Source organism: Primulina eburnea, chromosome 16 (assembly GCF_022965805.1).
Source record: "Primulina eburnea isolate SZY01 chromosome 16, ASM2296580v1, whole genome shotgun sequence".
Taxonomy (NCBI): Eukaryota; Viridiplantae; Streptophyta; class Magnoliopsida; order Lamiales; family Gesneriaceae; genus Primulina; species Primulina eburnea.
This window is the reverse complement of record NC_133116.1, coordinates 7,972,740-8,039,449: the sequence shown is the minus strand read 5'-3', so window position 1 is coordinate 8,039,449 and position 66,710 is coordinate 7,972,740. Positions and strand designations below refer to the sequence as shown.

Below are 66,710 nucleotides of genomic sequence, written 5' to 3'. Positions count from 1 at the left end.
TTTTGACCGTGGTCATGATCGGACGGACCGAAGATGGTTCGGTAGCACCGAAGAGTTCGGACGATCCGAAGTGGGTTCGGTGGATCCGATCATGAGGTGTCAAGAGTTGATCGACACGTCAGTTACATGCAAGTTCGGATGATCCGAAGTGTAGGTTCGGTGGATCCGATCATGAGGTGTCAAGAGCCGATGGACACGTGGGAGTTCGGACGTTCCGAAGTGGGTTCGGTGGATCCGAACATAGCCTATAAATAGTGCTCGGATTTCCTCATTTTGGATTGTCAATTCTTGAGTTGTGTCTCATATTTGAGAGGTTTGGAAGGTTTCTAGGGTTAGTTGTCGGTCGAGCGATAGCCAAGAGCTGCCAGGATTGGTAGCGTAGCGACGCCTGAGTTACGAGGCAATCGACATCAAAGGGCTGTCGACGGACGAAGGTAAACCCTAAACCTTTGGTAGTACTGGTTTTGCTAGTCGAGCATGGTAGTATTGTTCATTGGGTATGCTTTTGATGCGTAGGCTTGTTCTAGACCTGATTAGCGGTGTTGTGTAAGGCTAGGCTTGCTGTGATAGAGGTACGAAAGTACTATCCGAGATATCCGGTCGAGTATACATCCTTATATGTGTTGCATGATTATGTGGTGCATTGATATATGTCATATGATGCATGCTATTATGTCACGTTTTATGATGCATGTTGCATTTCATGTTGAGCCGTATCTCCTTCGAGATAGCCTTTACTGTTGAGCTGTATCTCTTTCGAGATAAGCTATATCTTGTGGGGCCGCTCAGCCCTGTCTTGTCTTGTGGACGCATGGACACCGAGAGTACACAGTGGCCGACGGGTCCGGAGGGCTTCGGTGATCCGGGACATTTTAGGTCCACGTCTGTTCTTGTAGTGGATGCAGTGACCCAGAGGAGTACCGCGCGGCACTATCCACTTGGCCCCTCTAGACTGAGCATTTTGAGATCCTTTGTTACTCCTGTTTCTTGACTACCCTGGTATCATATCATAGCATGTGCATTTCATATAGGTTTGTATACTCATGCTTTTGTACTGGGCGTTCTTATCGCTCACGTCCTCGGTTTTGTTTATCTTGGACACCCCATTCCCACGGGGCAGGCCTCAGGTTGGACAGCTCAGGAGGAGGAGGAGGAGGAGGACGTTGAGTAGATGGTTGGTTTAGTTCTTCGATATCTTTTTGATTCGATATGGTTGTACCGATTATATTTTGAGTTGTTCTGATTTCGATTGGGTTGTATAACTATTGTCTTCGGCCATTTTTCCGCTATTATCTCTGATTATTATTAATTAAGTTAATTGCATGCTTAGTTCTTGATTAGTAGGTGATTCTGGAACGGGTCACTACATTTATGGTATCAGAGCATGCTTACGATTTTGGGATATAGATTCTGTTTTGGGATTTTCGTTGACCATTTTACCATTTTCCCCATTCTATCTTGTAGCGATGGCTGACCACTTTGGTGATGAGAGTAGTCAGGGAAGTGTAGGTCGTTGGGGTGACCAGGACGATCGTAGACGTCATTCTTTCCGTTTCTACCCCGATGGGTCATTCGGTGTTAGCAAAGCGTCTAGTGATGGGTTGTCCCTTAGATTTTGAGGGTAACGCATTGATTGCGAATCTTATGATCCTGGAGATGGAAGATTTTGATTGTATTCTAGGTATAGACCTATTGACTACCTACCGAGCTACCGTGGATTGTTACCAGAAGCTTGTTCAGTTTCGTACGACTGAGAGCTCTAGTTGATTTTTCTATGGTGAGGGAGCGCGACCTCCGATGCCAGTGGTATCTGCTCTGAAAGCCTGTCGTGCTTTAGAGGCGGGCGGGGAAGGCTACCTCATCTATGCGATTGATTCATCCACAGATAGTGTTGGTCTAGATGATCTTCCAGTGGTTTGTGAATTTCCTGATGTTTTCCCAGATGAGATTCCTGGTTTTCCTCCGGTTAGAGAGGTGGAATTTGGCATTGAGTTAATGCCAGGGACTGCACCGATTTCTCGTGCCCCCTATCGTCTTGCTCCGTCAGAGATGAGAGTATTGAAGCAGCAATTGCAGGATCTTCTTGATAAAGGTTATATTCGCCCGAGTGTTTCACCTTGGGGAGCTCCAGTCTTGTTTGTCAAGAAGAAAGATGGATCTATGCGATTGTGCATTGATTATCGCCAGCTGAATCGTGTGACGATCAAAAACAAGTATCCATTACCTCGTATCGATGATTTGTTCGATCAGTTTCAGGGTACCTCTGTTTACTCCAAGATTGACTTGCGATCGGGTTATCATCAGATGAGAGTTAGAGATGATGATATTTCCAAGACTGCATTTCGTACTCGATATGGGCATTACGAGTTTCTAGTTATGCCATTTGGATTGACGAATGCGCCAGCGGTGTTCATGGATCTGATGAATCGAGTCTTTCGGGATTTTCTAGATCAGTTTGTTGTGGTTTTCATCGACGATATCCTGATTTATTCTCACAGTGTGGAAGAGCATATCCAGCACTTGAGGATTGTGTTGCAGATTCTTCGCGAGAAGCAATTGTATGCTAAGCTGAGTAAGTGCGAGTTCTGGATTGATCGTGTAGTATTTCTTGGTCATGTGATTTCCAAGGAAAGAATTTCTGTGGATCCTAGCAAGATTGAGGCAGTGCTGAATTGGTCACGTCCGACGACGGTGGCTGAGATCCGTAGTTTTCTAGGTCTGGCAGGGTATTATCGTCGCTTCATCGTGAATTTCTCTCAGGTAGCTAGACCATTGACGCAACTTACTCGGAAGGATGTTCCATTTGAGTGGTCATCTGAGTGCGAAGATAGTTTCAGAGAGCTTCGTCGACTTCTGACTTCTGCACCTGTTTTGGCATTACCGTCAGGATCTGATGGTTTCAGTGTTTACACCGATGCTTCTTTTCAAGGCTTAGGGTGTGTGTTGACGCAGAATGGTCATGTGATCGCTTATGCTTCCAGACAGTTGGAACCTCACGAGGAAAAGTATCCTATTCATGATCTAGAATTAGCTGCTATTGTGTTCGCGCTGAAGATCTGGCGTCATTACTTGTACGGGGTTAAGTTTGAAATTTTTACTGATCATAAGAGTCTGAAGTATCTGTTCACTCAGGCTGAGTTGAACATGAGACAACGTCGTTGGATGGATCTACTTAAAGATTATGACTGCGAGATCAAATATCATCCAGGTTCTGCGAATCTCACAGCCGATGCTCTTAGTCGCAAGGTGAGAGTCTCTGCACTTCAGACCAGTGCTATGATTAGTACTATCCAGGATTGTTGTTCATTGGGATTTAATTTCAAACATCGGAAAGGTATGGAGAGCATTCGTGTTGCTACCATTTTATCTGAGCCAGCTTTGTTCGCTCGGATTCGAGATGCTCAGATGTCTGATCTCAAGACTCAGAGATTAGCTCGGTTGGTTGGTGGAGATAGCAATTTCCATTATCAGTCTAATGGTCTTCTGTGTTTGTCTAATCGGGTCGTGGTACCAGAGGATGATACTTTGAGGGAAGAGATCTTATCTCAGGCCCATCGAAGCAAGTTGAGTGTCCATCCAGGAAGCAACAAGATGTATAAAGATTTGAGGACACGATTTTGGTGGAAAGGGATGAAGCGCAGCGTTTATCAGTTTGTTTCCAAGTGTCTTGTTTGTCAGCAGGTTAAGGCAGAGCACCGTCGACCGGGAGGATTATTGTTGAACTTACCTATTCCCGAATGGAAGTGGGAGCATATCGCGATGGACTTCATTACTCACTTACCATTGTCTTCGAGGAATAGTGATGCTATTTGGGTAGTGGTGGATCGACTCACCAAGTCTGCTCATTTTCTGCCATATAACCGTGATTTCACTTTCGATCGTATGGCTCGATTGTACATTCAAGAGATTGTACGTTTGCATGGGGTGCCAGTTAGTATTGTCAGTGACAGAGATCCTCGTTTTACCTCACGATTTTGGGGTAGTTTCCAGGCGGTATTGGGTACGTCCCTAAGTTTAAGTACAGCTTATCATCCAGAGACCGACGGTCAGACGGAGAGGACTATCCGTACACTTGAGGATATGATGCGAGCTTGTGTGATGGATTTCGGAACCGCTTGGCAGGATCATTTGCCTTTGATTGAGTTCGCGTACAACAACAGCTATCATCGTAGTATTGGTATGGCACCATTTGAGGCGTTGTATGGGCGACGTTGTCGTACTCCATTATTTTGGGATGAAGTTGGGGAACGACATGTTGAGGGACCGGAGTTAGTCCAGCAGGCTATTGATAAGGTTGCAATAATCAAGAAACGGATTAAGATCGCTCAGGATCTACAGGCTAGTTATGCGAACACCAAGCGGCGACCTCTTTATTTTCAGCCAGGTGAGAAAGTGTTTCTCCGAGTTTCGCCTTTTCGCAGGATTTTGAGATTTGGTCTCAAGGGTAAGCTGTCTCCGAGATTTATTGGTCCATTTGAAATATTGGAAAGCGTGGGAGATTTGGCTTACAGACTTGCATTGCCGCCGTACCTATCAAGTATTCATGATGTGTTCCACGTATCTTTGTTGAGACGATACGTAGCAGATGAGTCTCACATCTTGCATCCCTCTGAAGTTCAACTAAATTCGGATTTGTCTTACGTGGAACGACCAGTGCGGATTCTCGATCGCAAAGACAAGGTATTGCGGAATAAGATCATTCCTCTTGTCTTAGTTCAGTGGCAGCGCAGAGGCACTGAAGAAGCCACTTGGGAGTTAGAAAGTCGTATGCGTTCGGAGCATCCAGAGCTCTTTTGAGTTGTACTATGGTTGTAATATGGAGGTATGTGTGTTTTTCCGTTGTAATCCAAATATCAGTTGTGTTCAACAACAAATTGAGTTATAATAACAATGTTGTTATTTCAGTTTTGTTCATCCTATAAACTTGATTTCGAGGACGAAATCTTTTTAAGGGGGGGAGAATGTAGTAGCCCGAATTCCAAATTGGGTAATTAACGGATTAATGGTGATTAAGAAGGTTTAATGTGTAATTTTTGACCGTGGTCATGATCGGACGGACCGAAGATGGTTCGGTAGCACCGAAGAGTTCGGACGATCCGAAGTGGGTTCGGTGGATCCGATCATGAGGTGTCAAGAGTTGATCGACACGTCAGTTACATGCAAGTTCGGATGATCCGAAGTGTAGGTTCGGTGGATCCGATCATGAGGTGTCAAGAGCCGATGGACACGTGGGAGTTCGGACGTTCCGAAGTGGGTTCGGTGGATCCGAACATAGCCTATAAATAGTGCTCGGATTTCCTCATTTTGGATTGTCAATTCTTGAGTTGTGTCTCATATTTGAGAGGTTTGGAAGGTTCTAGGGTTAGTTGTCGGTCGAGCGATAGCCAAGAGCTGCCAGGATTGGTAGCGTAGCGACGCCTGAGTTACGAGGCAATCGACATCAAAGGGCTGTCGATGGACGAAGGTAAACCCTAAACCTTTGGTAGTACTGGTTTTGCTAGTCGAGCATGGTAGTATTGTTCATTGGGTATGCTTTTGATGCGTAGGCTTGTTCTAGACCTGATTAGCGGTGTTGCGTAAGGCTAGGCTTGCTGTGATAGAGGTACGAAAGTACTATCCGAGATATCCTGGTCGAGTATACATCCTTATATGTGTTGCATGATTATGTGGTGCATTGATATATGTCATATGATGCATGCTATTATGTCACGTTTTATGATGCATGTTGCATTTCATGTTGAGCCGTATCTCCTTCGAGATAGTCTTTACTGTTGAGCTGTATCTCTTTCGAGATAAGCTATATCTTGTGGGGCCGCTCAGCCCTGTCTTGTCTTGTGGACGCATGGACACCGAGAGTACACAGTGGCCGACGGGTCCGGAGGGCTTCGGTGATCCGGGACATTTTAGGTCCACGTCTGTTCTTGTAGTGGATGCAGTGACCCAGAGGAGTACCGCGCGGCACTATCCACTTGGCGCCTCTAGACTGAGCATTTTGAGATCCTTTGTTACTCCTGTTTCTTGACTACCCTGGTATCATATCATAGCATGTGCATTTCATATAGGTCTGTATACTCATGCTTTTGTACTGGGCGTTCTTATCGCTCACGTCCTCGGTTTTGTTTATCTTGGACACCCCATTTCCACGGGGCAGGCCTCAGGTTGGACAGCTCAGGAGGAGGAGGAGGAGGACGTTGAGTAGATGGTTGGTTTAGTTCTTCGATATCTTTTTGATTCGATATGGTTGTACCGATTATATTTTGAGTTGTTCTGATTTCGATTGGGTTGTATAACTATTGTCTTCGGCCATTTTTCCGCTATTATCTCTGATTATTATTAATTAAGTTAATTGCATGCTTAGTTCTTGATTAGTAGGTGATTCTGGAACGGGTCACTACAGTCTGACTCTTGGAGGACCGTCTCTGATTGGCCAGATCAAAGTGGTCATGTGCTCGCTCAAACTGGCATCTTATGGAATGGAGCAAATTTTTTGGCTAATGTTACAACCCGTTGGAATGGATCAGCTTGTCTTCAACTTAGTTTCTCATCAACTTTCTACAGATATTTTTACGGTTTTGGCTTTGCCGGTCTTGAAAAAGGCGGTTATGAAAATAACGAGTTTATGTTGGACCTGACTATTTTATTTGGCTCTCTTGCTTAATGTATCTATCGAATAAACCACCTGGAGATATGGTTTCTGAAGAAAAAGGCTTGGACAAAAGCAGCACATCTCCCCTTCCCTGTTGGTCTCAATAATGCAAATTTCTATCTTCCTTGTCCGTGTTCTTGTCTCCTAAAAATATACTGATCAACAACAGTTCGTATATTTGTGTGTATGACCCTACAAAGCCCTACAGTCACCAACTTGCATATACGCGAGATGTCGTTGCTACCACATACACGGAAAGCATTATTTCATCGTGCTTAGAAGGTGAAACACACTAGGAAAGCTTTATATTGTGTCAAATATTTTGTATTTTCTCATACGTAGCATGTTTGTTCCATTTTAGATCTTTCTGTATACACTCAAAAATCTTGGACCATTAATTGTTCTCTAGCATTAATTCGACCCGACTTGATCTTACCTGGCCATGGTTACTAATTCGCATCCTTGAAAAAAAATAGATGAAAAAATTTCATGGAACTTGGTGTCACGCCCCGAGCTCGGGCTCGAGCCTGCATGACTGCACAATGTGCCCCTATAACAACTACTTCGTATTCGTCCTCGCTTTACGAAAATGATTAACCTAAGTTGCTATAGAAATCCATTGTAGCACATTATAAACTCATTTAAATCTTTAATTTTTAAGTTGTGGGACAAGGTTATCATTATCACCCCTCCTTCAGAACGCGACATTCTTTTCGCGGCCTGACCACTCGATCCACTAGCGCCGAGAATCTAGAGGTGGCTCCTACAGGTTCAAGAGGTGGCTCCCGTCCACGTAGCACTTTGCCCCGCAGGTTCAAGAGATGTCTCCCATGCACGTAACACTTTGCCCCGCATACCATTTATTTCTCGATGTTCCATGCCGGTGACTGGCTCTGATACCATTCTGTCACGCCCCGAGCTCGGGCCCGTGTCTGCGTGACTGCTCAATGGGCCCCTATAGCAACTACTTCGTATTCATCCTCGCTTTACAGAAATTATTAACCTAAGTTGATATAGAAGTTCATTGTAGCCCATTATAAACTCATTTTAAATCTTTAATTTCTAAGATGTGGGACAAGGTTATCACAGTTGAGATATTTCTAGAATTGATTGCAACTGTCCCAGCTTCGGTAGTACATATTGCAGAAATTGCTCTTCTGATCGCGACTGAATTGAAAATGGGTGCAAGTTTCAAGATTATGTAGCGTATACAGTAATGTACTAATGGAAAGTATAACGTAGAATAGAATCAAGTAGAATTTCCCTTCCAGGGGAAAGAAGAATAACGATATTGAGCAAGAAGCTACTGGATTTTTCTGTTCGAAAAAGACACTCTCTTAGCTCGAAATTCAAGTGATAATTCAAAATTTGTGTAGCACCAATTCAGATATTTGAGGATGTTATTTATATGCAAAATTCTGTTGTTAGCCTCCCAATTAATGGTCATGATCTGCCATTATGTGCCATTAACAGTTTTTATTTCATGATAAATGCTTCAGTTACATGTCATAAGCAGAATCAGTAGTTGTCTGCTGGAATCTCGTGCTACTGAACTCTTCTGCTGCTGGAACTGTTAGCTACTGAAATTTTTGCATTGCTCCTGAATACTGATAGCTGCTGTAAAATGCTAGCTACTGCTAGAAATTCGGGTTCTCACATTTCATGAAAGTAAGCAACAATTCTTTTATTGTCTTAGCAGTGTAAAATTGTTCTTGGAAATATATTAAAAATTTGTCTATTCCCAATCGCCACAAATTGCTATCTGGGTTGGGCTCATGTGCCCTGTTTTTCTGCTTGCATGTGTGGGTGCTGGGTTGTTAGGTCTTAAACGACTATTAGGAAAGGTGGCAGTTAAAAAGGAGTGATATAACTACGTCAACTTACTGCTATAGTTAGCCATTTTCATCTCCCAACTGTCTTTATGCAATTGGTAAGTTTCGAGGCCAGGTTTAGTGAAAAGAGGTTGTGCTGCTGATAGCCCATGTTTTAATACTTAGCTTTTAAAATGCGAATCATTTAAAACAATTAATCTCTCAATTTGACTCCCGAAATAACCTCTCATTCAACTATGTTTGATCTTTCCATTTAATTCGGTAGAGATTTGTAACTATTGTCAGCTTGCAAAGTTGCTTGAATATATTTATATATATATATATATATGTGTGTGTGTGTGTGTTTTTTTTTTTTTTTTAACTTGAATATCTATTAATTATACTCGTTCCATCATTTTATTTATCATTTGGTTTAAAATAATAAAAATTATCTTAAAAATTAAAAATATTTTTTATGCTTAATTTATATTAATCTTGTTTAAGTTTGAAATTTGACGCCTTCACATTTCATCGTGGTGGTGCTTTTCAATAACTCGCTTCGGGATTTTTCCTTCCACTCTGCTTCTCTCTTTTTTATTATTTTGCTTTGTAATGACCTTAAAAGGCAATTGGCTTGATTTGGTGCTCAAATTTCAACAACTATAGCCGCTTTACACTCATTCAAGGGGTTGCATTTGGAGCTCTAAGACATAACAATGCCTTAACAGATGCAGCGGAAAAACATTGTTGGAACTTTTCAAGTTCGCAATCTTGATTTTAATGTTAACAAAACTTGTTATTGTGTTTCTAACATATTTACTCAAGTGTGAAGTTGCAAACACAAGAAGGAAGCTGAAACTGAATTTTGCACAAACTAAATTTCTGGCGAGCTTCGGTGTTTTGAAGATATATCTCAACTGTATGATCCAAATGACAATCCGCGAATTGGAGTGATTAGAAAACTCAATTTGGAACAAATCGAATTTCACGTTAGTTGAGCAAAATCGGATGTTATCAAGGGCTAACTGATCGCTGAAATGACGAACTGATTGCACAAAAACAGCAATCAGTTGGCTTTGAGCAGCTGTGCTATTTTGGTCATATCTCTCAGCTCGGTTATCGAAACGAAGCGATTCAGTATGCGTTGGAAAGATAAGACAAAGATCTACAAATCATTCTTATAAGTCAAAGTCTGAATCGAAGCTTACGATGCTGATAAATGACGATGAAGCTACTGGTTCTGCACAGCACACCAGTTGACCTGCAGTTGAGATGCTGACCAGTTTGAACCGCTGACCAGTTCAACCGCTGACCAGTTCAACCGCTGACCAGTTTGAACCGCTGACCAGTTTTCAACCGCTGACCAGTTTTCAACCGTTGACCAACCAGTTTAAGCTCGGGAAAATGTCCAGCAAAGCGAATTTGACCGTTGCAACTCCAGAAACAGTACAGAAACTTTCTCAACGGTCATATTCTTGTGTCCAACGTATATATCAGTATTGGGGCTTATAAATACAACATCTTGAAGATCAAATAAGAGCTTTGGAAGGGGATTCAAAGCATGGGCAGTTAGCATGAAGAAATCAGCTAGTTGAGAGCACAAGCCCTTGTGTGAGGATACATTTGAGATGTGCACTGTAAAATATAAATTCCTGCACACACAATCACTCACACATATATGAGAGAGTTGAGCTTACAAGTTTAGTTGAGTGAGTCTTTACACAAAGACGTAAAACATTGTGTTTGTAGTCTTTGCATATGAGACATTAAACAATATGCTGATTGTGAGGTGCTGCCTACAATCTTGAGTGCTAGGAGTTCTAGTTGGGTGCTGCCCTTCCAGATCGGGTTTGTACAAAGAGTTGTATGAATCAAAGTCTTCTAGTGGATCCTTCCCAAGGGGAAGAAGGGGTGACGTAGGAGTGTTTGAAATCTCCGAACATCCATAAACAAATTCGTGTCTATTTTTTTATTGCATTTACTTATCATTTTCACTGTTTTTATAGATGCATTGTTGAAGCATTTTATGTCTTCTTCAAATACCAAAATATTGCATACCAAGTGTTTGATAAAATGCTTCAACTGAAATACTTTTACTCATTCAACTTGCATATATTTTAAATGGTTTACAAATTATTTAATCGGTTTCTACGAAGGATTATTTCGAGTATCTTCCGCTTGGTTTTTAACCAAACTTGATTTAATTCATCGGTGTTCAATATTTCAAGAACCGATCTATTGTAGCTCAACGATTACCCCCCCTAATCGATCCTATCAATTGGTATCAGAGCCAAGGTCATGGGTTCGATTCCCATTGATTGCAAGGAGTGCAATTATTGGGAGGGAGATTGTTGGGTGCAATAATTGTCCTTGCTTGGTAGAGCGATCGAACCATGGTGCTTGTGCTGCTGTGCGGTTTAAAAGATTTGAGTTGCACCATTACTACTAGCTATAGCTTTTGGTAAAGCGGTAAGCACTCGATCCTATCAATTGGTATCAATTGTTGGGTGCAATAATTGTCCTTGCTTGGTAGAGCGATCGAACCATGGTGCTTGTGCTGCTGTGCGGTTTAAAAGATTTGAGTTGCACCATTACTACTAGCTATAGCTTTTGGTAAAGCGGTAAGCACTCGATCCTATCAATTGGTATCAGAGCGGGTTGTTCTTGAAAGAATATTGAAACTGATTTTGATGTTTAAAATTCAAAATTTCAGATTTTTTACACATATATATGCAAAACTGAATTTTCGCGCAGCTTGCAGCGACCGTGGGAAAAATGGCATATCTCCTTGCTCGAGTGTCCAAATGACGAACCGCTTTTTGCGTTGCAAACTAGACTCATAGAGGTTTACAGCGGTATAAAATTTGCAGCCTAATTATGCACGAGAAAATACAGTTTATTCGTGGAAGACAGAGCATATGTGCTGCAGCAGAAAATGAGCCATGAAGAAAATTGGTGAGTTATCTCTCTTCTTTTACATTTTTCAAAATTTCAAAAATATAGGGGGAGACCTCATTAATATTTTAATGGAGTTATTATTTTTAAATATTGAGGGGGAGAAAATTTTGTTTAAAATGTTTTGAAAATATGACTTTTTGATTCACACAAAAAGGGGGAGAAATATGTTAGTTGAGTTGATTGTTTATCCAAGTTTTGTGATCATCAAAAAGGGGGAGATTGTTTGAACTTTTCAAGTTCGCAATCTTGATTTTAATGTTAACAAAACTTGTTATTGTGTTTCTAACATATTTACTCAAGTGTGAAGTTGCAAACACAAGAAGCAAGCTGAAACTGAATTTTGCACAAACTAAATTTCTGGCGAGCTTCGGTGTTTTGAAGATATATCTCAACTGTATGATCCAAATGACAATCCGCGAATTGGAGTGATTAGAAAACTCAATTTGGAACAAATCGTATTTCACGTTAGTTGGGCAAAATCGGATGTTATCAAGGGCTAACTGATCGCTGAAATGACGAACTGATTGCACGAAAACAGCAATCAGTTGGCTTTGAGCAGCTGTGCTATTTTGGTCATATCTCTCAGCTCGGTTATCGAAACGAAGCGATTCAGTATGCGTTGAAAAGATAAGACAAAGATCTACAAATCATTCTTATAAGTCAAAGTCTGAATCGAAGCTTACGATGCTGATAAATGACGATGAAGCTACTGGTTCTGCACAGCACACCAGTTGACCTGCAGTTGAGATGCTGACCAGTTTGAACCGCTGACCAGTTTTCAACCGCTGACCAGTTCAACCGCTGACCAGTTTGAACCGCTGACCAGTTTTCAACCGCTGACCAGTTTTCAACCGTTGACCAACCAGTTTAAGCTCGGGAAAATGTCCAGCAAAGCGAATTTGATCGTTGCAACTCCAGAAACAGTACAGAAACTTTCTCAACGGTCATATTCTTGTGTCCAACGTATATATCAGTATTGGGGCTTATAAATACAACATCTTGAAGATCAAATAAGAGCTTTGGAAGGGGATTCAAAGCATGGGCAGTTAGCATGAAGAAATCAGCTAGTTGAGAGCACAAGCCCTTGTGTGAGGATACATTTGAGATGTGCACTGTAAAAGATAAATTCCTGCACACACAATCACTCACACATATATGAGAGAGTTGAGCTTACAAGTTTAGTTGAGTGAGTCTTTACACAAAGACGTAAAACATTGTGTTTGTAGTCTTTGCATATGAGACATTAAACAATATGCTGATTGTGAGGTGCTGCCTACAATCTTGAGTGCTAGGAGTTCTAGTTGGGTGCTGCCCTTCCGGATCGGGTTTGTACAAAGAGTTGTATGAATCAAAGTCTTCTAGTGGATCCTTCCCAAGGGGAAGAAGGGGTGACGTAGGAGTGTTTGAAATCTCCGAACATCCATAAACAAATTCGTGTCTATTTTTTATTGCATTTACTTATCATTTTCACTGTTTTTATAGATGCATTGTTGAAGTATTTTATGTCTTCTTCAAATACCAAAATATTGCATACCAAGTGTTTGATAAAATGCTTCAACTGAAATACTTTTACTCATTCAACTTGCATATATTTTAAATGGTTTACAAATTATTTAATCGGTTTCTACGAAGGATTATTTCGAGTATCTTCCGCTTGGTTTTTAACCAAACTTGATTTAATTCATCGGTGTTCAATATTTCAAGAACCGAGCTATTGTAGCTCAACGATTACCCCCCCTAATCGATCCTATCAAACATAAATTAGAACTGAGAAACAATAGTCTTTTTCACCAGCCCCAGAACTGATTTTTCTCTTTTTCTTCTAATGTTTCTTCCTTGTTCTTATCTGACATGGGTTTGGGAGGTGAGTCATTTGGTCGTCACTCAATAATCGGGGGTGGGATTAACTCCCAGTTTTCAAAACCATTTTAAACAGAAACAGTAATACAAATAATATACAGAAATTCTTACTTTCAAAAATATAACAATGTCTTAACAGATGCAGCGGAAAAACATAAATTAGAACTGAGAAACGACAGTCTTCTTCATCGCCAGCCCCAGAACTGATTTTGCTCTTCTTCTTCTAACGTTTCTTCCTTGTTCTTATCTGATATGGGTTTGGTGGGTGAGTCATTTGGTCGTCACTCAATAAGCGGGGGCGAGAATAACTCCCAGTTTTCAAAATCATTTTAAACAGAAACAGTAATACAAATAATATACAGAAATTCTTACTTTCAGAACATGAATCGATATTCAGGAATAACATGTATCAAAACAGAAATCAGAAATTAAAATTTAGCAAGCAAGCTGTGAGCACGTTTGTGAATTTAATGGCTATACAGATATCAGTCCCCTATTTGTTCTCTCCTCTAAAGGGTGATGCCAGTAATCAGTAATCAAAATTCAGTAACCAGGAATGATTCAGAATATATATTCCTACCATTAGTTCACTAGATTTCAGTGCTTCAAAAATCAGAGATAAAATATAAATATACTTTGTGTCAAAACAGAAATTATCAAACTGGTTTCAAGATATTTATACATAAGCCCACTTACCGTAATTTGCTAGAAAGTTTCGGTTTTAGTCTGGAATCTGCTTGCTCTCGCTACTGGATTTTTCTGCTCGAAAAATACACTTTCTTAGCTCGAAATTCAAGTGATAATTAAAGATTTGTGTAGCACTAATTCAGATATTTGAGGGTGTTATTTATAGGCAAAATTCTGACTGTTAGCCTCCCAATTAATGGTCATGATCTGTCATTATGTGATATTAACAGTTTTTATTTCATGTTAAATGCTTCAGTTACATGTCATAAGCAGAATCAGTAGTTGTCTGCTGGAATCTCGTGCTACTGAACTCTTCTGCTGCTGGAACTGTTAGCTGCTGCAAAATGCTTGATACTGCTGGAAATTCGGGTTTTCACATTTCATGTAAGTAAGCAACAACTCTTTTAGTGCCTGAGCAGTGTAAAATTGTTCTCGGGAATATATTACAAATTTGTCTATTCCCAATCGTCACAAATTGCTAGCTGGGTTGGGCTCATGTGCCCTGTTTTTCTGCTTGCATGTGTGGGTGCTGGGTTGTTAGGTCCTAAACGACTATTAGGAAAGGTGGCAGTTAAAAAGGAGTGATATAACTACGTCAACTTACTGCTATAGTTGGCCATTTTCGTCTTTAATAAGTCCCAACTGTCTTTATGCAATTGGTAAGTTTCGAGGCCAAGTTTAGTAAAAAGAGGTTGTGCTGCTGATAGCCCATGTTTTAATACTTGGCTTTTAAAATGCAAATTATTTAAAACAATTAATCTCTCGATTTGACTCCCAAAATACCTCTCATTCAACTATGTCTGATCGTTCCATTTAATTCGGTAGAGATTTGTAAAATTGTCAGCTTGCAAAGTTGCTTGAATTTATATATATGTGTGTGTGTGTATGTGTGTTTTTTTTTTTTGAACTTTAATATCTATTAGTTATACTCGTTCCATCATTTTATTTATCGTTCGGTTTAAAATAATAAAAATTATCGCAAAAATTGAAAATGTATTTATATGCTTAAATTTATATTAATCTTGTTTAAGTTTGAAATTTGACGCCTTCACAATTCGTCGTGCTGGTGCTTTTTAATACCTCGCTTCGGGATTTTTCCTTCCACTCTGCTTGTCTCTTTTTTACTTTGCTTTTTAATTTCTTAAAAGGCAATTGGCTTGTTTTGGTGCTCAAATTTCAACAACTATAGCCGCTTTACACTCGTTCAAGGGGTTGCATTTGGAGCTCTCAGTTGAAATACACTTTTAACTAATGCAATACTTAGACTTTCCGGTGGGTGGCCTCCATGTTTTATCCTCTTCCTTGTCCAACTGAGAATTGCCAGTACTTGTGTATCTTGTTGGTATTCAAGGTTTTTGGGATTACTTTACGTCTTGCCTAGATTTGACTATCGGTACTCGTGTTTCTTCTGTCTAGATTTAAGCTTTTCTCTTCTGTTTTCTTCACTATATTGTTCGCAAGTTTTATTTATCAAAAGCTTTCGGTACTATATCATTCCATTTTTTGTACAACACATTGTACGTTGTTTTTTTTCCTTGTCACGAAATAAGAACATTTTATGTGGTTGAAAAGAGAATTTATGGTCATCATATCCCGATATGTTAATATATAGCATCATGTGATTTTGTCGAATATCTATTTTCTAATGAAAAAATGTAAAACAACAAGCATGACTTTGCAATGATTGTACGTTATTTCAACATATAATTCACAAGAAGAAGCAAGTTAATAATGTTAGTTTGCTATTTTATCATTATGTTGATGTTGATACGCATGGAAAATGTTCATGACAAATTGTCAAAGCATATCTAAGTAAATTGGGTTGATATGGGACAGGCTAAAAACACATTGACCCATCACTAACATTAGTAAGCCCCAAACAATAGTAATAAAAAAAAATGTTTATTAATTTCGGTTCACATATTTTGGCACTCACAACATGTGGAGAAGGTCTTATGTCGGGAAGCAATAATTATTTTTGTTTAGTATAACAGTCGAAATATGACGCTTGAATTACTTTACAATTTAAAATATATCTAAATTGTACTATTACCACCGGCTATAACTTTTTGTAAAACAATTCTACATCTTGTTTTTCAACATAAAATTTATAGTAACTCTATATCTTAGTTCTTACATTATCTATTATATCTTCCGTGGACCAGTCAAAATTCTTATATTTGTTGTCAATGTATGTATGCCCTCAGCATTTACTATGCACAACACAAATTCCATTTCACCTACACGAGGGCCTATTATGACTTCATGTGAAAAACCGAGTTGGGCATTTAATGAGGAAAAAGAATGTTAAATCAAAATGTCCGAAATTTATTGATAAATGATGAGAATAACTTCATAGTGCCCACTCACTCGTAAAACCATACATATTAATTATTGAATAATAATAATAATAATATCCCGAAATTCACGAGAAAGGAATCAAAGCACAGCCGCAAAAGTAACAAAAGAAAACATTTACTTTTTCATGCACGTTGGCCGTTTTCCGTGTCACACAAAAAGCCACACAAAAATAAATTACAAGTCCTCCTATTTAAATAATATCACACTCCAAACTTATTATTATATCTTATAAATACAAATGACAACAAATCAAGCACTTTTGCAAACTTTAGGGGCCAAAAAATTTAGCTTTCCAAGTATGAGTAGGGCTCGGTACGAGTTACGGGACCGAGCAACCATGTCGAGAAAAACCCAAACGTGATCGATCGTTGTCGAACTCGAATGTAAATCCCTGTTGCATCAGGTTTCCGATCACCGATGATCCGGTTGGAGATGATACCGGCTGCAACGCCAGACATTTGATACCATCGGCCGTGTCGATAAAGTAATTCGAAGGTGACGGCGAGAAAATCGAGCCACCTCCGAGTTTGAAGCTCAATCGGGGTAGGCTAGGCCTCAACCCACCCGATACATTTAAACACAAATCGAACCCTAGGGTTGGCACAGCTGCCATAGGAAGCTTCACTAGCCGCTTGAATGCGGCTATGATAATTTGGTAAGCTGGCTTGGCCTAGATAAGTCAATGTTGTCCCCGAGTCCACTATGGTCCCCCCATTGCCTGACTCGTCGATTGCCCACACCGAGGGGCTAATGCGTAAATTCACGTTATTTATACGGACATTTTGGATCCTAATATAGTAAAATGTCGATGAGAGAGGGTTAGTCAGCAGAGGAGTGTATTTAAGCTTAGCCGTCGGCTGCGAGCCATTCCGCGGACCGCCGATCAAAAGATAGCTCGTTGGCGTTGGGGAGCGCGTGTAATCCAATAAACAGTAAGAGAACTTGAGCCCGAATGTACGGCCCAATTCAGATGTAAACGAAATGGGCCCTCGGCCCAGGCCCAATACACCATCAGCTCCACTGAAGCTCGGGCCCGAAATACTCGGCCCAGATTTGGAGAACCCGCAGCCGAAGGACAGACGCCGGAACTTAACTAGTTTCCCGGAGCTCGTGTTAAACGTCGTCGTTTCATGGGAGAAGAAGCCGCTGGTTATGGATCCGTCGGAGTAGGAGTACTCGTAGCGGCACGTGCTGTGGAGGCGGGTGTGGTTGCAGGGGACAGGCTTCCTGGGGTGGGGAACGAGAGTGCAAGCAGGATCGTAGCAGTGGTAGGGTGAAAATGTGGTCGAGTGGCGAGGGTAGAAGAAGGTGGCGCGTTTGGAGGAGCAATGCTGGCCTCTGCAAGCGGAGCATGAGACCCACGTTAGATCGCTTCCGGTGTCCGCCACGAGAAGTAGACGCTGCGGAGGGGTGCCGATGTGGAGGCTGACGAGGTACTGGCCGGAGCCGAATGAAGCGGCGGAGTTGACGGGGAGCTTTGGGCGTGAAAAGTGAGTGGAGAGGCGGCGTTTATCGGTGGAGAGGGCTTCTGATGGAGTTAGTGGGTAGGGATTCTTGTGGAGGAGTGTCAGTTTAATGAACGGATCTTTCCCTGCGGCGGTGGAAGATAGCAGGAGAAGGATCTGGAAGATGGAGAAATGAGAGGCGTAGCCGATCAATGCCATTGAAATGTTGAAAGATGGAGTTTGAGGGATAGGGATGGATGTACGACTTGAGAGTGGAAGACTCAGGATGGGGAGAAAAAGCTTATTTGATTTCCTTTTTTTTATTTATTTAAAATTTAATTATTACTAATGATGTAATAATTGTTCTGTGTTTTTATATATATATATATATATATATATATATATATATATATATATAAGAATTGACTTTTTATAATAGTTTTGCTTTATGTGTTGACATTTTGGTTCTTCGTGTTGAATATACATACAAATGACCTTTACAAATTTATGTTTTCAGCAGGTTAAACATATTATCATCTAAGTGGCTACCAAAATCATTGAATGCAACAAATTCTTGATTTAATTAGACAAATGCTTGACCAATAAAAATCTGGTTTGGTTGTTTCCCGAGCCTTTTATTCTTTAGATTTCCCCAAATGATTGACTCATTGTCGGACATGGCTTATATTATTGTTGAGTACTGTATCTTTCAGCAAAATAATATGTGTTTCTGATAATATTTTTGGTGTTTAACATGAAATTAATGAAGTATTAACTTTGCTGAATCTAAATATTTCATAATACTAAATTCCATTCTTTAAAAATATTTTAAACATTTCTTGGACAATAAATTAGATTGGATTTGAAGAGAGATTCTCCTGATTCTTCTATCTTTCCACGTTCTTATTGCTCCAAAAGGTGAAATCGCTCACCTTAGACGCCCCTTAGTTTGTATTAGTAGTGGTTAAAAAGAGCCATATAAGCCCGCATGGGCTTAGTTCAGTTGGTCAGCAGCAGTAAATCTTGGAGCAATGACCAGAGATCGAGTCTCGCAAGTGGCAGTGTGAGAGTTAAACTCCCTCCAATGAGAGGGAACTCTTTGTGCGCGGCGTAGCATAAGGTCTAGCTGCTGCTGATTGACTGAGTCGCCATGATTTACCTCTCTCACAATCATGTCGGACCGGGGGTGAGAGTACGCCTAAGGTAAGCGATTTCACCTTTTGGAAGCAATAAAAAAAGCCATATAATGAAAGGTACATCTTATCCAAATATTGGTATGAAGTCTGGCAATGAAACTTGTTATCATCAAAAGTCCAAATATTTATTACATTTTTTGTTACACTGAAATAGAAATAGACAGCTTTTTTAAAAAAGAATTAACTAGACCCAATAATAATCTTTGATAAATTTTAATTGTGATATAGTATATTACCATAACATTGACTGTTCATCTGATTAAGAAATAACATTGACCTATGAAACTGTTTCATAAGAGATTTGTGTCAAAAATAATACAAATAACCTGAATTTCACTAGAATTTCACATATATTCGTTGTTCGGCAACTTGCATATTTTTCCATTAATAACATTAGCGTCTAACTTGAGTCTCACTTGCTTAAGAGTTTAGACAACTATTATATTGCTTGTAAAACCACCAAAACATAATCAATGCTGCGCAAAAAATTCAAATAAGCTTCTTACACGGATTACTCTAAAATATTCAATCGCATACTCTAAAATATTTCACAACTGAGTGAAAATGAATTTTCTGTTAGATTAATTAATTTCAACGGATATGGGAATGTACTTCCTTCCGTATACCTATTTTGATTTTTGAATATTGTTCATAACTTCACAAACAAACATTTATATACTTTGAAAACTGTAACTTTATAGTATGTTGTTTGTAAATTGTACATGTCAAGTACACAAACTTTTTGCATCAAAGAGTGGAGTTGATGATTAATTAGTCGATTTAAAACGAGATTTGCTAAATCTAGAAAGTATAATTTGTACGTGGGATTCGAAATTCAAATAATGTTTTCGGTGGGCATTGGAACCCGTGCAGCAGTTTGGAGTGTGTGTAGCATCCAATGATGCCCGAATACGACATAGTTTGTCGGGCCATTCACTGTTTCTCCTTTGTTGAGCCTCACAGCTGGCTTCACTCACATTTCCTTTTCTTATTTAATAATTTTTCAAGGTCACTTTGCAACTTTACACGTTTACTATACATATATATATATATATATATATATGGTTTCTTTTTTTTGCCAAACTCTCATGTGATTTATTAAAAGTATATGCTTCTTATCTAAGAAAATTAAATAGATATTTTCTATCTTGATTTTTTTTATAAAACTATATGAACATCTCAGGCATCACTTGAAATCTGGTATTTGAAATATTTTGATGATATCTCAAATATCAATAATCAAAATGACTACTTCACAAATCGGTTTGATTGAAAACTTAATTTTCTAGAACTCGTATTTCAGTACGACTAAACTAGTTCGACGTTATCTATCATAACCAGACGTTGCAAGATAGATACAACAATCGATAGCGTCAGGTTAGCATAGACAACTTCCGAACTAATCTATGAGATATTATCAAATACTCCAGCTTGTCAGATTTCCAGTGACGCAGTGGGTGTTCGTTCGATTTTTATAAAAACTTAAGTTATGTGATGTCTATTTAATTTTCACATGAGAGAAGTGTGTATTTTCGATATTTAAAATAACTCAATATACATGCATATATATAGTTATGATATGGTGAGCACTAATTATGAATTTATGACCGTCGTTGAGGTGATCGTGTAAATCTGATATGTGAACATCACTTCAGTCAATGTTTACATAAATATATAAATATATATATATATATATATATATATAAGGATATCAAACTATATGTATTATTATCTTGAGTTTACGCGATTTTTGTTCTTCGATTTATTTGTGTGGATAAAAAAATATTTAATTCAAAATTTATTTTATAAAATATTATTATAATTGCTAGTTTCAATTTCAAACCTAACTGCTGAAAATTGTTCCCATGAATGAGGCTGTAGGCCTGTCGCGCATTTGAATTTGTCATGATCATATTATGGATCGTGTTATCTGGGCCTCATTTTATTGTTCAGGAAACATTAAATGGGCCCAATTTAATTTTGTGTTATTTCTGGACTTTACATTCACGCTTATTGGGCTAAACTTTGAGGTCGAAATTTTTATATCATGAACGACGGGTAATAATATTTAAACTGGGAAAATGCAATATTTGGGGTGTGAATGAATAAAATATATGTCTATATACTCAAGTCTTATGTTTAAATAAATAAATATATTATTTTGCCATGATACCTGATCATGCAAGGAAAATCTCGATAAACTAGGAAAAATTGAACGGAAGAAAAAAAATCTAAGATTCATTGCAAATATGCAATGATGAATAAATGTTATGCTATAAACAAGACATCATATTGTTGTTTTACCGCGAGTGTACGATGTCAAGTTTTAATATGCGAATGAGTAAGGATGTCGTCCCACGTAGAATGAATAATTCGAAGTTAGTACTGTATTAAAATTGTCCTAACTTTATTTAGAAATCTAAAATTAATTGATATTAAATAATGAAGATCAGAATAATTTATTCGCGAATTTGCAAGGATGAAATATCAAATGAGAGACAAATTTCAGATGTTCGATTTCACTTGACTATCCATTATGTTTAATCCATATTGACATCTATATCATAAATTCTTCTAATCTATTGACCCATAATTCTTAATATTTTCTACTTATTTTCCCAAGAGACGAATATAAATTATTATCTAATATTGACTCCAATATTCCTATAAAAAATCAAGTATCAAAAAATAAAATAAAATCGCACAATAATTCTCTTAAGGGTTTGAATGGAGTTATAGGTCTTTTGAACTTAAAAACACATACGATGTATTTTATTATATCTTATGCAAATCCCTTCTTCCGGATGATAGTTTCTAGACATGAAATAATTCAATCTATAATCAGAAAATTGAAAATATTAAACCATGAGAACACAAATAAGTCGAACGAATAATTCAAATATATAAATCAAAAGATAAAAAACATAGTATCTAGACAACTAAATTAGCTCTGGACAAATTTAAGAAAATAACAATGCATGTTTTTCCACAAAATCATCAAACAAAAAATCTAAGAAAAAGAAGAAATAAGAATAAGATTGAAGACGCTTCTTCATCCCCAGATAGAGATGGCAATGGGGCGAGGCATGGGCTGGGTTTGCCATCCTCACCCTCACCCTATACCCGTCCTCATCCCTGCTTTTCGGTTCGGAGAATCCCTGAATCTGAAACTTCGGGGATCAACTTCTCATCCCCGTTTCAAAAATATTAATATGATAAAGACGATGACGGATTCGGAGATTTTCTCCAATCAAAACTTATTATTATCTATTATTATTAGTGATAATATTAATATTAATATCAATATTAATAAATATCAATATTAATAATATATTATTAATATATTAAAAAATAATAATATTATTATATTATTAATATTAATAATACTATTATTAATATTATTTTCGGGGCGAGTTCGAGGATGGAGATATTAATCTCATTCTTGCCTTGAACTATATCAGAGATTTTAAAAAATCCCCATACCCGAACCCAAACTCGAAAAATCGGGTATCCCAATCCCTGTTTCGGGTTTTCCTCGTGAAATCTCAAACTCGTGGGAAAGTTGTCATCCCTATCCCCAGATCGAGATCTCTTGCTTCCCGATATTCTCTCCGGTCCTTCTATCGTCCTCCCCAAAAAACCCGTGCAAAAGTACTTTAAAATATGTTAAAATCCCCCTTTTTAAATCCGGGCTGCCAAAGTATCCTAGTTGTGCAAGATGATAAGCAACACATCGAATTTTATTTTTTTGAAAAATGGGTAGGACGGGTGCATTGTCTTTATAGAGCGGGTGTGCTGCAGTTTCTAAAATTTCTTACTATATTCATTCTTCCGGGATTTTCCTTGCATCTTTTCGTCTCATTCCACGCCTTTTTACATCATAAAAATACATGATGTCTAAGTTCAAGCACCAGACACACAAACAAACACCAAAACGAATAATATCGTAAGCATAGTTTGGTACATGAGATAAGGGAGGGATTGATAAATAATCCTCGATCCTTATCCCATGTTTGGTACATTTTTAAAAAGCTCATGATAATATCATGGGCTCTTGATAAATAATTTTTTAGAAAGATAAATATCCCTTCTATTATGTGTGATAATTTTAATTTAAGGATAAAAAACATTACAAATGACTTAATTACCCTTAATTTATAAATTATTTTTATAAATCTATGCTAGTAGAAATTAAAATCAAATAAATATATTTATTTATTTTTATATATTATATAATATGATAATTATATAAATGAATGCGAGATAATTAGATAAATAATTTTTATAAATCTCAATAAAATTATTAGTATCACCCGATTAACATTAAAAATTGATATTTGACTTGACTCACAAAATCAAGGGCTCGATTATCATATTATATAATATATAAAATTAAGTAAAAATAAATAAATCATGCAAGCGTTATCGACGCATGAACAGATAAAAATCTGAACTCAAGCAACAACTTTGAAATTATAAAATTTATTATGATCAGGTTAATTTTGTCATTATAATCTAATATATAAATTTAATCACTCTTATTAAAATCATACCAAAAATTAAATATAATATCCTACATCTTATTTATCATTTCTTATCCTTATATTATATATCACATCTTTATCATCATGTATACCAAACTATACCTTAGAGAACTAACATAAGTCCAAGTTAGACACATAAAATTCGAGTGTTAAAAATGCACTTTATCACATATATACATATAAAAACCTAGTTAGGTATGTCAAAGATAAAATTGAACTCTCAATATTTGTCTTTCACTTAGGTACCATAGATGAAAATGGAATGAGCCACAATTTTTTACTCTTCTTATATTTGTCTCATTTTTTGATTAATCTAATTTCATCTCAGGGCCCATGATGTCATTGCATATGGGCCGCATGTAGCGTCACTCCTAGCCCATGTGCTGAGGGCTTGATTGACTTGAGATGGGTGGAATTTTACGAATATAACCCTTTTTCTCCACAATTATTTGCAATTGACAAAGTTATTTAAGACATTATAAAATATTAAACATAATAATCCTATAAAAAAAAAACATACAAAACAACATGTTATTCATCTCTATATATCTTATCATATTCTTATCACACTTGTAGTTATCTCTCATTTATTTCATCCATAACATCATACGGTATTTTAAATTATTAAGTTGCACAAATTTTCCGTCTTTGTAATCTCTACTTAACTTGATCAACGCCCAGGGCCGGCTCTAGGGGTAGGCACCCTAGGCAGTCGCCTAGGGCCTCTCTTTTTGTTAGGGCCTCTAATATAATTAGGGCTTTAGTTTTGGGTTTTTAATTATCAGTTTTTATGTGATATTTGTATATTTAATTTTAAAAAAAATTATATAAAACATTCACTTAAAAAAATAGCCTAGGACCTCCAAATTTCTGAAGACGACCCTGTCAACGCCAAAGCTGTATCACTGAGGAAATATCTGATGCTCCCTCACCTTTTTATTTTTGTTTTCAGGTAGTAATCTGACCACGAAATCGAAGGATTTAGGATCACGTTTGCAAAAACTTCATGCCATAACCTCATATTCCAACAGTAATCGATTCTTTAACGACCCTGTTATTCCCTTCGTTTCGATTTTTTTCCCTATTTCTACATTTCTTGTTGAAATTAAAATTTCAATGCTATGCTAACATTATTATCATTATTATTATTATTATGATCATCATCATGTGTTTTTTTTTAAAAAAAAAAACACATGATTTTGTGCTTAAATATGTATTATTGCTGATCAACCTTTAATATAAAAAAAAAACACATGATTTTGTGCTTAAATATTATTGCTGATCAACGTCCTTTAATATATTCACTTCGCTTGGGTATCATGCGTGGTTGAGAGAAAGACAAGTTTGCGTGCGCGCGCACACACACAATATATATGTATTTGTGTGAGTCGGCCACAAATTAAATGAAAACATGGTTTTCATGAAATAAGACAAAATATGTGAATGCCTATTATAATCTGGCCCAGCTATTATTTAGGTATCTATCAAATATGGTGGATTATACTTTGGACACGAAGGTAAGAAAAAGATGCTTTCGATTATTCGGCAACATATTAATTATATATTGTAAGAAAAATCACATAAAATAATGTTTACTCCTCAATAAATAATTCTTGTATGTATTTGATATATAAATTTGATATTTTTTTATCACATTCAATAGATGAATATCACTTTATTGATGGATATAAAAATTGATATGGATCGATTTTTCAATTTTATCCTTCTTTTATGCGTTCTCTTGTTATTTTGCCGTGATTAATTTGAAAATTATATTTTAAAATTTTATTTAATATCAATTAATGGCTGACCTTTTTGAAAAACTAGACTCTTTGATAGCGAGTAACATCATTGCTTTCAATCTCGCGTCAATTTTGATATGTTCTCCTGGACAAGTTCGTTTTTTTTTTCCCTGAAAAATTGCAATTTTCATCGAAATATAGAAAACCATAAAACATCATATCTTAAATAAAATTATATTTGACGTTCTTCTTCTATTATTTTTAAAAAATTGAATATATCATTTCCTCTTCAAAAATTGATAAATTTAATTTTAAAATAATAATGAAAAAGATTTATCATTTTTACAGATTGCACGCACGCATAACATGTGCCACGACTCGCTAGTATATATAGTCGTTCAGCTGTATGTTAATGTGTGCATATATATATAGGCAACTTCTAGGCATGACGATTACAGTTGATAGAGTATTAAATTGCACCTTCTAAGAAAAACTATGATTAATTATGTCATAATCTGGTTAAATAAAACATACATATTGTTACTAATAATAATTAAGGGACCTTAATTAAGGATGCTTTAATAATTTAGCTAGAAAATTTGGTTGTCCAGCGAGTTGCTAGTTTGAATTTTAAACAGTACTATCTATCTATAAGAACAGCATGCAAGCCCCGAGCTTTAAAAGAAATTAAATTTAATCCGGAAAATCATATTTTTTTCGTTCTGTAATTTGCATTTTTTTTTTTACTTTTCATCATGTAAACAATGAATTTGGGCAAAAACTTGTGTGTGACGGTCTTACGGGGTCGTATTTTGTGAGACAGATCTCTTATTTGAGTCATTCATGAAAAAATATTACTTTTTATGCTAAGAGTATTATTTTTTATTGTAAATATCGGTATGGTTGACCTATATCACAGATAAAGATTCGTTAGACCGTCTCACAACAGACCTACTCATGAATTTGCATTTGTTTTCATTTTTAGTCTTTTGTTACCCAAGTCTATCGTGTCTTCCGATAAACAAAACTGAAAAAAGTACAAGTTAACAAATCAAAAATGAAAAACAAAATATAAGTTAAAAGACTAAAAATGAAAACTAACCATACCATGACCAAAAATGAAAAAAAAAACCTACAAATTACAAGACTAAAAATGCAAATTCACCGTTAACATAACTAAAAATAGGAAAAAAATATAAATTACATGACCAAAAATATAATTTTCCTATTTAAAGGAAGTTAATCCAATTTATCCACATATTCAATAATCGTTAGCATATAACGCATTTAAAATTCACGACTCTAAATTCTTCGATCCAAACACACACTCATTATAACTCAACTTCATTATAAAGAGAATATGCAGCAACAACAAATGTACATAATTCTCATATCCAGATACAATTACCACTATATATAAATCTCTTGTAGTCTTTATACTTTAATTTTTACCATTTGAATCGTATATAATTAATTCCATGGTAATAAATAAAATGACAGTAAAAATATGTGAATATGGAATGAAGGTAAATAGTAAATTTTTTATATACCGAAAGCGACGCAGAGTCAATGAAACATGGTCTTAAATGAAAATAAAGGAAATTAATTACTGCAGGTTCAAATTATTGTCCTACCCTTAGCATTTAGGCATGGGGGGACACCTACACATCCATCCATATTCATTTCCGTATGAGCTTTAATAATCTGTCAAAGGGTTCCACACTAGATCTGTATCTCTCTAGCTTTTGTTTATAATTTTATCAGAAAAATCATATTAATATATAGCTTTTGTTTATAATTTTATTAGAAAAATCATATTATATATATATAGTGTGGAACCCTTTGACAGATTATTAAAGTAAATTGTATTTTCATTATCGACTGTCCCAAATATATAGTTTAATTTTTATATTTAATAGTTTGTTTTTACGAATATATTATTGTTAACTAAATTTTGGAAATACATGCGATTATTTATTTTATGATATAATAGGAAATTTATGTGTAAAATTTGTTTTTGTAATGATATATTTTATTCGTGTGAAAAAATAAGTGAACGTATGTATATGTGTGTGTGTGTGTGTGACAGAATAATAAGTTTTTGAGATTTTTTAAGAAATCTAGTCAAGAAGTTATATATTAAGCAAAAACTTGTGTGAGATGGTCTTACAGGTCGTATTTGTGAGACGTGTTAAGATTGAAACTTGGACCTTACTCAACCCCAAAAGCCAGCTCAAGGGGGGAGGATTGTCCAAGCCCATAATTGGGTCTTTTGTAAACTCCACGCTCCAAATATTCATTCATGGACGTGAGAGGGGTATGTTATTTGTCCCACATCAGTTGGATAGATAACCTGGGAGTTGTATATATTGGCTTGGACAACCCTCCCCTTGAGCTAACTTTTGGGGTTGAGTTAGGTCCAAGTTCCAATCTTAACTAGACGAATATCTTATTTAAGTCATCTATGAAAAAAAATTCATTTTTATGCTAAGAGTATTGCTTTTTATTGTGAATATCGATAGAGTTAACCCGTTTCACAGATAAAGATTCGTGAGACCGTCTCACAAAAAACTTACTTTAGATTTTATAAAATTAAATGAAAGAATGCATTGAGAGTTTGAATAACTTAATAGTGGTAGTCATTGCATGCTCGAGAATGCAAAGATTTATTATCTACCTAGTCAAACTTTATTTAAGGAGGTTGAAATATCTTTAAATTCAAGTCAAAGAATTTTTTTCCAGAAAATTTAATGATTTTTCTTTTTAAATTGATCTTATTTATTATAGTCGTAATTTTCGGTCAAATTATTAGACATTTATATTATATAATTCATTTACTCACAAATAACAAAATAAAAAATCATACTATTTTATTTTGTAAATCTACTCCCTTGGTAGCAACTGGTAAGAAAAATGAATGTTTTACGGGGGAAAAAACAAAACCAACAGAAATCAGGATTTGTTATATTTTATTTTGGGTATATATTATTTATTTTTTTGAAAATATAATTTTCAGTTTACATATCAAATCATGTCAACATTATTCGATAAAATTACATGAAAGCTTAAAAAAGCCATGTTTATATTATTATAAAAATGAAGAAAATATAAATTAAGTAAATAAAAAATAAATAAATAATTTTAATTTTTATTTTCAGGGATAAAAAAAATATTCCATAAAAAAACAAGTGGGCATATATATATTGGTGATAATTCGCGATCAGTCACCTACTCTTGCAGGGAGGCCCACAATTAAAACCTCTGCATCTTTCATTCAGTGCTCGTTTTATATGCCGGAAATTTCAAATATGCTAGATATCGACAAAAGAAATATTCAATTTTTGAAATTAGATGATTTTGGGGGGAAATTAATTCTTTTTAATGAACTATAAATGTAAAAATATCAAATATAACAACGATCGTTTATCGTTTTACTAAAATCTATAGTTATTGATAACGATATAATTCAATTTTTTTTAAGACGGACAATAGCTCAATTATTACGATTTCCTAATAAAGATAATTGTCACATCGTAATATTAATTAAATATTGTCCAAATTGAAGATACATATAAGAACATGTTTAAATTAAACTTCTTTTAACGTTGTCTTTCATTTTTTCCCTCTTTTTTTTTTCTTTTGATATTGTCTTTCGAGTTCGAGTACTAGCTACCGAATGATATGTCACATATACCGTGAGATAATTTCTATATATTTCAGCATATTATTCTATCATGGATTAAACCAAAATCTCCAAAAACCAAAATCAATTTGAACCCAAAAGCATGGAACTATTTTGGTTCAAATCAAGTTTTTTTCAATGATAGTTTTTTTTATATTTAATTAAAAATTTGAGCAGCACTTGAAAATTTTAGCAACTTTTCATTAAAAAAATTAGATAATAAAAATATTGTATAACAATGAATTTTTTTCAATTTTTTACCTGGCTTAATTTCGATCGGGTTATTAGTTTAGATTAACTTCTATTCCAACTTCATCCGTATATGGGAATGTACAAACCTTAAATGCAAAGAAACGTTTCCGTTTTGAACTTCTGCGATTTTGGCTCGAAATAGTTAGTTTCGTTATTACAAATTGCAATTCTGGTAATTTTAATATGCCATTTTTCTATTTTTTTTCTTCAAATTTTGTTAAGATTGAGACTTGACGGAACTCAATCCCAAAAGTTAGCTCAAAAGAAAAAGATTATCCAAGCTCATATATACAACTCCCAGAGATCTAACCGATGTGCGATAATTAACACATCTACCTCACGCCCAAGAATGAACATTTGGAGCGTGAAGTTTTCAAATAACCCAACTATAGGCAGCCCAACACATAACTGTGGAGCTTTGATACCATGTTAAGATTGAGATTTGGACATAACTCAATCTCAAAAGCTAGCTCAAGGGAGGTGGATTGTCCAAGTCCATATATGCAATTCTCAGAGATTTTATCCTACTTATATGGGATAACTAACAAATTTTAATCATTTTCTCATTTGAAAACAAAATATCAAAATTGCCAAAACAAAATGAAAAATACATCAATAAAACTCTTTTTTTCTTTTTCTTTTTTTCTTTTTTTAATCAAAGAGGTGAACATTGCCCCTAAGAATAATCTCTCACCAGTTTTTTAGTCAGAAATTACTTTTTTTAATTACATTCTCTCTTTGGAAGTAATCAACTTGTTGAAGTCAACTGGACCACCAGAGAAACCGATGCCGGTCCGATCCAATAAAATCAAGCCCGGAATGGATATTTTGTCCACGCACATCCCTTCATTTCACTGCATTTGCCGCTTATTTTGTTTTAATTAATTGCTAAATCAACCCTCCATTCCATCCATTTGAGAAATGGCAAAAACTTGTGTGAGACGGTCTCACGTGTCGTATCTGTGAGACGGATCTCTTATTTGGGTCATCCATATAAAAGTATTACTTTTTATGCGAAGAGTATTACTTTTTATTGTGAATATGGGTAGGGTTGACCACTCACTCTTGAGAAATTAAGTTAATTTAAGTGCCCATGCTTATTTAATGTTAGATAATGATACAAATTATACTTTACAATTAGATTTAATCAAATGATAATATAACATTGAAATCGAGCCATTCATATTTCTTATTCCTCATTTATTGACTTGTTAATGACATTAACTTGTTAACCAAATATCCAGTTCAATTTAAAACATCTATTTAATATAAAATTGATTTTAAACTAAAATTTGTTTAACTAAGAATGAGCTCATAAATTTTATTTATTACTTAATGATATTTGAAACTTAATTATCATAAAATTTTAGAATGTTGAAGTTAACCTCCTCACAAATTTCAACTAAAAAAATATTATTGTGAAATTAAGAAAATTACAATAAAAAAAGCACTTGCATAAAAATTTCTTCAAGGAAGCTATATTAACAATGACTGAAAATAGAAGTGACACGACTTCATAAAGTAAAGAGGAAATTACAATTTTTGCTTTTTATGGTTATTTCTTTGATATATTGATCATTTATGTTACCAAATTTGAGTCTTAATATTATATATTTCATTTTTCACAATTGTGTTCATTTTTCTTCGGGAGGTCTGAGATGACACTAAACATGCATGTCAGTACCACATCAATGTCGTATTATTGTCACATCATTGTCACCTAAGAAAAATGAATAAATTGTCAAAAAAATGAAAATAATAAATTTAAAATGAAATTTAATAACACTAAGGACTCAAACCACAAGGAAACAAATATAGAAGATCAAAACAAAATATATCAAATGAAAGGCTTAAATTTAAGCATATACACAACAACAATTCATGAAGCACGGAAATGAAAAGATGTCATGAAATATTGAGGATATTTTAGCTACTAAACATCATTTAGTTCGAATAATGAGATTTTGAACGCTGTATAATATAATGATTTATAACTATAATCTTTTATAAAACTTAAATCAAACCTAGGATGAACAAATATGTGTAATCAATTAATGTTTTACCAATACACAGAATGATGTCCTAAAAATGTTTTTATTTCGAGAAATTGCTATGTCTGTAATAGAGCAAGTTTATTAAGTATGATCAAATGTAATTAATCGTGGAAATGTGACCTGTATATTGTTTTGGGATTAATGCATATGCTTTAATTAGTCGATTTATTAGTGAACAAGGAAAAATATTATCTAGGCGAGTGAATTTTGTTAAAAAGATTTAATTCTTTTCAAAAATAACAAAATTAAATTTTTGATCTCTTTATCAATTCATCCAAATAAATCAAATGAATATGAAATCAAATCCAAGGTTTCAAAAAGTATGTCCTCTGCCTCAATTTTCGTATACGAATTCGAATCCATTGGCTGAAGTCAAATTTGGTCATTCGGCCTAGGGTAGGGGGTGCAAATGAGTCAAGCTACTCGTGAGTAGCTCGTAAGCGACTCGGTCAAAACTCGAGTCGAGCTTGAATTCGAGTATATTAAAATTTTTCAATCCGAGTTCTAGTATTATGATATTCGACCCGATAGATTGCACTTCTACGTACCTAGGGGTGCACATGAGCCGAGTCGAGCTCGAGTAGAGTCGAACTCAGGTATCGTACTACTCGAGCTCGACCCAACTTTAATTTTTAGGCTTGAACTCGACTGAGTATTAAATTTCAAGCTCGAGCTCAACTCATGAAAATATCGAGTTACTCGAATTCAAGAATCTTAAAAGTGTTAGCAACATAATTTTAGCGTTTAAATTTTATATTTATGCGAACAAAAATATATTTAAGTTATATACCATTTAAAAAATATATATATATATACATATATTTACTCGAGTAGCTAACGAGCTACACGAATAAAAACAATCAAAACTCGAACTCGACTTGTGTGAAGAATTGTGCTATTAGAACTTGACTTGAGTGAAATCAAATCAAGCTCGAGTTGAGTTTTGACCTAGCATGTTATGAGCTACTCACGAGTAACTTTGCTCATTTGCACCCCTACTTGCCGACCAACATTTCATAATCATGAAGATTATTTGTAAGGGAGTGATTTTGATAATAGGCTTCGTGTATATGAAACAAACATTAAAAATATGTTAAAATCTTATATCTAATTTAATTAATTCCATACTACTAATGTTAAACAGTTAGATACCAAGAGAATTTTATGGCAACTGATGCGCTAAAGATGTTCCACAGTCAAAGTGATGCTAAATCTGGTGTGATTCAATTGTCAATGCATGGATTTTCCCCCTTTTTGACCAAACTTAGTAATTGGAATATTCAATTGATATATAAATCTCACATAAATTTATGGGATTAACACACTTGATGCAAAATCAAGAAAGTGAATCCACTTGCAATTCCAAATGTAAATAATATTTACAATCTAGTCAATCTAATATAATTAGCATGTCTCTATCGTGAGATTGTCTCACGTATATTTATTCGTAAAACAGACCAATCATACTTATATTTATAATAATAAATAAGAGTAAGTCTATTGTGAGACGGTCTCACGAACTTTTATCTATGAGACGGATCAACCCTATCGATATTCACAATAAAAAATAATACTTTTAGCATAAAAATTAATATTTTTTCATGGATGACCCAATTAAGAGATCCGTCTCACAAAATACGACTCGTGAGACTGTCTCACACAAGTTTTTGCTAATAATAAATAAATAATATTTTTGACTAAAAAAAAAATTTTCTTGAGTGATACAAATAGTAGATCTGTATCACATAACTGAATCGACCGCCCACAAAAGTTTTTGTGATAATATAAAAGGTTAAAAGTTAAATCTCGAGTTGATTCAAGTAACCTCAATGTAATTTACATACGTCTATATAGACATCATTTTATTTGGTAAAATCCTATATCAACCACCCTCTTTTCTACCACCCTTCCCCTCCATCACCATCACTAAGGTTGGATCAGACCACATTCATGCCCTAAATTTCATTCACTACCCAAAAAAGGTACAATCTCCAAAATTTTAATTTCTCCTCGAGTAGCATTCTTCTTCATAACGTCGATCCTGTTTCAACCGTAGAAAAAGTTATTCGAATGAGATCGCCTTAAAAAAGGTTTAAAAGAGACCATAACTGGTGCATTTACAGAGATATAATGTTTCCTTCATCAAAGAACGACAACCCTTTCGATTTCTTGTTGAAGAGGTCCACTTTCCTCTGTGATCAACAAAACCCTAGCTGCAAATTACAAGATGAACCAGTTCCCTTTTTCTTGAACTTTCCTTCTCCGTTTTTCGATGAGCGCGAAATGCCCTTGAATCAGATTTTATCGCAGAGCCAGATCATGGCCGCAAATCATCATCATCATCATGCACTTGATCAGATGGAGAATCACAATACTGTGACAAAACCGAGTATTGCGGCTTCAAATTCGAATAGGAAAGAAGCTGATCAGGGAATTGATCCTAATGGGATTAATCTTAAACCACCGCGGAGAAGAAATACGAGCGGGGTTCCTCGGAAAAGAACTGGCAAGAAAGACAGACACAGCAAGATTTGTACAGCTCAGGGTATTAGAGACAGAAGGATGAGATTATCCCTCCAAATCGCACGAAAGTTCTTCGATCTTCAAGACATGTTAGGCTTCGATAAAGCAAGCAAAACCATTGAATGGCTCTTCACGAAATCGAAGAAAGCGATTAAGGAGCTGGAGAAAGATCATCCGCATATTTCTACAAGTGAAGCGAGGAGTGACTCTTTTCTTTCTGAATGTGAAGTCATGTCAGGGCTTGAGGAGATTTCAAACAATGATGTCAAAGACGGTATGATGATTTCACGGCCGGCTACAAATATCACGGGGCCATCTTGCCTAAACCCAAGCGACAAAACCGACAAAGGATTGAAAAAAACCGAGTGCAATTCCACTTTGAGGGAGTCCAGAGACAAGGCAAGAGCAAGGGCAAGGAGCAGAACAAGAGAGAAAATGATGATCAAATGGTGCAACAAATCAAACCCTAATCACGAAAATGAAAATGTCCTCAAGTTAGAGTCTTTGACCAGCAGCTGCCCATTTGAAGGTGTTGAACAAGAATCAAGATCCCATGATCAAGAAAAGAAGGTCTCACCTATTATGCCTGATTTCAACTCAATCGTGCAGCAGCTATCATCCGATGAGGGCACGATAGAGAAATTGCTTGGAAATTCAAGAACATCGAGATCTTGCCCTATTTCAGACTACAGTCACTGCTCTGACTCCGTCGCAGGTTGCCTAGATTCCAACGCGCATTTCATGGGATTCCTTGGAAATTGGGATCTTTTCACCACTGACAAAATCACTCCATCACCAAGTCAATATTCAGCAACAAATCAAGTTCCATTTGCAGGTAACCCTATTTCTGTATACTCAGCTACGGCCCCAAATTTTCAAGTATTTGATCAATAAGCTTATTTTAATCAGGAAGATTAACTATATTATCCTGCCGGTGTAGCGGTTATGGTTAGTCATGTTATATATGTAAATAATTTCAGGGGTGTTGTGCATTTCAGGCTAGAGATCGAACTTTTGAAATTTGAATCCCTGTAATGTTTTCTGTATCATTCGAGGTAAAATAAATATATGAAATTATTGTATGGTAGCATTCATTAAAACCTATTATGATGACCAACAACTCCTTGATATGTAGCTAGCTATATATTGATTTCTTAAATTTTCATTGTTTTTTGGATGGATTTGGTTGATTCTAATCAAGTAATGTGAAGATCCTAGCTAGTTTTATGTTATATATAAAAAAAATTATCATGAAATTTTTGTAGAGATTTAGTAATCCTCAGAAGGGTTAAATGGAACAAAGTGTTTACAACTTAGAAACTTGTGTACTTGTATACATTAAACTAGGTTTTCAGTTATTATTTATAAAGACATCTGAAAAACATAAATATAGAGGTAAATTAAGACTAATGATTAACAAATCTGAGAAGGTAAATGCACAATAAGAGAGAAACTCATACCATTAATTTTGAAAATTATTGTTGAGAATAATATTCCATTTGCTATATGCATAAGAGAGCTTACAATTAATTAAATGACAAGAATTATAACTTTGAGTTCATTGTATTGAATGTATACCTATATGTATTGAATTTGTGAAGGTAATTTTTTTATTGGTTTTAGAAGAAAATTTTCATGAGAATTCCTATTTTATGTCCACTAAGATATGGATTGAGTAAAACTTGTTTCATATTGTTTATAAGATGATTCTGTAGCCGGTTTATAACTTTATTAATTCATAAGTCTGTTTCTTGTATTATGATAGCCTGTAATTCAGTTATCTGGTCTATTTGAAAACCTTTAGAGATGATAAATACGGTCATTTTACTCGGAATCGAGCTTTTATCATCAAGATTATATGAATGAAAAGCATATTCCTTGAAATAATAATTTAAAATTTCAAATCGTCCTATAAATTGGCGCTAATAGATTCTGGTCATGTAATTAGTCAAAATTTGTTATATTTTAGAAAATTGGTTTTTTAGTACATATATATTCATATTTTCTCCAAAATATCGACAATGATTGATGATACGATGCTACATGTATGTGCATGTCATCATTGTCCAGTGATTTTAGTACATATATTCATATTATCTCCAAAATATTGACAAATCTTTGGACAATAATGGCATGCACATACATGTAACATCATGTCATCAATCAATTGAAAATTTGATTAAATGTTCAAAAAATCCAATTTATTGCTCTAAGAAATTTTTTTGACCCATTATAGAGGATGGAAAATATATATAGATCAGCTTATAATTGCGAATTTTAGAACTTTAATTTCTTCGTCAAACGATTTTTTGAGTGATCTTAGATATTTTTAAAAAATAAATAAATTTTAGCTACACCGACTCAGAGCGACTATACTTATATTTAATAAAATTGTGGCATCCGATCAAATTTAAGAAGCAAATTCTTATACATCATTTTTTTTTCAATTTTCAAATATGACCACTAGTGCTAAATTTATATATATTGTGCAGCAAGAACCATTATAGAGCCGATAAAACATAAAGAGTTCATATTGACATTAATTATTGTATTAATTAAAAGGTAGGTTTTAATATAAATGTAGATTTCAATTTCAGTAGAAAAATTAATGATATATACAATGCCAATAATTTAATCCTTCCAAATCTGTGAAGGCTGTTCAATTTAATTTTTTCCGAAAGGGAATTTTTTTTATTACTCGATGAGGGTTTTCTCTATGATCTCCAACGAAATTATATTCTCTTTTTTCCCACCAACGTTATATATATTCTTGAACACGGAATAAAAGCTAACACAAATTAGTTCTATTTCTATGTATCATATTTTTATATAAACAACTTATCAATCTATATTGCATTTTATATTTTACGCGACGCTCATTATACGATTGATATCTACGTATGAAATGTCGAAACAATTACAAAAAAAATGAAACATAAAAAGTCATGTTGGACTAAGTTCTATGATGTAGTGATGTTTTTTTTTTTTTTTTAATTTGCTATTAGTTATCATCACTCATGAATAGGAAAAATAAAATGTGCCATTAATGAAGAAGGCCATATTCAATTACCAATAAATTCGAATTTATGTTATGGAAGATATTTGAAATTATTTATGATGAATTATTTGGAGATATGAAACGTAAATGCAGGATTGACTGAAACAAACTAATATTTATGCGCAATAGGACTAAATAAATGTTGTGTTATTATTTTTATTTGCATCATAGCATGAAGATTTTCTGTTTTCAAGAACGATAATGAATAATTTCTGTAATTTTACCAATTGATCAATTAATATTTATAATAATGAATAAATCGAACTAAGATTTGATGGAATTTACGTATAATTAAAAATTTTAAAAAAAATTAATTTAAAAAATGTTCGTAATTAAAAGATTAAATCTTCTAATTATTACCATGCGGGTGCATGGAGCGACTAATATATATAGGGCTACTCCCTAGTAATGGAAAATTATAGAGATTATCGAATTACTTAACTTTTTAGGGTTTTCTTACAATGAATGTGGTCAATGAAAGACAAAATAATGTAAACCTAATTAATAACAATTAGAAATGAAGAAAAAAAATGATTGCAAGACTCCATTTTCATTATTTCTCTCAAAGTATAATGCTGCGATTATTTTTATACGTACGTTTTATGCATATACTAGCATCTTAAATAAATGGGAAGGCTATTTATTAAATTCAAAGATGCTAAATCCATGCGCATGACCAAGAAATATATGCATAAGTTTGAATCAATTTAACGTCGATGTTGACCAAGAAAATATACGCATTTGGATGGATGAATTTCAAAGAAAGAATTTGGAGTCCAGTATGTAAGTCCGTCTAATTTGTTTGGTTGTTGCTGAAATACCTGGATTCGGAATCCATCCATTTATACTGTGAGGCTCCGTTTGGTATGTGTGATAGGATACGTACAAAATGTATTGGATTTCAAACTACTACAAAATGGAGTCTCATGTCCGAATAATTTTTTTAAACTTCGTTATATTCCCCCCGAAAAAAAAACTATATATGACGAAGAAGGGTTTTTGAATTGAAGAGCTGATTTTAACCTTTCTAAAATTTAATTTGTAGAAGTCATACGTATGTCACTTCTATTTTCAACAGAAATGGGTTATGGTAACATGTGAAAAAGTTGATGAGAACCCTAAGCATAACTAGGGTTTAGGGTTGGTTTTGAACTGTTTTTGAAGTTTGGAATTTAAGAATTGTTCAAAATTGTTGCTAGCATTTCATTTTTTGGAAATTTTCAAAATTAATCCATAAATTTTCTATGCAATTCACCCAAAAATACTTACTTATAATTAATATCTGCTATTATATATAATCGAGGTTTATAAATTAAATTTATTTTTATATCATGCACATATATGATTCATTTTGAGTCATTAATGTGTTAGCATTAAATATATGGGAAATAAATTTTTAATTTCATGGACTTATCCCATTTTAAATTTTGTTATACTAACCATTCAAATTTTGGTTTTTTTGCAACAACTAATTAAATTTTTGGGGTTTTTAGTCTTATTTCGTCGTAATGTGGATGTGACATGGGAAAATACTAATATGGTGTCGAAAGTTGTTGACATGACGTCGAAAATGTTAAACGCCACACTAAAATTAGAACAAATAGATAAAAATTAAAAGTTAGAGCCTCAAGACCAAAGTTTGACGAAATAATGAACCGAAACTAAAATGAGAAAAGTCAGTAGATAGATAAAGTTTTATTCTCCCCATTTCCACGAGTTTATATATAATCTCTCTGATAACTCTACCCGAAGAAGAAAATTTCTTCGTGTCTTTTTTAATAGAAAAATATAACATAATGGTTTTTTATATTATTTTTGTTAATGGGTTTCTTCCAACAACGAGAAAAGATAAATACTATACCGAATCGGGTGTGAACAAATTATTCAAAACGAAAATTCGTGTATAATAAAAAAATAAATAAATAAATTTGCAATGAAGTTGATACGGGTGGCCAATTAAATGCGCTGCCGACTCTGGTTGTTACTGCCTTATCAAGTTGTACATTATGCTTCATATGTCGTTTTCACTCTGACAAGAACCAACCAGCACCTCTTGTTCCGAGTCAGAAAACAAGCGACTTCCCAACAAAACACAGCAAGACAATTGTCCAAACATCAGACCAACGAAACTCTTGACTAATTTTTTTTTTTTTAAAAAAATATTTTAGTAAATAATTTTGAATTAAAACTTCATTGTTTTAATAAGAATTAAGATTGTATTTGAGTGAAATGATTTGATTTGAACGAACGGATGGATTGAAGTGCTTTCGATTACAATGACATCATCATTTGCGACAACAAATAAAAGTCAAATGACAAGAACGGTTTCAAGAAAGCTAGCAGATTTGGTAACTTCTTTTAACAATTACTCTATAAGTTTCGAAACAAAAACTTGTGTGAATGAGACAGTCTCATGGGTCATATTTTGTGATACGAATCTCTTATTTGGGTAATTCATGAAAAAATATTATTTTTTATGCTAAGGATATTATTTTTTATTGTGAATATCGGTAAGGTTGACCCGTCTTACAGATAAAGATTCGTGAAACCGTCTAACAAGAAGCTTACTCCAGTTTCAATTATATAATTTATGTTTGTTTTTTTTGTTTATCCAATATACATAGACATGTACCATATCTAACAATAATTTTTCTACTCTTTTACTAATATATCTCTGTTTAATTTGCGGTCTTGTAATTAACTAATGGAAAAAAAAATTATTTATATAAATACTCGGTAAAATGTGAAAGTTGTTTGAATACTTGAAGAGAAAGGAAAATGTAAAGAATTATAGTAAAAGTCTACTCTTGGGAGATTGAGGTTGTCTCGAATTAACCCCGTCCGCAACACAATTTTGAAAAACTTTATAATAATTATCGGAAACGTTTAGCATATAGATTAGATTCGAAATTCATTTGAATTTAATACATTCAAACAAATCAAAAAATTTGAAATTTATCGATCTAAATGGACCTTAACATATTAAAAAAATTAATTTGATTGTGATTCCGGCATGTGATAGAAGTAAAATCTTTAATAAGATGGGCTCAAGCCCAACCCAGATAGTAATGGTTACGTTACATAAAGTGTGGGCCCAATCTGATACGATTAAAATGTTTATATCCATTTAAACCGTGTTTGGGATGAGAAATCAATTGTTTTTTTATTTTAAATAATTGTTTTTTATACTAGTTATCCCTAAGGATAAGGAAGAAATGGGAATTAATATGAGAATTTAATTAATGTTAATATATATATATATATATATATATATATATATATATATATATATATATATATATATATATTTATAGGCTTTGACATGCCATTAATTATCTATTCAGTGGTTTATTTCATCTTATCCATGTGGTATTGTCCTCATGATAGGATGGATGACCAAGATTTGCCTACGCATATATAGGACCCACTTTTTTTTTTTGAAATTGTATGTGTGACAAGATCTTACCCGTTGAAATGAAGTGATGGTAGTGCCCACATAGGTAGGATCTCATTAACCCTGTTCAGTGCAGTATTTGAGTGGGCCGAGTTGATCCTTTCCATATAGTAATGGTCGGGCCTTTGATAATTTAACGGTGATTTCAACAAATTAAAGCCCGTAAATTTGGTGAACGTGTAGGACTAAAGTAATAGCAAAGATTCACATGAAACACAATTGTATGTATAGGTTATGAATGAATCCCAATTTATAGGTGGGTTAGCTCATTCTTGCTCAGGATTATTAGTGCAAAATTAAAGCTTGAATACCTGGATTATACAAAAAATTAAGTATAAATTTTCATTAAATCCCCAAACCCAAACTTGAGTTTGGGTTTTGTGGTAAGTCCCTGTAAGGAAAAAAATGTATTTGTATTCCCTTATTTACAAAAAAAATATTCATGCACTTCTAAGGCTCACATGTCTTTTGTCGAATGAAAACCGGTACAAAAAATTGAAACTATTGTAATGATATATTATATTTGAGTACAAATATTTCAGATTTTATACTAATATATGATTTTTTAGTACCCAAACATGTATAACAAATAATGATATTAATGATACATCTTTTCTCGAATGAAAATCCGTACAAAACATTGAAAATGTGTTACTGATATATGATATTTGAGTATCCAAACAAGCGTTGATGTTAATAAAGTTGTTTCTATTTTATACTCAAAATATTATCTTTTCTACTAAATTTAAAACACTAAATATCCAAATATTATATACTAGTACCATAATTTTAATGTTTTGTATCATTTTCATCGGTGCAAATATATGTAATCTTAGGACTGTAGAATGTTTTTTTGCGTGAATCAAAAACATATTTTCCTGACTAGACTGAACACAAATTCGTGTGTGGATTTATGGATTAAAAGTAGGTTACCCAAAAATTAACGTGAAATATATTAAACTTTATATCTATCTATATATATATATATATATATATATATATATATATATATATATATATATATATATATATATAAAAGAGAGATCACGATTGTGTATCATCAATAAATAAAGAAAAAAAAAATAATAACTAAAGAAGAAACGTGCAATAGTTCGATTAATTAATTTCTCTTCTTGTTCAATCCTCAACTTTATATGTGCTGCAATGATCTCTTCCCTTTTATGTAACAGTGCGAACATTGCTTGGTCGAAAGTGTCTCATTGATTCGAACTCATATTTTCTATTTATTGGGAAATGTTTATGTCATTAAAATACAAGAATATTTATTAAAATCTTAGAGCCGCCCTAATTTCAAACCAATTATTTTTTCTATGGATGATAAATAAAGAAATTTGACTACAAATTTTATAGTAATAATCCAGAAACACACTCAAACATTATATAATTAGGGTTTGACATTCCACAGAATGACCCTTTTTGTTTCTTGATTTGTAAGAAACATTTATTGAGAATCCCCACCACCATTCCTTTCTTTCCCCCCACATTAAATTACATTATAAATTAAGAGGAAGTTGGGGAAAAATCTATAATCAATATATTTCTTTGGGTTCACTCCCTACCCACAAAATTGTGGTACTATGTCATACAAAATGTGATACACTTCATGTAGAAATGTGGTACTAAAAAAGTACTCAGGGACTGAACAAAAAAAAAATCGACGGCTGGGGGCTGAAGGCCAATTTATCGATAAATTAATTCAACCATTCTCCTAATCAATTACATTATAAATCCTTAATAATCTAAAGATCAAGCTGTCGACTCTTCAAATTTTCTCAATCCCCACTAAAATATTTGCCCAATTTCTCCCTTCATTTCTCCTCATTTCATTGCTCCATGCCTCCTCAAATTCTTCAACTCTACCATTGTTTTCTCCATAATCATGAAAATCCCACATCAAATCTATTCATTTATTTGGCTTTGTCTACTACTAATGTTTTTTCATGAATTTTACAACCTCAAACTGAAACACCTAAAAAACAACTACATTAACACATCATCTTTAGGGCATCACCATATTTTGATCAATCATAGAAAAGCATTGGCTAGCAACTTTAATTTCACCCCATTTCTCAAGAACCGCCATCACCACCACCACCACCACCACAAAGATCTTCCACCGGATTTTCACACACAGCCAGCCCCGCCAGGTGGAAGAGATATTGATCCACGCTATGGAGCTGAAAAACGTCTTGTTCCTACCGGTCCGAACCCATTGCACCATTAGTTGACAGCACAAAATTGGTAGGTGAAATGTGATTTTTTGTTGTTTTAATTTGTAGTTATGCGTAAGCAGCAATGTAGTTAAGTTTGACTGACGTGCATTGTATGATAAAAAAATTATATATATATATATATATATATATATATATATATATATATATATATATATATATATATATATATATATATATATATATATATATATATATATATGTTCATTCGAATTTATTATTATTTTTGGTCACTTTTAGACCTGATCAAATTTCAAGAAACATGAGTATCTGCGACGGCACGGCGAGGACGAAAATTTGTTTATAATCATATAAAATATAGAGTGGTTTGTCAAAATATATTGGAGTTTTAAATGATTTGTGGAAAATATTATGTAGCATTTTAATTCGCTTATGATATTGATTCATTAATTAATTTGCAAGAACCAAATATATTTAACAAGATTTTAATTTTTAGACGATTTTCCCATTTACGAACACTTGATATTTACGCCTTAAAAGAATGTTTATTATTATTGGTTAAAACAAAAAGGTTGAGAAAATGAAAGCTAGCAATTTAAACCGTAAAAAATAATATTTTTTCATGGATGACCCAAATAAGATATCGGTCTCACAAAATACGACCCGTGAGACCGTCTTACACAAGTTTTTTCCTTGTTTTTTTTAATCTCATTGAATTGTGAGAATCCAAAATTTTACGAGTGCAATTTTTAAATATAGAGATGTATAAGAATTTATTTTCGGACCAATCCGGGTGGACCGAAATCTAACCCAACCCGATCATTTTTTTCGGGTCAGCTATCGGGTCCAACCCGATCTGATCCGAACTCGAAAACCCCAAATCCAAACCTGATTTTTTCGGGTTGAACCGTATCAAGTTGATTGGTCGTGTCTGATTTTAACACTCCTGTACACTGTCATAATATAAAAAATCATTTTTTACACAACAAAGCTATAGTTTTTAGAGTAGCCAGGGCTTGTGATTGTAACACATAGTTTTCAGTTATTGTACTTTTTTTGTTCATTAATTTCATCCAGCATTATCATGAAGGCAAAAACTTGTGTGAGACAGTCTCACGGGTCATATTTGTGAGACAGATCTCTTATTTGGGTCATCCATGAAAAAGTATTATTTTTTATACTAAGAATAATATTTTTTTATGTGAATATGGATAGGGTTGACCCGTCTTATAGATTAAGATCCGTGAAACGATCTCACATGAGACTCACTCTATCATGAAAGCAGTCATGGCAATTTGGGCTCTTTGATTTAAAACGAAGATAGGCATTAGCAACATAACGAATCTCAACATTTAATTAAAATATTTTAATATATTTAAATTGTTGGAATAATCGATATCTTAATTAAAAATATATGGACCTGATCCTAAAAATGACATTCATATTATATGCGACATTTAATAATAGATTCATTTTTTATTTTTTTTGCAGAGAGATTCGTTAATTTCAAAAATTGGCGATATGATCAATATGGTATATTTCATGTATAAAAAAATCATATTTTATTTATTAAAATTAGATAGAACTATATATTACGAGTTAATACATGACCAAACTTAAAATGTTTAATTGAAAATTGAAGTCATACAATATCGTCTTTTCTATAATAAATGTGACGAACAGGTCGTAGATTTATATTAAAGGCAAAAACTTGTGTGAGACGGTCTCACGGATCAAATTTTGTGAGACGGATCTTTATTTGGGTAATCCATGAAATTGTATTGCTTTTTATGCTAAGAGTACTACTTTTTATAGTGAATATGGGTAGGGTTGACCCGTCTCACAGATTAAGATCCGTGAGACGGTCTCACATGAGACCTACTCTATATTAAAATATTGAATAGCTTCGATAAACGTAAACTTTAGAATTGGTCTTTGGCCATACGAATACGATGACACAATATTGACTCAACTACCTTGGAAGACCCTCGGTTGACATTTTAATTTGTAAACCAATTCATAACAAAATGGATAGGGATGGAGCAAGACAATTATTTCAGGGGTGGCAAAATGTTTTTCTCAAATAATTAATTATAGAAAAAAATTAAAAATATAAATATAGTGATTTGAAAATTATTTATAATATAATATAAATATGGCTTTCGTATTTGTCAAAAAAAAAAACCAATGTATTGAAATATTATTGAGATGATAGCTTAATGTATATTAACAAACAAATATGAGAGAGTCTCATATTTTTATTGAATGTGATTTGAAAAATATTTTTTTATTACATGTTAAAAAATAATAATATATAGCTTCTCGAAAATTAAAGAATTAAATATGTATTAAAGTTGGTGGCCGAAATCAATACATTAAACACGATAAACATCACGTCATTTTCTAAGCTAAAACAATCGAAAATTTTGAGATATGATAATAATTATTAGCTAAAAAAATTAATCGACATACATTGTATTTAAGAAAATTTTTTAAAATTAGCAAAAAATAGTTTTTTTTTTATTTTTTATTATTAAATTATTTTTTTCAATTTAAATTTCAATTCGTTTTCACTAATTTTTAATAATAGTATCCGGTGCATCGCACAAATTAAATACCAGTTCATTCTAATACGCGAGATCCATAAAAAAAAAATTACGAACTTTATGTTGGGGCCGGTCGTCTCTCCTCCCACCTTCCAACTGCTACCAAATTGATGGTTTATACACACACATATATGTAATAATATGAAACACAATTTTTTTTAAAACACAGAGATTTCCTATTAAATCGATTCCAACTTGTCCAGCTTTCTCTTCAGCCCACTTTCTTCTTCGCCCAACTACAGAAAAGGAAGCAAAAATGGTCCGGCATATGCCAAATTCCACAGGTGAAAGCTTCTCTCCGATCCCATTAGCAATAGGACTGTTTGTTTCCGCCTCCCTTCTCGTGGGTCTCTGTGCAAAACATGCAACACAAGTCCGAAGAAAACATGCGGAAGCAAACACCAACACGCCGGACCACAAGTCACCATTAAGATCACCTAAGCAGCTGATAACCTTAAGCCACCAGGCTATGATGCATTTGCTTAAGAAACCTGCAGGACCTGAATCTGATGCATGTATCAATATTGGTGGGAAAGAAGAGGTGGGGTTGTGGCAGAAGGCGATCTTGATGGGGGAGAAATGCCAACCGCCGGAGTTTTCGGGGGCCATTTATTATGATTATTCCGGGAATAGGATACCGGAGATGCCTAAGTCGCCGAAAGCAAGTCCTCTGAGGACTTTTGCTTTTCATGTGGAAAAGGATGATGGTTTGGTCTGCTGAGGAATGAATATCAATATTTTAAATGCCTTTTTTGGGTATTTAATTTAATTTGAGGTTTTTTTTTAAATTTATTTAGTTGTAATTTGTTTGATATATACTTGTTTTTTCTTTAGGGGTTTCCTTTGTATTTTAAGTAGATATATGGGAGAATTAATGGCTAGCTGGTAAAAAATTATGAAGATCGTGCAAATAAATTAAAGGGATAAAATAAAAATTAGAACATATTAAGAGAACCAAGGGACTTTTATGAAGTTTGAATTAAAAGTGGTTGATTTCGAATTTTACCCAATATACAGTAATTTTTTAAAAAATTATTTCAGTAGTATAAGCAGAAAATGGAAAATGGAAAATGGAAATTTTGCATAGATTCAAGGTAAGTTACTCGAAAACATTTTATTCTTCTTCTTTTTTTCTTCAAGTACATGGGAGGACCACACAATTCGGAGGAGAGGGGGAACCAGATGTATTGTAACAAATAATTTTGTTTGCACCAAACAAACTATGTACACATACGAATTCAGTAGTTGCTATTTCAAAACATGGCCTTAGGTTTAGGCGTTTGGTGTTTTGGCAATACCGCAGCAAGAATCACGACGCTGCTCACAAGAACCAAACTGAGTCCCAAACCATTCACAATCGACGACTCAGGACCACGCTTTGTTACATCTGGATTGGCTTGCAACAAAGTCAACTTCTCAAGAAGCCCCGTCTCAGCTGTCACCACTGCCAAACCGTAAGTGTATAGACCGAGGAAGACGTGCCAAGGGAGCACCTTTAGCCTTGTTGTCCGAACCTCTCCTTTATGCCAAAAGTTCATGAAACCAAACAACCACTGCAACACATTATCAAGTCCTCTCCATGATGAAAATATGATCAAATAAACAGAAGATAATATCACTCATTTGGATAACTAAAAGTTCTCTCCACTTAATATATCTAAGACAGGCTAAAATTTGGAGTTGATGAACATATATTGTCATTAGCCATTCAATTAAGCTACAATTGGCTCAATACAGCTGTTTTGCAACAGTTTTCTACATCTAATTGGATTTTCACTATGTTTCCAAGATATTTCCCATGTTAACAGAATCATTCAAGTTATGACAGGAGTGGCAAACGTTCTGTCTAAAAAAATTGTAGCATAGAGTAGTTAGTAAGAATTGATGCAAGATACAATAATGCAATGTTTAGAATGTATATGTGCATATCTTTTCTTCGTAAATCGTATGTAAGACAGGACGAACTATCATAAAAATGGTCACAAGATATCATATTGATCGAACCATCCTTTCAGATATAAGTCTCCTTAACTTAATCACTATCTAATCTTGTGGACTAACAAGAGTAGCAGAAAATGCATTAGATCCAGCGTTACACCATGTACTCTATGCACATTTGATGACACAAGTACGAAACAAAATAAAATTATGGTAATGGTGTTTCTAGTATATCTTCCTTAAACTGATCCGTTCCCTATTTACGAGGTACATCAAACCTCCTGCAACTCAATTTCACTAGTCTTCAATCACGCACCCAGCTAGCTAGAATTCAGGTGGGCAAACTTTTCAAAAGTCGTTTCAATATCAACTTGCCCTACCTAGAAAACATTGACCGAATCAGTGGCATGCAAATCAACATTTTCTTCAGGATGCCAAGTTAAACAAGTAGCATTGCTCAATACCGGTGGATTATTGGGTAGGCATCACAGAAACAGAATTAGCAAGCCAGAATTCTTGAAACTAAGTAGAGCTTACATTTCAGCTCAATCGAAATTATGTTAACTGCACTGTTTTTAAAGAATTTTGTGTTCTTCTTATAATCTATTCTGATGCCACCCATCCTCATCAAATATGTAATTATTCCCATAAATACGCAGTTCTGATTTCAGAAATTAGCACTCGGTAACAAATTTAATATAAATAATTGGCAAAACTTAAAAGAGAAAGAACATGTTTTTCCCCTTTTGCAAACCAACCTAAAGGCAAAAACAAAAGCAAGGTACGAGAAAATGTCACCTGAGCACCAAACATAGAGATACAGATCAAACCCATCCATGAATGCAAACTATAAAAATTAGCCACAATCCCATCTTGTCCATGAAATTTAGTCCAGATACCAAAAATCCCACAGCCTAGAGCTACACCTTGAAGACACAAATGCACTGATTTCTTCAAATTTCTTGAACCAGGGAGCCATCTGTACACCAAGATGGCTGCAAAATACATAAAATGAAGCAATGCCCACTAGTAATTAAAATTTAACTAAAGATTTTCCTTCTGTTTTTGACAGAACCTCCTACCTTCTCCACTAATGAGTATGAAACCAATCACCATTAACAAAGGATGCATCACCTGCTCAAACAAGAACATACAAATCAATTTTTACATCAATGCATGCACAACACTAAAATCAGAAATCAAGAAAAAAGAAGGGAATTTTACAGCATAAATGAGATCTTCTTGGGAAGGGGAAAGTGGAATGAAGCTGGCTTGGAAGTGAAGAGCCCATGTAATAACAAGAATTGCCACTAAAAAAGCTGAAATTCTTGCAAAAAGTAAGACATAAAATGGTGAGAATAAGACTGCAGCCATGGATTCGAGCTCTTTCTTTTAAGAATCACTCAAAATCTCTAAGCTTATTGACATTTAGCAACAGTGCAACCGACACAACCAAAAAAAAAATATTTATATATTAAGATTCCAAATTTCTAAATTATTAAAGCATGTATTTTCCTTGGGACCTTTCTTTATTAGGAATAGTTTATTGACAACAGGGTTTGAAATTTGAATACTATAAAAGTTACAAATAGAAAATTGACTGGAGATTAGCTCCCAGAGATTGATAGTTAATACTAATTATTGCATAATTTGAATAACTTTAGAAAGCTTAAAATTATCAATATAAATTTAGATTTTGGACTTGTTGGGAGGATAACGTTAAATTATGTTGGCGTTTTGTGAATTTGTACAAGTGTCGTTTGATTTTACAGTAATTAATGTTATGTTTCCATTATTATTAAAAAATTGTGGCATGAAAGAGAATCAAGATCATAAGCTAACATTTCTACGCTCAGTTGCAGCTCTGTGCATAAATCCTGGTTAGGAGTAGGAAAAAATACCCAATTGTTCGGTATATCGAAATTACCGTACCGAAAAAATGTCGAATTTATCGATTTTCGGTATACCGAAGATTTCGGTACGGTATGATAAAATCGATTTTCGGTAAGTAACTTATGGCATTAAAATTTCGTATATACCGATACCTGAGATATATCAAATTTAAATATATAATATTTAAAACATAAATTTAAAAATTTAAAATTGAAGTTTCGTATATAAACGTTATAACCGTAAAATTCGATATACTACAATTTCGGTATTCAGTAGTAGTATAACCGAAAAACATTTTAACAGTAATTTTCGTACATATCGATAATGATTTTCGATACATCGGTATAGACGTGCTCTTCGATTTGGCTATTACTCCATGATTTGGATAATATTTGATAAATTAATAATTTTTTTGGAGTTTGAATTTATAACAAAAGTATAAATTTATAATTTGTTAACTTAAAAAAGATAGTATATTTTATACAAAAACAAATACATTCATGGTACTTGATTTGTTCTTAAAATTTGAATATAATTGTCTTTGAATTTTTTAATACAACCCGAAGTTCTAAGATATAATTTTTTAGACGGATTATTAAAATTATAATAATTGAATAAATTAGCAAGCCCTCGTTAGATCTATCTATTATGTCCCGTCATTTTCATCAAGATAATTCAAAAGATTCACTACAAAAATTTTGTGATTAGCGACGATTTTTTTCCGTCGCAAATTAGCGATGATTTAAGCGACTGAACTATCATATTGCAACGATTTTTCCAAAAATAGTCGCTAATTAGCAACGTTTTTTGGTAGATAAATGAAAACCATAATTAGCATAAAGAAGAAGGAAAAAAAGAGGCACAGAACTGGTCTCTGATTTTATAAAGGCTGTTTAAGGAAACATTTCTTTCTTTATTAAAAAACTAACAAACAAATGAGAAGTAAATAGTATAGAAAACCCTTATCAGAAATTCCATCAAACAAGAAACTGAAAGCTAATCAAAAGCCGATTGTAATGTCCGATTTTACTTTTCCAAAAATGGGAAAACCCTAATTTTTTTATTTCCTAAAATTTCACAACATGCACGTCGCCGGCCAGTGTTATGATATAGTACGTTTGTAACAAATGATATATATGAGATGATTGTTGTTGTATATATTAAGATGTACCACATGTTCGTGTTCATTGTGTCACAATCTAGCTTAAAATGTACCACATGTTGTGTCAAAGTGTACCACATTATCGAAAATCTAATACCACAAATTCATACGGACTATATACTAAATTAGATTTAATTAATAGAATAGTGATGTAATAGAGGAAATAAAATTAAAAACGGAAATAAAATTGAATCAAAGGAGAAAATGAGATAAAATATGAATATAGAATGTATTTAATAAAAAATTTGTTTATGCAGAAATGAATAATCAATTTTATTACATAAAGACTAATTATAAAGATGAGGGTAATGAATACCCATGGCATGCTCCAAGAGATGAGGCCACTTGCCAAACATACATTTAAAAAAAAAGTGGTCCTAATAGGATGAAAATCTTGACATCATCCACATGGGGCATGCCCGATATAACCGATGATGTAACATGAAAAAACTGTGTAGACGTTCGGTGATTTGTAACAATCTCTTATTGGGTCATACATGAAAAATATAATTTTTATGCTAAGAGTATCACTTTTTATTGTGATATGGATATGATTGACCTATCTCACAGATTATGATCCGTGCACATGAGACCACTCTTAAATATTTATCACTGTTTCCCCATCTTTCAACACATGTGTATATTTTTTCTGAAACTTTTTCATTATTATTATTATTATTATTATTTTATTTTTATTTTCCTTCTTGTGGTCTACAATTATTTCCTTTTCTCTGCTTTCGTACTTTTCTTCTCCCCAACATAATGGATCTCTACGGCACACTCGGCCCCGATCCTTCCATTATCTCGTCGATAAGTAATTACAAAAAAAAGAACTTTGTTGTTGCAAATTGAAGACTTCAACCAATCTTGCAAAAAATGTATATTTCTCGGATAAAAATCATGAATTTTTTTAAATATTATTGTGATTTTTGTCGAACAAAAATTTAATTTGATTGAAATAAATGTGTCGTATTCCTTATTTTAGAAGAGTGACGAAGAAGTGAAAATGGGTATTTTTGTAATTTTGAAATAGGTCGTTGGGTTTAATCATCAGTCCAAAAGTCAGCACCATATCGGGCTCAAAAGATGTCATGCGGGCCGTAAAAACGCGACCGAACGTTAGATGACATGGGATAGTTCAGACAGATTTCTTCCGCAGACAACCCGGATTACTGCGATTTCGAATATACCGTTCACTGGGAGTGGACTATCCGTCGACAAAACTCCGTCCGTCCATTTTCTACGTCTTCCTTCCGTTCGAACTCTACGTTCACAGCCTGTTTTCGGCTTCAGTAGTTGAAATTTTTTCGACTTAGGGTTTTCTGCGACCCTCTTTTGTGAATTGACGGAGTTCTCTGAATTGTTAATATCCAATAAAATTACTGATGTTTACTCAGAAAAGGCAGTGGCCTGGTCTATCAATTACCCCGAAGAGCGAAGCACCACAGAACTCTATTGGTAGCAATGTCGGCAAGGGGAAGGCGGTGGCGTTTATTGACGGCCCACCGGATCCGCCTCCGCCACCGACGGGGTTGCTGAGTGAAGATAGGGACAAGACTGGTGTTGAAAATATGGAGGATTGGAGACGGTTTCGGGAGGTGGGGTTGTTGGACGAGTCAGCGTTGGAGAGGCGTGACCGCGAGGCGCTGATAAATAGGGTTCAGAGAGTTGAAAGAGAGGTACTAAAAAGTAACTTTCAAATTTTGAAATCACTATCCTGATTGCTAATGCACTTTTAATGCCCTTTAAAGAAATTATGTAGATTTTAAAGTACATTAAGTTTTGCATTATTCAATGTGGAATGTTTGTCTCTCCGAACATATTCTTTGGATCGTTCTTTTGGCAGCTTTTTGATTATCAATATAGTATGGGCCTTCTTCTGATTGAGAAAAAAGAGTGGACTTCAAAACACGAAGAACTTCAGGAATCCCTTTTGGAACTTCAGGAGGTCCTTAGACGTGAAAAGGCGGCTCAATTAATAGAGGTTGCTCAAGTGGAGGAGAGGGAAGCCAATTTGAGGAAGGCTTTGGATGTTGAGAGGCAGTGTGTGACTGAGGTTATTTAAATTTTCATATGGTTGTCATTTTTTATTTCATAACTAGTGTTATTCTTTTTGTTATTCATCATTTTCAAGAGAATGATTTTAGTATTGTATCTTGTTCTATTTAAATAGAGATCCTTACGTGGAAATTTTAAATTCTCTATTTTCTGTTTTAGTTTGGACGGCGGCCAATATCTTCATACATTTGATAAAATATAATATAATGCCTATTCTACAGTTCTTTGTTACTGCTGGATTGCTGATAAAACACATCTATAAAAATTTAGGCTGTGTGCGGCAAGGGAATAGCTTGCCACCTTTTTAGGTCAATTGTCAGAGCTTCGGCAATAAATGTGCCCTGTTGGCAACTCGTCATCAGTTTTCTTTCTTAAAAAACAACTCTCTTCCTTGCCATTAGAGAAAACAACTCGGGAATCCTCAAGCTGAGACGTTAGGCAATGCGGATAGCAGCCCTTTTCTTAATTCCTTGTGACTTTTGTCTATGATCTTTACTCTTCACCTCAGTAGATGGGGGTATCTTGGCTGGCTGTCTTAACTTTTGCCAACCGGCAGTTTGGTTATGAAGTAACTCACTGCAGATTTGTGTAACAAACTAGAAAAACTGTCTTCTGCGGTCTCCTTTGGTTTGGGTCGCGTTTTTATTATATGGTTAAGCTATAAAAGAGTTTCGTTCATCACATTAACAACTGGAACATGAGGGAACACAAGCTCCAAAATCCATGTAAGACACATGTTCTTTGTGACCTGTGTTATTTCTGTTATTAAACCATTTTTAGGAGTTCATAAGTTTAGTATATTTTGAGTTTATTAAGATACATATTGCTATTGTTTCCAGTTGCTATAGTTTAGGATGCCAACTAGACTATAGGTGAATCAGTTTTAGAGTAACTCTTCTATATCAATGAGTAGGGGCCCTAGATATGCTTATTTTTCACTTGGTGTTTATGTTTTGGGTAGGGTGATGGGAAGAGATGAGGGGAATAAAAAGCATATATTTTACTCTGGAGGGAGGGTTTTCACAAGCTTTTAAGTTGGTGACGTTGAGGGAAGACATTTTCCCATGTTTACTACTGAAAAGAAATATCTATGTGTTGACCAAATGGTTCAATCTTGGAAAAATCAAATTAGAAGTTAATATTCCCAAAAAAATAGAATTTTCTATTATTGAAATTCTTATGAATTGGATATAGTGCAATTTGTGGACAAGTGATTTGGAATGCTTAGTTTTGTGCCCAAGACGTACTTTCCTTCACATTTCATTTTGAATTTTTATCATTCAAAAGTGTTGTAACTTATAATGCCATCTTTGTTGTATGTAAAAAAATTGACTGTGAACTAGTAGTTATTCCTTTTGTTATCAATCATTTAACTTAAAATGATTAAAAAAAAATCATTATTAAGATAATCTAAATGTGGGCACCCGGCACCATTCAAGGAAAAAAATATCTTATGTCTTGATGACAAGTTCAAATGTTTGCTTTCTGCAGCTTGAGTCATCCCTCCGTCAAATACATGGGGAGCATGAAAGAATCAAGGTGGCATCTGAAACTAAGCTGGCCGATGCAAATGCTTTGGTTGCCGGAGTTCAGAATAGGTCTTTAGAGGTGCAAGAAAAGCTGTTTGCTGCTGATGCAAAGCTTGCTGAGGCAAGTAGGAAGCGTTTGGAATTGGAGAGGAAATTGCAGGAGGTCGAGACACGTGAAAGTGTTCTCGAGAGGGAGCGGGTGTCCTTTAATGCTGAGTATGATTAATGCTCAATGAAAACGATTATACTTATCTTGTAATTTGCTTATTGAAAATTATTTTTAATCCATTAGGCGAAATGCGCATGATGCATCTGTGTTGAAGCACAAAGAAGATATGCGGGAGTGGGAAAGGAAGCTGCAAGAAGGGGAAGAGAGACTTTGCCAGACTCGGAGAAATATCAATGAGAAAGAGGAAAAGGTTAATGCGTTCAACATAACATTCAAGGAGAGGGAGAGGGAACTTTTAGAAAAAGAGAAGTTGATTGAGTTGGCAAATGCGACCCTGAAGAAGAAAGAAGATGGGGTAAACCAAAAACTAGCAGATCTATCCGTAGAAGGGGAAGTATGTTTGTGAGTTATCTCTGGTGTACGAACTATAGTTTGTTCTCTATAAATGCTTTACAATTTGTCTAATCTGTTGTAGAAAGCTGATTCTCTAAGGAGAACTTTAGAGATGAAGGAAGAGGAGTTAGCTGCATTGACTGAGAAGCTGAGTACTAGAGAGAGAGTAAGTAGCTTTCTGGTAGTTTGTATGCGTAGTTGTATTCTACTGAATTTAAGATTATAGCATCTATCTAACTCATGCTTGAGGTTATCAGGCGAAGTTCAGGAGAAATTTTCCTTTCTTATGTACCCCGGTATGATTGTTGGCTAGAAACTTTTGTCTGGAGTGCAGAGTGCACTTGCATCACACCTTGACTAAAAATATATAACTTAGAACTCTGATTGCCCTTCTCGTTTATTCATTCGATCATTTATAGCTGCGGCGAGCAAGGCATATCGGCATTTTACGTATATTTGAGTGTTTGGCTCTGAAAGGAGTTAACCAACTGGTTATATATGGACAAGGAAAATATTATAGGAGAGTAGTTTAAATATGTTTGGTTTAATAAAATTTCCTCCTATTATAAATTTTCCTTCATTTGTTTGATGTTTTGCTTTCGTTTGTTGTTAGTTGTGAGTCTCCATCTATTTGCCCTCAAAACTGTTTTACGTTTAGCCAATATCAGTGTCCAAAAGAGAAACTGATAACTTAATGATGTTATTTTATAGGTGGAGATTCAAAAGCTTCTTCTTGACCACAGGTCTGGTTTGGATATACAAAGGCAGGAGTTTGAATTTGAAATGGAAGAGAAAAGAAAGTCTCTTGAGAAGGAGATGATGGACAAGCTTGATAACTTGGATCAGCAGGAAAGTGAAGTCAAGCATAGGGAGGACAAATTAAGAAAACAGGAGCAAACGTTGGAAAAAAAGTCTGAGAGGATGAAGGAGAAAGAGAAGGACATTGAAATAAAGTCGAAAGATTTGAAAGACAGAGAAAAATCCCTCAAAGTCGAGGAGAAAAGTCTAGGCTTGTCAAGGAGAGAAGTAGCTTCTGACAAGGAATGTTTGCAAACTCTCAAAGATGAGCTTGAGAAGATTAAAGCTGAAATTAATCAGAAGGAAGTGCAAATTCAAGATGAAACTGAAAAGCTTCGAATTACTGAGGCAGAGAGGAAAGAGCATGCCCGTTTGCAAAAGGAGTTGAAAACGGAGATAGAGAGATACAAACATCAGAAGGATTTCCTTTTCCAAGAAACTGAGGGTTTGAAACAGGACAGGAAGAAATTTGAGGAAGAATGGGAGGCTCTTGATGAGAAGAAAGCGGAGGTTAGTAGAAGTTTACGACAACTTAATCAAGAGACAGAGATTCTTGAAAAACTGAAATACTCGGAAGAAAAACAATTGAAAGAAGATAAGCTTGCCACCAAGGAGTACATTGAGAGAGAGTTGGAGGCTCTAAGACTAGAGAAAGAGTCATTTGCTGCCACAATGAAACATGAACAGCAATTATCTTTGGAAAAAGCTCGAGATGAACATAATCAGTTACTTCGTGATTTCGAGACTCGTAGAAGGGATCTTGAGGCTGATCTGATGAATAAGCAAGAGACAATGGAAAAATATCATCAAGAAAGAGAGAAAGCATTTGAGGAAGAGATGGAAAAAGAACGTAGTGATCTCCTTTATTTGAAAGAATGTATCCAAAAGGAAATGGAACATATTAAGTCAGAGATGCGCAGGTTGGAGAATGACAAAAAAGATATTGCCTTGAACAAGCAACAGCTGGAAGAGCAGCAGCTAGAAATGCATAAGGACATTAACGAGCTTGGTGTTTTAAGCCAAAAGCTTAAACTTCAGAGACAACAATTTATCTTGGAGAGAAGCCAATTTCTCACATTAGTTGAGACCCTGAAGAGTTGCCAAAACTGTGGGGATTTGGCGAGGGATTATATGTCATCTCATCTTCACATCACAGACATCGATAAAGAGTCCTATCCTCTTCAGGACAAGGGAGAAGAATTACTGGACAAAGTTGATGTGTACAGAGCAAATATTCATAGAACCCCAGGTAAGATCGATGCAAAATCACCAGGATCTGGTGGTCGTATTTCTTGGCTGTTGCGGAAGTGCACTCCCAGAATCTTCAACACTCCTCCCAATGAGAATGCTCAGCACTCGGCGCCTCAAAACTTGGACCGAGCTTTGTCAGATGCACTGGTTGATGAAGGACCCAGCATTCCTGTCAATACTGCTTCTAGAGCGCAAGGTACCACTCAAGGAGATCATGGAATAGAAGAAGTTCCAGAAGATTCCCAGCAATCAGAGTTGAGAAATGTTCGACACAGATCTAGTAGAAAAACAAGAGATGGAATCCGCAGAACAAGATCTGTAAAGGCTGTTGTTGAAGATGCTGGGATTTTCTTAGGAAGGAAGTCAGGAGATACGAAGCTGAGTGAGGAACAAAATAAAGATTCTAATGCTTCTATGAATGAGGAAAGTCGTGGTGATTCCAGCCTTGCTGAGAGAACAACTAATACCATTCCAAGAAAGCGAACTCGGGCACAATCTTCTCGAATGATAGAGAATGAGCTTGATGCTGAAGAAAGTGAAGGACAATCTCAAAGTGTAATGGCTGGGAGTCGCGGTAAAAAGCGTCAAACAAGTGTGCCAGCCTTACAGAATGCGGCTGGTGAGCAGCGTTATAATCTTCGTCGAAAAAAGACGTAAGCATGTTTTTCTTGTATGATCCTTAATATTATAAAAATCTTCTGAGGACATCAACAAATTATGCTTGATTGCTGTTAACCATAAATATGATATAAGTGTTCTTTTGGCGATGCAGCTAAACACCTTGATCAATTTACTGAACAACTGACTTAGATGGGATTAATTTTCCACGATCTAGATCCCTGTAGATTAATGTCAGTTAAACAGTGGCTGTTTCTTGGCATCACGACCCTTATATAACAACCTTACCTTTTTGGAAAGAATGATTTCAAGTTTCTGTAGTTTCTCGACTTTATTCGAAATCTATCCCCCTAGCCATGTTGAACCTACAATGTAATTGGGATGGCTGTCATAAATCTTAAATTGTTGATATCACCATCCATTTACTGGGCCCAACTTTTCGCCCTTTTTTGTTTCAGTGATGGCAAACCAACTGCAACAACTTCGGTGAATAGTGAGAAGCTAACGTCGAAAGAAGCTGTTAATGTCCCTGTATCACTAGATAATGAAGTTACTTCTGCGCCATCTGTAGAAATTGCCAGTGAAAATGGTAATTCCATACAATTAGCTCGAGCTACGTCCCATAAAAATCAAACGCAAATGAGGATCGTTCAGGTAATTCCTTCAATTTTAGAGCTTTATCTGTACTTGATGATTCTTACTTTGAATTGTTCTTATCTTATAATTATTCCTTTCTGTAAACACAGTTTGAGACATCAGCACCTGGCATCGATGAACATGCCAATGCCGTGAAGTCGACGGATGACATAAACTCGAGTGAGGAGGTGATTCGCACACCAGAGTACAATGGTACCTTACAGGAAATCGAAGAAGATGAACATGAAGATTATGACACTGAGGACGACGACGATGGAGACGAGCATCCTGGTGAGGCTTCGATACCTAAAAAGATCTGGACGTTTTTCACATCTTGATACTTGGTGCTTCTTCCTGCTATAGCTTCGATATGAATTTTTCTATTTTTCTTGTACCATGTAATTAGGACTTTTAGAAGTGATAATTGACACGTTTAGTTTGAAAATGGGAGGACTTTTAGATGGACTACTTTTCATTTACAACATTCTCAGTATCTGCCTTTATTTATCATTGCTGATGATTGTTGATTATGAATTAGCAGTTGATCCATTTTTTACACATCATATCTGATCTGATTTAAACAGTTTACTTTTATATATATATATATATATATATATATATATATATATATATATATATATATATATATATATATATATATATATGAGTTTAAGAGTGCGTTTGGTATCATAAGCTAAACTAAGAAAAGTGTTTTTTTTTAAACAAAAGTGCTTTTTATAATTTTGAATGTGTTTAAATGGGATTTTTGGTGCTTACAAAAACACTTATTTAAGCAATTAGAGTTTATATATATATATATATATATTTCCAACAATTCCCCATTATTTCACATTTTTTTACTGCACAATCCGTAGCATTTGTGGTGTTGTCCATTGAATTTGAAGATTATTATTTGTAATCCATAGCACAATCTAGTGGTGTTGTCCAGTGAATATTTTTTTACAGCACAATCTGTCATCTTTTGTGCAATTGTTTAATTTTCTAGTGGAGTATCTTGTACATGCAGAGATTATGTTTTTATTAAAAAGGATTATAAACTCCGATGTTTAATTGTATTAAATAATCTGCTTAATAATCTTTTTAATATAAAACATATAATAATGTGCATTATTATGTACGTGTTTAATTATAATAATAATCTTGACTTGGTTCAAAACGTTTAAACCCAAAAATTTAAGTTTTTATATGCTAATATTACATGTCTAGCTCTTCGTACTAAACCCAACAACAACCATTTTTTTCCATAATAATTTATAGACTCAAATTTTTAAATATTTACCTACTATTTTGTACACTGCGCTTTCTCCTCACGAGTCACGAACTTCATATGTTTTTATTAACAGTAATTCCATTTTATATTAATTATTGTATCATATTCCACATTCTTTGCAAAATCCAGAATTTCATTAATTTTAGGCTCGTTTTTCCTTCAATGTTCTTCGATCGTAAAATTTTTTTAAAAAAATTTTGTTTTTTTGTGAATCTAGGCATATTTTTTTACCATAGAGTTTATATTTTATATCAAATTTTGTTTTGATTGTGCGTTATGTACACATTGTTCTTCGTCATTTTTCCGACGTCAAATTACAGTTTTAATCATGTATTGTATGATTTCTTATATTTTTTATCAGGAGTGATGATATGACAATACACACATAAGTTTCATGTAATTTTTTTTTTTTTAAAAAACAAATATAATAGATTGACTGAAACTGATATTTGATAACATTGAATACCCAAATCACAAGAAATAAACATACCAGACCAGGAAATAATTTTGTCAATTTTATTATTATATCCAAAATATACCAACTCATCCGTTAATGAATAAGAATATCTATCTTGTAAGATGTCGATACATATGGATTCACGATTCATCCATGTATGCTTATATAGAGAAATTAAGACAATAAAAAGTGGTCTGGAATAAGGAAAAAAATTAATGTAAACTAGAGAATCCATTATTTATATTTTTTTTTATTATTTATAAGAAACTACCCTTTAGACTTTTTAAAACTATACATTACTTTTAATAATTGTGATAATATTATAAATTTTTTTATATATACAAGTATATCCAAAAACAATTGTTTATATTATTTTTATGATATCATGTTATTTAAATAACTATGATAATAAAAGCATATTACCATGATAGCAAATTAAAATACCATCTTTAAACTCGATTATAATCGTATGGTTTCAAAACATTTTAACAACTTATTTTTAAAAAATAAAAATCTTACAATATATAAATTATAATAAATAACTCAACACATAAATAACTCGATATTTCTTGCCATCATTTTGTATATGATCTATTACTTATTTATACTAATTCACCCGACTGATTTATATATTTCATCTTTGCCGATCGACCTCCAATGTTTAATTCGGAAAAATACAAGTTGAATCAATAATTTAATTCCCATGATTCGTATTTTTCAAATGATAAAATATATATAAGAGATATTAAATTATTGAATGAATATTTTTGTGATAATAAATCTCTCTTTTTAATCAATAAATAAGATAAGATTAAATGTGTGACCAGTTGAGAAAATGACTAAAGAGGATTTAGACCTGGCAAAAGGACATAGGGTGGGCTAGATTTGGTGGTCCTAACATAAAAAGCTTCCAACCCACATTTATTTTTTGGTCCCCTGCCACAAAATTCACACACATGCATGTGTTTACCATATAAAAAACACCTACATAAGCATGTGTAATTCAATTATTGTAAATCCAAGTCTTGTTCTTGAGGATCATGAATAAGTTTTAAAATTTGGTTTGATAAAAGTTAACGTCAAGGATATACGACCACATTGCACGTTACTTGCGGTTCGTTGTTTTGCAAAAATAACATGCCTTACACCATCATCTAATTAAAAAAACACCGAACGTTTAACTATACAACAGAAATTAACTGAGATTGCGCTTGGATGGAGGGATATGAAACTATAAATTATAGATATCTGAAGCTGTGATTTTCAAATTCATGGATTACAAATCTAGTTGATTGCTTTAATGAGTTTATGTTAGATGAATTTGAAATTCATTAATGATGAGTTTAACTTCAAATTCCCTCATCATGAATCACTTATTTCAAATCATTTCATCTAAGCTCGATCTCATACATTGATTTTACACGTTGTTATGCCAATGAGTAGTGTCTCTTAGAAGGGTGGCGTATGAATATTTGTATAGGAACATCTAATTATGTAATTGAGCTTTTATATATATATATATATATATATATATATATATATATATATATATATATATATACAAAGTGAAAAGAATAGAGTGTGTATATATATATATATATATATATATATATATATATATTGTGTAAAAGTAACAAATTAAAGAGTAGGTCTCTTGTGAGACAGTCTCGCGAATTTTTATCTGTAAGACGGGTCAATCCTACTGATATTCATAATAAAAATAATACTTTTACGCTGCGTTTGGTTGCTGTGATAAGGTGAGTTTATTTTTTTTAACACACCTTATCCCTCGTTTGGTACGCGTGATTATTTAACCAAGTCAATACATCCTATGAATGATTAGGTTATATTAGGTGGATTAAAATAATACCTCATCACCCCTTAGGATTATTTATCCAACTCTTAATTCTTCCTATTTTTCTAATTTTACCCTTCTCCTATATCCAAACTCACCACCATTTCCCGCCACCGCCGCCGCCGGAGCTTCGGAAACCGACGTCGGACCAATATGATATAACTTCCGGGACCGAAGCCGTGCAGCGCTGCTGAATCGACGTTCGGAACTCGCCGGTGCCGTGCCGGAGTGGAAGAAGAAAAGAAAAAGAGAAAGACAATTTGTCCTTCATCAAAAAATTCAAAATTATAACATCTAACATACATTGATTACATTTCTCATTTTCTTTTCATTTATACTAATCATTAGTTATTTTATCTCAAACAACGCAGCCTAGCAAAAAGTAATATTTTTTTCATGAATGCCTCAAATAAGATATCCGTATAACAACATACAATCTATTATACCATCTCACACAGACTAAATAAAAGCTATTCCCAGCTAGTGTATGGTCCGCTAAATATAGCATAAATCAGTTATAAACCCAACAGCTCAAAAAGCGAGAAGAAGCCACCCAGAGACAAAAACTACCTTTGTCTTGCATGTAAACTGGTCCCCTTTTCTTCCATCACTAACCCCCAAATAATAAAGTCAAATCATAAATTTCCCAACTTCTAACCCTCACTCATGGGTGAAAAAAGAAAATTTACTGGGACAATAATTTTAATTCTTTGCAATTTTTTTTTTAAAATATTTGATTCTCAATTTATCTTTTTTTAATTTAAGTATGAATCATTGTTAATTAATCGACGGATCAATATTTCACAAGACTGATTTATCGACGAATTTATGTTTACCAATAATCTATAATTGGGACCAGAAGTTTAATTTGCAAAAGACGAATTTACATGTTGCACATAAAAATACCATTATTTTTTATTAAACAATTTTTTTTTTCAATTTACGGTATGGAGTTTATACTCTATGAGAGAATCAATATAATGATAAAGAATAACTTTTCTAGAACGATTTATGTGAGAAAATTATAATTTTAGTCTTATATATATATATGGGTTTTTTGCGATTTTGATTTTTTATGGTGTCATATTTCAGTTCAGTATGATATTTATATATTTTTTTTAAATACTGGTTTTTTTTCATACGCGGTGTTGATGTGATGATCACACGACGCTCAAATTTGTAACTCTAAGATGAAAAATCGCCAAAAATTGAAATAGACATGAATGATAATCAATTTTGATCAAAATTGCCAAAAAAGTACTAATTACAATATTTCCTTCTCCGTGCCAAATCCAAGCCTTTGATTACTATGCATGTAATATTACTATGATAAATTAGTGAAATTCACAACTAATTATAAATGGAGGGATAATATCTTCTTATTGATTTATGCAACACATTTAGCTTTGTTCTTTACCTCAAATCACCTTCTTTCCCATTGACAAAAGAGTGAGTCTCATGTGAGACCGTTTCACGGATCCTAATCCGTGAGACGGGTCAGCCCTATCCATATCGACAATAAAAAGTAATATTCTTAGCATAAAAAGTAATACTTTTTCATGGATGATCCAAATAAAAGACCCGTCTCACAAATACGACCCGTGAGACCGTCTCACACAAGTTTTTGCCTTGAAAAAAAAAGGAGAGAGAAGAGGGATCCCCTTTTCAATTTACTTATCCAGTGTCCATATCCATTCATTGTTCATCAAAAAGCAATCCTCCTAGATATAAGGAAAATCGATGAACCCCATTTAACAACATTGTACTCTCTAGATTTTCAGCTCAGCGGACCTTAATTTCTTCATCACAGCTCCCACTGTTCTTCTTACCACCATAACTACTTTTTTTGTCCTTTTCTTTTTCTCTCTAAACATTGAGAACTGTGCTGCTCAACCTATACTTACATCTTCTGCTTTTCTCTGCCTCCTCTATACTTCATTTACTACCTAAGCTTTTGCTATAAATACCACCAGGAAGCAGCGTTTCACCCAGTGTTTTTTTAGGTGCAATTTCATTCTCCACCTCCTCCTCCCATTCTGTCCTTTCTGTTGAAATCCCACCATTAAAATCTCTGTATCTGTACTCGGTAGTATCAGATTTTGTTTAGATATATATAGTTCAAATGGGATCATTTTGATCTTAAGAAAGACTGTCGTTTTGCTGAGCCAAGTTTTTTAAGTTTCTTGGATCTTCTGTTTTTTTTATGCAAATTTATACTCAGTTGAAGTTGTTTTTATCTGGGATTTTAGCGATCATGAAAAAGCTGAAATCTTGGAGTAATTTTTCGAGTTTTATTGTGTGCATACTTTGTCTGCGTGCAAGGTGTAATGGAGAAGATGAAAGTGTGTCAGCTCCAATAAAGAGTACAGAACAAGAAGCTCTGTATGCTGCTATTCAAGGTTTTGTGGGCAAATGGTGGAATGGTTCAGACCTTTATCCAGATCCTTGTGGATGGACTCCTATCCAGGTACATTACATTACGACCAGCTATTTCTTTTTCCATAATTTGAGAAGTTATGAAATTCTGTTTTCATTTAATTTTCACGTTTCAAGACCATGTCAAGACTTGTTCAAAATAAACAATCCCTGCAAGAAACACGAAAAATGGGAAATATATTACCCATGGCAATGAATCGTCTTTCTTTCTTCATATTTTTTCATGCTTCTTGACGTTTACATGGTTTTCTCATAAGTTTTTTTGTTAGCCAAAATGCTTAAATCGAAATATGAAGATCATCGAAAAAAATAGTGGATGACAAGGATCTCGTTTATGTAAAGAAGTACATTATCGAAAATATAAAATCATGTACATAAGAACAACAAAAAACAGGAAACCAAACGAGGCTTGTAGTACAGTTTCCTTAAAACAGATTCGTCGTATATGCTTCGAGAATTATGTTTCACGACTATTTCTCACGTACCTTGAAACAAATTCATCCCCTCCAATAGTTTTCCAGGATATAACGAGCAAATCTGTAGCGTAGTACAAATCATCACACTGACGAACAAAATTAGTAACTGAACTCAGAACCACAAGTAGCTTGCTCATGTATAAAATAGGAACAGGTTGATTTCATTAAACAGGTCTCACAAGGCACATAGAAAGTTTCTTCCGAAAAATTTAGGTAATAGGAAAATGTGGCAGAGCCAGGTTAGGCGACTTTTGCCTATATTGGACCGACACTTTACACACTAACTCAAGCCTTTTCCAGTATAGATCGGCCCCTAGAATCATTCTTACACTTTAAAAAGCGTAACTCAATATAACCTCATATGTTCCATTTTTATTTTCCAATGTGGAACAAACATGTCATTCTTTAATTTTCATTCACACAAGTGAAGTGCAACTTAAAATTTTAATTTATTATTAGTAATTTAATTCCATTTTGCTGTTGTTCCACAGGGTGTTTCTTGTGATCTATTCGATGGATTTTGGTATGTGACTGATTTAAGCATAGGACCTATTCATGACAACTCCCTCATTTGCGACCAAAATGTGCTACAATTCAGCCCACACTTGTTTGCGCTAAGGCACTTGAAATCTCTTTCGTTCTTCGGTTGCTTCGTGTCTCCGTCCCACCGTGAGATTGCAATCCCTGCTCAGAATTGGGAAGCTTTTTCAGAAAGCCTAGTATCACTGGAATTCAGATCGAATCCCGGCCTCACTGGGCAAATTCCGGTTGCTTTTACTGAGCTGAGAAATCTTGAGTCATTAGTCCTAACGGAAAATGGACTCTCTGGAGAAATTCCGGCTGGTATTGGAAACTTGATCTATTTAAAAAGGATTGAATCTTGCTGGTAACAGACTGAAAGGGAAGATCCCAGATAAATTTGAAGGGCTGAACCGTCTCTTGATTCTTGATTTTAGTAGAAATTCACTTAATGGCCCATTGCCGTTGACTTTTGGAGGGTTGACCTCACTGTTGAAGCTTGACTTGAGCAACAACCAATTGGGAGGAGAAATACCACAAGAGATTGCAAATCTGAAGAATTTGAAGCTTTTAGACTTCAGCAACAACAAATTATCCGGAGAGTTGACCAAATCACTCCAAGAGTTGACTTCTTTGGAGGAATTGGTTCTCTCAAACAATCCCATCGGTGGTAGCCTCGCCAATCTTGAGTGGCGTAATCTGGTGGGATTGGGCGCATTGGACTTATCCAATATGATCCTGACAGGTGGCATCCCGGAGTCTCTAGTCGAGCTAAAAGGGCTAAGATTTCTCGGACTCAATGATAACAAGTTCACAGGAGATATCTCCCCAAATCTTGCAAATTTGCCAAATGTGACTTCGTTTTACGTACATGGAAATAACTTGACAGGGGAACTTAGGTTTGCTAAATGGTTTTATGAGAAAATGGGGAGGAGATTTGGTGCATGGGGGAATCCAAATCTGTGTTATCCCAGCGGATTGGTGCCTCCAAATTATGTCCCCTTTGGAGTGAAGTTGTGTCAGCAAGAAGTTACCAAACTCGAGGCACATATGGATAATCCATCCAAGATTGGTGATGGGTTATGGAATCAAGAATCAAATCTCATGATTTCTTTGGGATTCCGATCGATGGATATTATTGTTGGTAGAATAGGTCTTGTGATTGAGGTGTTGGTGGTTTTAATTGGTTATCTTGCTGTCCTTTAAGGGATCACACCTTACAAGTTAGTTACACAATACTTCCACTTTAGAGTAATATATCCCATCATGTATTCTTTTTTCTTTTACTCTTGCAAAATTTGTAGTAGTGTAGTATGTAATTTCACATATAATATTAACCATTGAAAGAGTTGCTTTCTCTATCTTAACAAATACAGAAAGGGTCGTTGTAGTTGTAGTTGTAGTTGTAGTTGTACTTGTCATATTTATGTAAGTTTAGCGTCCCGTGTTTAAAATATTTGAATTGTATTTCAGAGGTTTTAACTTGTCATTTAGCATATATATATATATATATATATATATATATATATATATATATAAACATATACCAACTTGTGTACATCAAGATTGTCGATTATTTCGGAAGTATATTACATATAATGTGTGTGTGCGTGTGTTGAAGTTTGGTGGTTACATTCGCCATTAAGTTCTTATTTTTTAACCTTGAGAACCTGCAGCTTCTATGTTTAATGTGTGCTGGGTAAATGCAAAGGGCCAATGCAGTAGCATGCAAACTATATTGACCATGTAAATCATACTAGACAAGACCTGTGTGACAAACTCAAACTAGAAAGGCAGAGACATGTAGTCATGATATCGAATGCACTGAAAACTAAAGAGAAATGACATGCAATACAACTCAGCAGCCTATGGGTTAATTAAGAAACTTCAATCTTCACGAGCCGTTTTGTGGATCCATGACGTTTCTTGAAAACAATATGTTTTTTTTTTAATATCGAATTGAAAGAACAACTACAGATAGGCACTCGCAACTAGATCAGACCATGGTTATGAAACACACAAGCATTCATATGTACAAATTAAGTTGGGGGTAGATAAATGGTGATAAGTGGTCCATGCAAGTATTAACATGTTGTGATGATGATGAAAGGGAAATTTGTGGACCATTTGAAGTAAAAA

General features: G+C 34.3%; 6 protein-coding genes across 6 annotated transcripts; 4 read left to right on the top strand and 2 right to left on the bottom strand.

The window, feature by feature from the left end:
• Positions 1-16,512: 16,512 nt before the first annotated feature.
• On the bottom strand, positions 16,513-18,089 carry LOC140817388 (aspartic proteinase NANA, chloroplast). The gene is given in 2 exon segments (XM_073177044.1): positions 16,513-16,993; positions 16,995-18,089. Coding segments are annotated over 2 exon segments (1,344 nt in total). The 5' UTR covers positions 17,988-18,089; the 3' UTR covers positions 16,513-16,642.
• Positions 18,090-33,112: 15,023 nt separating this feature from the next.
• Positions 33,113-34,873, top strand: LOC140816418 (uncharacterized). Its single transcript, XM_073175673.1, has one exon. It carries the CDS (start codon positions 33,369-33,371, stop codon positions 34,653-34,655), a length of 1,287 nt encoding a protein of 428 aa, XP_073031774.1. The 5' UTR covers positions 33,113-33,368; the 3' UTR covers positions 34,656-34,873.
• A 10,475-nt stretch (positions 34,874-45,348) lies between these two features.
• LOC140815980 (uncharacterized) lies at positions 45,349-45,813 on the top strand. Its single transcript, XM_073175044.1, has one exon. The coding sequence runs from the start codon at positions 45,349-45,351 to the stop codon at positions 45,811-45,813; it is 465 nt and encodes a 154-aa protein (XP_073031145.1).
• A 417-nt stretch (positions 45,814-46,230) lies between these two features.
• On the bottom strand, positions 46,231-48,493 carry LOC140817351 (probable transmembrane ascorbate ferrireductase 4). The gene is made up of 4 exons (XM_073177002.1): positions 48,255-48,493; positions 48,113-48,164; positions 47,829-48,025; positions 46,231-46,645 (listed from the first exon to the last, which is right to left on the bottom strand). The coding sequence occupies exons 1-4, from the start codon at positions 48,402-48,404 to the stop codon at positions 46,346-46,348; spliced, it is 699 nt and encodes a 232-aa protein (XP_073033103.1). The 5' UTR covers positions 48,405-48,493; the 3' UTR covers positions 46,231-46,345.
• Positions 48,494-51,181: 2,688 nt separating this feature from the next.
• Positions 51,182-58,128, top strand: LOC140817582 (nuclear matrix constituent protein 1-like). The gene is made up of 8 exons (XM_073177344.1): positions 51,182-51,764; positions 51,932-52,141; positions 53,635-53,888; positions 53,965-54,235; positions 54,317-54,400; positions 54,946-56,936; positions 57,360-57,555; positions 57,648-58,128. Exons 1-8 carry the CDS (start codon positions 51,471-51,473, stop codon positions 57,873-57,875), a joined length of 3,528 nt encoding a protein of 1,175 aa, XP_073033445.1. The 5' UTR covers positions 51,182-51,470; the 3' UTR covers positions 57,876-58,128.
• A 4,650-nt stretch (positions 58,129-62,778) lies between these two features.
• On the top strand, positions 62,779-65,928 carry LOC140817004 (piriformospora indica-insensitive protein 2-like). The gene is given in 3 exon segments (XM_073176555.1): positions 62,779-63,607; positions 64,544-64,924; positions 64,926-65,928. Coding segments are annotated over 3 exon segments (1,497 nt in total). The 5' UTR covers positions 62,779-63,343; the 3' UTR covers positions 65,778-65,928.
• Positions 65,929-66,710: the final 782 nt, after the last annotated feature.

What these genes read in the sequence shown, in the direction of transcription:
- LOC140816418 (XM_073175673.1), top strand. Translation starts at nt 33,369, where the DNA reads ATGTTTCCTTCATCAAAGAACGACAACCCTTTCGATTTCTTGTTGAAG.
- LOC140815980 (XM_073175044.1), top strand. Translation starts at nt 45,349, where the DNA reads ATGGTCCGGCATATGCCAAATTCCACAGGTGAAAGCTTCTCTCCGATC.
- LOC140817351 (XM_073177002.1), bottom strand. Translation starts at nt 48,404, where the DNA reads ATGGCTGCAGTCTTATTCTCACCATTTTATGTCTTACTTTTTGCAAGA. An exon ending in AAGAAGATCTCATTTATGCT is followed by an intron (nt 48,165 to 48,254) that starts GTAAAATTCCCT and finishes TTGTTTGAGCAG; the next exon opens with GTGATGCATCCTTTGTTAAT. An exon ending in CATACTCATTAGTGGAGAAG is followed by an intron (nt 48,026 to 48,112) that starts GTAGGAGGTTCT and finishes TGTATTTTGCAG; the next exon opens with CCATCTTGGTGTACAGATGG.
- LOC140817582 (XM_073177344.1), top strand. Translation starts at nt 51,471, where the DNA reads ATGTTTACTCAGAAAAGGCAGTGGCCTGGTCTATCAATTACCCCGAAG. An exon ending in TTCAGAGAGTTGAAAGAGAG is followed by an intron (nt 51,765 to 51,931) that starts GTACTAAAAAGT and finishes TTCTTTTGGCAG; the next exon opens with CTTTTTGATTATCAATATAG. An exon ending in AATCTTCGTCGAAAAAAGAC is followed by an intron (nt 56,937 to 57,359) that starts GTAAGCATGTTT and finishes TTTTTGTTTCAG; the next exon opens with TGATGGCAAACCAACTGCAA.